Source organism: Pristis pectinata, chromosome 26 (genome assembly GCF_009764475.1).
Source record: "Pristis pectinata isolate sPriPec2 chromosome 26, sPriPec2.1.pri, whole genome shotgun sequence".
NCBI classification, from domain to species: domain Eukaryota; kingdom Metazoa; phylum Chordata; class Chondrichthyes; order Rhinopristiformes; family Pristidae; genus Pristis; species Pristis pectinata.
The window spans coordinates 8,730,902-8,793,492 of NC_067430.1; the positions used below are offsets into that span (position 1 = coordinate 8,730,902).

The following is a 62,591-nucleotide window of genomic DNA, read 5'->3' on the forward strand; positions in this document are numbered from 1 at the left end:
CTTTTCCAACAGCTTGCCCACCACAGACGTAAGGCTCATTGGTCTATAATTCCCTGGACTATCCCTACTTCCTTTTTTGAATAAGGGGACAACATTTGCCACCCTCCAATCCTCCAGTACCATTCCCGTGGACAACAAGGACTCAAAGATCCTAGCCAACAGTTCAGCAATCTCCTCCCTCGCCTCACGGAGCGGTCTGGGGAATATTCCGTCAGGCCCAAGGGACTTAAATGTCCTAATATTTTCTAACAGCTCCAACACATCCTCCCTCTTGATATCTACATGCTCCAGAACATTAACCTTACCAACACTGTCCTCAGCATCATCAAGGCCCCTCTCCTTGGTGAATACTGAAGAGAAGTATTCATTGAGGACCTCACCCACTTCCACAGCTTCCAGGCACATCTTCCCACCTTTGTCTCTAATCGGTCCTACCTTCACTCTCGTCATCCTTCTGCTCTTCACATAAGTGAAAAAAGCCTTGGGATTTTCCTTAACCCTACTCGCCAAGGCCTTTTCATGTCCCCTTCTTGCCCTCCTCAGCCCCTTCTTAAGTTCCTTCCTTGCTACCTTATATTCCTCAAGACCTATCTAATCCTTGCTTCCTAAACCTTATGTATGCTGCCTTCTTCTTCCTAACTAGTTGTTTCACCTCTCTTGTCACCCACGGTTCCTTCACCCTGCCATTCCTTCTCTGCCTCACCGGGACAAATTTATCCCTAACATCCTGCATGAGATCCCTGAACAATGACCACATCTCCATAGTACATTTCCCTTCAAAAATGTCATCCCAATTCACACTCGCAAGTTCTAGCCTTATAGCCTCATATTTTGCCTTTCCCCAATTAAATATCTTCCTGTCCTCTTTGCTCCTATTCTTGTCCATGACAATGCTAAAGGTTAGGGAGCAGTGGTCACTGTCCCCCAAATGCTCACCCACTGAGATATCTGTCACCTGACCCAGTTCATTACCTAATACTAGATGTGGCATTCCCTCTAGTCGTCCTGTCAACATACTGTGACAGGAATCCATCCTGAACATACTTAACAAACCCTGCCCCGTCTAAACCTTTGGTACTAAGCAGGTGCCAATCAATATTTGGGTAGTTGAAGCCTCCCATGATAACAACCCTGTTATTCTTGCACCTTTCCAAAATCTGCCTTCCAATTTGCTCCTCAGTATCTTTGCTGCTACCGGGGGGCCTATAGAATACTCCCAGTAGAGTAACTGCTCCTTTCTTGTTCCTAACTTCCATCCATACTGACTCTAGAGAGGATCCCTCTACATTATCCACTCTTTCTGCAGCTGTAATAGTATCCCTGACCAGTACCGCCACCCCTCCTCCTCTTCTTCCCCCCCCCCCCCCCCCAATCCCTTTTAAAACACTGAAATCCAAGAATATTCAATATCCATTCCTGCCTTGGTGACAGCCAAGTCTCTGCGAAAGCCACAATATCATAGTTCCACATATTTATCCAAGCTCTTAGTTCATCACCCATATTCCTGATACTTCTTGCATTTAAGTAAATGTACTTTAGCCTATCCACCTTTCTACTTTTATACCCTATACTCTGCTTCTCCTTCCTCAAAGCCTCTCTATATGTTAGATCTGACTTTACTCCATGCACTTCTTCCACTGACCTACCCCTCCGGTTCCTGTCCCCCTCGCAAACTAGCTATACCACAGGTTACTTTGGGAAGTGAGGGAAGAGATTACCAAGGCGTTAACAGTGATCTTTGTGTACTCCCTGGCCACAGAAGCAGAGGATTGGAGGATGGCAAACGTTGTTCCACGGTTCAAGACAGGTAAAAAGGATAATCCTAGGGATTGTGAGTGTTACGTCAGTGGTGGGCAAACTATTGGAGAGGATTCTTAGGGACAGGATTTATTAGTATTTGGAGAAGCTTAGTCTTATTAGAGATAGTCAACATGGCTTTGTGTAGGGCAGGTCGGGCCTCACAACCCTAATAGAGTTTTTTAAGGAAGTGACAAAACAAATTGATGAAGGCTGTGCGGTGGATGTGTTATATGTGGGTTTTAGCAAGGTGTTTGACAAGGTGCTCCATGGTAGGCTCATCCAGAAAGTCATGAGGTATGGGATCCATGGAGAATTGGCTGTGTGGATTTGGAATTGGCTTGCTCACAGATGGCAGGGAATGATTGTAGAGGGAGAGTACTCAACCTGGAGTTCGGTGTCTAGTGGTTTTCTGCAGGGATCTGTTCTAGGACCCCTGCTCTTTGTGATTTTTATAAATTTGGATGAAGAAGTGGAAGGGTGGTTTGGTAACTTTGCAGATGACACAAAGGTTGGTGGTGGAGTGGATAGTGCAGAAGGTTGTCATAGGTTGTAATGGGATATAGAAAGGATGCAAAGCTGGGCGGAGAAGTGGCAGATGGATTTCCATTTGGAGAACTGTGAAGTGATACACTTTGGAAGATTGAACTTGAAAGCAGAGTACAAGGTTAATGGCAGGATTCTTAGCAGTGTGGAGGAACAGGGATCTTGGGGCCCAAGTCCATAGATCTCTCAAAATTGCCACGCAAGTTTATAGGGTGGTTAAGAAGATGTATGGTGCGCTTGCCTTCATTAGCCAGGGGATTGAGTTCAAGAGCTGAGAGGTGATGTTGCAGCTCTATAAGACTCTGGTTAGACCAGACTTGAAATATTGTGTTCAGTTCTGGTCGCCACATTATAGGAAGGATGTGGAAGCTTTGGAGAGGGTGCAGAGGAGATTTACGAGGATGCCTCCTGGAATGGAGAACATGTCTTATGAGGAGAGGTTGAGCAACTTGGGGCTTTTCTCCTTGGAGCGACAGAGGATGAGGGGCAACTTAATATAGGTATATAAGATTATGAGAGGAATAGACAGAGTGGACAGCCAGCACCTTTTTCCCTGGCCAGTATTAAGGTGCGTGGAGGAAAGTTCAGGGGAGATGTGCAAGGTAGGTTTTTTTTTTACACAGAGAGTGGTGGGTGCCTGGAATGCACTGCCGGGGTGGTGGTAGGAGCCAATACAAGAGGGTTATCTAAGAGACTCTTAGGTAGGCATATGGATGAAAGAAAAATAGAGGGTTATGGGAAGTGAAGTAGAGAGGGGGATAGATTGAACATGGATAGGGTTTATATGGGTCGGCACAACATTGTGGGCCGAAGGGCCCATACTGTGCTGTATTGTTCTATGTTCTATGAGGGGATCAGCCTATGAGGAGAGGCAGAGTCGCCTGGGACTGTACTCACTGGAATTCAGAAGAATGAGAGGGGATCTTATAGAATCATATAAAATTATGAAATGGATAGATAAGATAGAGGCAGGAAAGTTGTTTCCACTGGTGGGTGAGACTAGAGCTAGGGGACATAGCCTCAAGATTGAGGGGAGTAGATTTAGGATGGAGATGAGGAAGAACTGCTTTTCCCCAGAGAGTAGTGAATCTGGAATTCTCTGTCCAAGGAAGCAGTAGAGGCTACCTCATTAAATATATTTAAGACACAGGTAGATTTTTGCATAGTAGGGGAATTAAGGGTTATGGGAAAATGGCAGGTAGATGGAGCTGAGTCCACACCCAGATCAGCCATGATCTTATTGAATGGCGGAGCGGGCTCAACGGGCCAGATGGCCTCCTCCTGCTCCTATTTCTTTATGTTCTAATAAATGAAAAACAGACATTCTCTTCTCCACTTCGGTTACTTCAAAAATTAAATCAAATTCCTTTGGCATAAGCTACACTTAAAAATCCAATGTTTTATCAATATTGTTACTTTGCATGCACTTTATTCTAACATTAATAACTCTGCCTAATCCAGGCAAGGTAAGGGAAACTGCAGGGGAATGAGGCTTGGAGTGAAGGGTTAGAGAAAGTGTGAATGTGGGTGGGCCACAGTCAGTGAGTAGAAGGGTGAAGATCAGTTGTTGGTGATCATAGGAAGGGATGTGGTTTGAATTCACAAATCAAGGGATGTAGTTGAGAAGGGTTGTGAGCTGGACAGCAAGGAGATTTTCACCTGCAATTCAGTTTGCTCCTTTTCTCTTATTCCTTAGGCTCCTTCCTTTAATCATTTATATCTTTTAGCTTCCCTTTTATCTATACTGTCTCAAAATATATTCTGGCCATTTCCCTTCTCCCTTTCCATTCACTTGTTTTGGATTCACTATTTATATTATTTTATCCTCATGAGCTCTTCTCCCCGTTTTAGTAAATCTAACTTATCATGATCATCATGTTTATCCCTGCCACCACAATCCTGGTCAGTTAAACATTTATTTAAAACATTTTGTTAAATCTGTTCGGTTGGTTTAATGTATGAAATCCTCTGCTACTTTGCCCACTTAGCCATTCTTTGTGCAAAAACCGAGTTAGGTATCACGGACAATGCCACGATTCTCATGCAAGATCCACTTTGGCAAATTTTCCAGCAGGGGCACTAGAAAGAGAAAGAAAGACTTGAACTGTGCATCCCACTGCCCCAAAGACAGAGATGAAGGAGCTTCATTCAGGTTTGCTGCTGTCTGTATAGCTCTATCCTACACCACATACTACATCATGCTCAGATAAAAGAGGGGAGGCTGGATAGATTTGTGAAGCTTGTAGGATCCACTGTGACAATGTACTTTAAGCCTGTTATATTCTCTTTCCAAAAAGACTCAAAAAAAACCCTCAAGTTTCTCTTTCAACTTTATTGTGGATATTTACAGAACAGCACAGATATTAAAAACAAACCAAATAATTTAGTTCGATTAACATACTTAATACATATATTAGTCCTTTCATGAATACATAGTTTAAAGGGTTTTTTTACAAATCTATGAGAATAATTATGCCCATTTCCTCCTAACCTCATTTTTCATTCAAAATAACTGCATTCAAATTTCATTTCACCAAAACTTATTACTCATCTCTCATCATTTAAGAAAAACAGTCCCAATGAAGGATTGTTAGTCAGTTAAAATTCTAATATTCTAAAATGAAGCCAGCTTTGCTATAGTCTTCAATAGCAGGCCATAATAGAATTTGACTGCATGTCCAGCTCTGTTCAACTTTCAGTAGAATTAATAATTTAAAAAAACATATGCTGCAACCTAATGTACACCCGTACTTCTCTTATTACAATTCCTAGCCGCAATTTCCTCCCACCAAATCTTACAGACTTTACTCATGTTCAGAGGACAGTTCCAAAGATATCAGCAACTACCAAAACTTGCCCATGTGCCAAGTACAGAGAGAAAGTTGATCCAGTTCCTATTAAGCATCTGCACACATGCACCTTGCAGTAAGAATCATAGTGCGTAAGCCCATTTAATCTCCCCCATTCCCTCACCTAGAGAGCTGCAGTTATAGCAGCCTAACATCTCTGACTCATTTGAGGTTAGCTAACCCAGCTTCCTTCTCTTAATGGCTCACTATAAATTTTGGGCAGTGATATTTTGAAAAGCTTCTGTATTATTTACGCAACTACAGGTTCAGTCAAATTCTGTACAATGAAGCACAATGTATGGGGGCAAGGGGTGGGATACAAGTTTGAGATGTCGGTATCACGTCAATGCAACCTGAAGCTCTTCAATATGACTGCCATCTCTGGCCCACTGTACAGATCCATGGTGCCAGCTTGCCTCAGCACCTCGCTTCAGCAGCTCTTGTGACTGTTTCACTGCAGAACATCATGCCAAGTCTAATGCATATGTCCACCCGACATCCACACAGCTGTAACTCGCCCAACCCAGGCCTACTAGAACTAATTTTATCAACCCAAATTCACCTCAGCTGAGATTTATTAGCTCAAACTGATGATCAAACTTAGAAGCCTGTAATCTGTAGAGTTCAATGTTACATTGTACAAAATGTTCATCTGCAAAATCATTAGATGAACCAAGAAACAATCATTGAAATCAAAGAGGAACCCAGAGAGTGACCAACTATTAATTTTGACTGCAAGGTGCTTGTCTCTGTTTACCTGCTACAGCAAGTACAAGGACACAGTGACAATAATTTCAGCAACAAGTGATATTTGCAAAGGCTTTATGGTGGCAGCAGTATTTGTTGTAACATCACTAAAGGCAACAAATACCTACCCAGACCTTCTGCTCCTATTCCCTGAAGAATCATCATATTCAGCAGACAGCACAGACAGTAAGTTTTATCGATGCAAGCCTCTCAACTGCTGTACACATCATGACTGTACTCTTATGGCTATACAATTCTTTTTAAATATAGGCCAGTTTCAATCACCACTTTTTGTTTCTGTTAGAACAACATAATTTGCAGCAGTACCTCAGTGTGAGAAATGTGTGAAAAGTAGAATTGTTTACAATGATGCAACAGGTTTAGAGAGGGTTCACAGTTTTACCAGACATAGGGCAGAACATCAGTAAGGTTAACTAAAAGACAGGCACATAAATTAAGAAGGTTGGGTAATGAAGTTGAAAGTAAACTAAGGGAGCCCCTGGTAAAAGGTGTTAGATGTAGTTCAATTTCAAAACCATGAGGATTGAAGCCAAAGAAGAGTTTGGTGAAGAAAGTATAGGGAAAGTATGGGTTATAGTATTCCTAATAAGGATAATGAAATAAATTCTGTAGAGGTTAAAGTAAATCACTTCTTGCTCACTATTTTTCCAGTCCTTGTAAGGTATCTGAGACTTCTTTGCACATTATAAAAATAAATCATTGTTCTATCAGATGAGAATCTATTTATGGTACTTAATGCAACAATGTTAGATGTCTTAAAAGCTCTTCCAGATATGGCAATAATAGTGAAATGCTGGACAACATTTAGAACAAAAGATAAATTTCAGAAAAATACCCATGTAACATAAAGGTGAACCTAAGCTTTTTGAAAGCTGCTTTATTACTGGATGCAGTATGAGAATTCAATTTGTTATTAGAGGTGATGATGAGGGTAATGATTTCTATATATAAAGACAAACTAAAGAGGAAGCCTTGAAATGTAAAAGGCAGTAGCTGTTGATCAGACTTGTGGACAACTGCCTTTCTAGAATTGAAAAAGACATAACCGTGCCTTTAGAAAAGTAGGGAGGAGATTAAGGTGCAATAATTCAGTTATTACTCATTGACAGGGAAATTAAAGTTTAAAACGTGTCTGATTTGGAAGAACAAGTAAAAGCAAATAAAGATTTCTTAGATATATAATGGATGGTGATAAATGGTTTGATGTAATTAAAGAGCAGAATGGGAGAGGAAGCAAATTATTTTAACAAGCTGTGGTAATGGTTTGGTGATGTTCAGAACTGATAAAATGTGCTTTTGATGACATGAGCCACATGGAAGATTGCCATTAGTATTTTAACTTTATATATGTTTAAATTACTGCAAGAACAGCAGTATACAACATGGTAGTGTGTTGCTTTGGAACACCAATATACAACAGACAACATCACAAATACAGGAAAGCATTTGTAGGGAGGTTCAAGTGAAGCTGAGACTCCATCTCACAAAAATAAGCCTTCAGGACAGCTGGTGTTGCAGCAGCATTGGGAGGGGCCTATGTTAGGCTCGTGCCAGGTTGCCGTTTGGAGTAGTAAAAGCATAAGGGAGAGAAGATGTAACAAATACCTTAAAAATGATACTTTATTGTAACTGTTGTGCATCAGGCAATGTCCATGAAAGGATTGCTTTTGCTTTTCTTGCGTTTGGATTTGGCAGAGGGTGCACGGAGTTCCAGTGATTCCAAACGGAAAGGCCTTGGTGTGGGCATATCAGATGGCTGGGTTGAAGACACTGTATTTAGATTGGAGACAGCATGGGAAGATGATCCATTGTTAAGAGATACATTATGCGCAGACGTCTGATTGTGCACTGTTACAAGGAAAGAACAGAACAATATGAAAAATTGCTTGTATAATTCAAGAGTTCTGTAAATATACTGATTTAAATAATCTCAACTGCACAAGCTGTTTACAAGGGAGACCATATACATTGGGTAAATTTGACCAGATTAACTATAAGTGCAGTATTCTTAGCTAAGTTCTAAAAGATTTACCCATCCCAATGTCAATCAATTAATATAAATCTGATCTCAAACTGAAAACAGTTTGTTTTAATATGATCATTTTCCTTTCAAAAAATTGCCAAAGTATTGCTATAAAATGAACTAAGATGATTTGGAGATTCAATCCAGTGGCCATGTTGCTCATTGTTATGTGTTAGCAGGCAATTCGAAATTGCCTAACTTGCAAACTTGTAAACCTGCCAGAAGGAATTGCAGAACAAAAGCCAAGAGTGGGTCAGTGACATTTTACTCTGGGGGTTTTCATTTCTTCCCAAGTCTTACAGCCTGCTGACAAATGAAGACATTACCCCAACTCAAAACAGATCAATTTTGCACCTGGAACTGATGTATTTTTCTTTTAACTACTGGGGGAATTTATGTCATTGATATAATTCTAGTATTTAAAATATGTAACTGTATGACTGTTTGGTGGTTGCTTTATCATCTGTAGAATAACAATCCCAATTTTGGTTCATCCCCAGAGATAAATGAGGACTTTTGATAGTCATCTGAGCTAAGCATGTTTTTATTGTGCTCAAACTGTTGCATTAGGGCAACTTTTAGTCTTCCAAGTCGTACATTGCCATAGTGGTTTGTACAATTGAATAGCCTGGTTAGCCATTTCAGAAAGCAGCTAAGGATGAAGCACTTTGCTCTGGGCCTGGATCAGACCAAAGGAACATTAGCATGCCGTTACATTTATGATAATCATGATCCAGAAGTACCATAGTTATCACAATAAGCATTTAATTCCTGATTTGGTTAATTAACTGAATTTTGGCTTGCATTTGCCACAGTGAGATTTGTATTTTACGTTTCTGGGCCAATGGCAATTTCAGCATTTACCGTGAGTTCACTCAAATTCAGGTCAATTGGTTCCTAAACTGTAAATTGAGCCCAATTCAGGTAGGTCTTAATTATTGAGCTTTAAATGCTTTAAATGATAAAAATTGAATAGCAATGTTTTTGGAAACAGCTTTTTCATTCACCCCAATCTGTTCCATATACAAAAAAAAAGACTGGCTGTTTATAACAGCAGACCAGACAGGACACAGAGGACTACTAGATTTTAAAGGGTATCAGGGGTGGGGGGGGGGGGGGGGGGAAGAGTGGGTGGGGAGAGAGGGTGGAGGTTGTTAAGGAGAAAGTGCTGATGACAGTGATCACATGCTATAGCATACCTTGTGTTTCCTGGCAATCATAAGAATTGGTCTTTATTTGCATAAATGCTCCTGGCATCTTGCCCTTAGTCAGTCAGGTCATCTGACCAGTAGACTGGCAGTTATGGGAGTAATTATCAGAACTTTACTATTTTTACATTGGGAAGGGGGCCAGGTTGATGGAATAGCTGGCCGATTGTTGAGCTGACCGATTGCTGAGCTGGCCACCTTCAGACCGCTCACTTCCAGGCAAGGCTGGTTCATTATTGTATCACTGAGGAGTGGAATCACCTTTGCATCAGTGGGTTGCTCTCACCATTCAGCAATCCAGTGCTGCTGAGATTTTTCAGGGTAACAGGATGTCTGAATGGCAAGGAGAATATTGTAGTGTCAGAGAGACAATGGGTCCTGCAACAATCAATAATAAAATCGATCTGTTTAATATCAAGAGGCAATAGAGGTGCGATTGCATTGCTGGGACTATATAGATCACCAGCTAATGGAAAGTATATAGAGGAGCAGGTTTAGAAGGAAATGCAGAAATATGCAAGAGTCATATTATTGTGATAATGGTGGTGTGTAGGGGGAGGCAGGCATCATTTGTTCAAATAGAGTCTGGGATGCAATAAGGGGCAAAGAGAGAGATGATCTTCTGAAGAGTGTTCTATCAGTATGCTCCTGGACCAACAAGGAAGATGGCATTGCTGAACTTGGTTCTGGGAAAAGACTTAGATCAAATGGAGTATATGTGGAGAAACATTCAAGAAATAAATATCATAAAAGTTTGGAATAGTGGTGGAAAAGGAGATAAATCACTCCAAAGTGAATTGAAGAAGGGCCAATCTCAATGGAATGAGATAAACTGAAATCAATGCTTGACAGACAAAAATGTAATTGAACAATGGGAGGCCTTTAAAGTCTTTTGGCCTGTAGTCCAGGTACATTTCCTTGAGAGAGAAGGGATGGGAAATGAAAGAAATCTACGGAAGTTAGAAAAGGTTAAGAGTAAAATGGAGCAGGAGAAAGAGTTTATCACAGTTTGTTAACACAAGTGAGAATCAGGCAGATCACAGAGAGTTTGGAGAGAAAGTCAATAAGGAAGTAAAAGAGACAAAAAGAGAATGAAAAAAAGACTGGCAGTACACATAAAAGGGAATCAAAAATTATTCTATAGGAATATGAACAAAAAAAGGGTTGTATCAGGACATTCAGGGTGATCAGAGACCAGAAAATGAAATTTAGTCATGGAATTTCCATGGCTCAGGTATTAAATGTGTAGCTTACTTAAGTCTTAACTAAGGAAGAAGATGATGCTAGAGTCTCAGCAAAGGACGATGTATCTGAAATTTTGGATACACTAAAAATGGACAATGATGAGGCACCAGAAAGACTTACGGCACTTAAAAGCAGATAAGTCTCCTGGTCCAGGTGAGATGCATCCTAGGTTGCTGAGTGGAGAAATTGCAGAAGCCCCAGCCATAATTTTCTATATAAAAGGGTAGTGTCTGAGGATGAAAAATTGGAAATGTTACACCTTGTTTTTGATAAACCTCAGTGGTGGGGAAATTCTAGAAATAGTAATCGGGCAGAATCAACAGTCACATTGACAAGTGTGGATTGATTAGAGAAAGGCAGCACTGCAAATCACGTCCAGTTAACAACAGTGCTTTTTGATGAAGTAACAAAGAAGACTGATGAGTGAAATGCAGTTGGTGTATATATTTGACTTATAAAAGGCATTTGATAAGGCTTATTAAGACCACTGCTTTTTAATGTATATTAATAAGTTGGATTTGGGGGTATAATTTCTAAACAACTTGGAGGCACAGAACTGTGAGGAGGACTGTAATAGACCATGGAGATTTAGATTGGCTGGTGAAATGGACAGGTAGGTGGCAGATGGAATTCAGTGTGGGAAATGTTACATTTTGGTAGGAAAAATAAGAAAGTGCAACACAAATGAATGGCCACAAGTGTAAAAGGGACACAGGAGAGATATATGTGTACAGTTTATTGAAGGTGGCAGGGCAGGTTGAGGAAGTGGTTACAAAACCATATGGGGTCCTGGGCTTTATAAGCAGAGGCACAGAGTACAAGAGCAAAGAATTTGTGACAACCGTTTATAAAACAAAAATTGATTTGACCACAACTTCAGTATTGTGTCCGATTCTGGGTGCCACAGTTTGGAAAAAATGTGAGATCTTTGGTGAAAATGTATAAGAGATTTACCAAAATGATTACATGGATGACTGACTTTAGTATTTGGATTGACTGGGATCTCCTTGGCACAGGGAAGGCCTTCAGGAGATTTGATAGAGACATTTAAAATCATGATGAGTATAAGCAAAATAGACACTCAGAAACTATTCCCATTGGTAGAGGGGATTAAGAAACAGGGAACAAAGAATGATAGCAGTTGGCATGAGGAAAAGTTTTTATGTACTGAATGATTAGGGTCTGTAGTGCACTGCCAGGGGTAATAAAGGAGGCAGATTCGATTGTTGTATTCAAAAGGGGGCAAGATAAATATCCAAAAGGAAATAATTTGCAAGGCTGTGGGGATAGGGTAGGGGAGATGGACAAGCTGGATTGAGTTTATATTGACTCTATGGGTGGAATGGCCTCTTTCCATGTTGGAACCACTATATGATTCTGTAATTCAGCTGTCTTTTATTTCACCTTTACCACCATTCAGAATAATTTACTTCTCAAAAAAGTGACCTGGCTTCAGTCCTGACCTCATGTGCTATCTGTGTGGAGTCTGCACGTTCTCCCTGTGACTGCGTGGGTTTTCTTCAGGTGCTCCAGTTTCCACCAACATCCCAAAGATGTGCTGGTAGGTTAATTGACATGTAAGAGTCGGTTAAAAAAAAAAGTGGGAGGAATAGGGCCAATGGGAATGCACTGAGAGCTGGCATACACTTAATGGACTTGATCAGTGTCATTAGAAAATATGAGGAAAACTAATCAAGATAGCTTGGTATTCCTCCATCAACCCTCGCACAAGGCTGCTGGACCTTGCTCTGTCCAAATAGCTCCATATATTTGCAACTCCTGATTACTGCTAGAGTGCCTCCCTCAATGTTCCAAAAAGATCTTGCTAGTTTTCTGAATCCCACAGTGTACTCACGAACCAAGACCAGAAACCCAGAGCTGTCTTGCTCCATGACTACCAACATGATTGCCAAAGATCACAAGCATCCTCGACAGTGAATTCACCAGTGATCCTAAGGCCTACTCACTCCACTGTTCTCCAACCCCTCTTCCCGATTCTGAGACTCACCCAGAATACTGTTTGACTGCAAGCTCAATCACTGGCAGACCATAGGTCTCTTTTCCATGCTGAGGGCTTACCAGAATGTTATTGGCAGAGCCAGTTTAATAATTCTATTCCAATTCAGTTAGTAAGGCAATGGAAATTGCTTGGGAGAAGCAGCTATAAATCAGGATTTATATGTAGTAACCATTAATACAAATGAGAACCAGCCTTCAAACTGTTTTCAAATATAAACTATGAGTTTTGATCAGTCTTGAAAATAGTTCAGCTGCATAAACAAACAACACAGTCTGTGAAGAGAGCAGACTAATCAGCTCACAGCAGAGGCCACTTAAGAGAAATGGTTTGGAAACCAGCATGACCATGAGATATTCTCATATGCATAGGCCAAACTTGCAGACATCAGAGCTACATTACTTAGACTACACCAAAACAGGATAGGACATCTTGAGATATCTTACCCCATTTGTGACAAAGGTCAAGGAAGGTTCCGGATTGGCTATTTTGCTACTTAATACTTGGTCATGCTGACAGCATTTAAGAAGTGTCTAGTTGGCACTGAAAGCTAAGGACCAAGTGCTAGGATGTGGATTAAATATGGAAGGGTGTCCACTAGTTGGTGTAGATGAGTTGGGCCGAATGGCCTGTTTCCATGCTGCACGAGTCTATGACTCCATGACCATATTCTCCCACCAGATCTCCCCTTGACTATCCGCTTGTGCTGAGCAAGGACTTGCTGCATCTACATTTCCAGTCTCCGTGTGGATCATTTAAAGTCACAACAGAAATAACACTTTTTTTAAGCAAACTAAGATTATTGTGTGGTGATCAATCTGTCTGTTATCGTTGCCAACTAGATCTAACAAATCTAATCACTTCCTCACAAGAAGAAAGTAAGCTGGTATACAGCTCAGAAAAATAAAGGGAATTTAGAAGAGTGTATACAGCAAAATAGATCACCAAAATGATTACAAAGTAATATCAACACTTATCCTCTCTTACTAACATCTCTTTAGTCAGACTCTAATTACTAGTAACGGAGTGACAGGGCATTGTGTGAAAGTGATGCTTTGCAAGTTACGATCAGTGAGGCAAGATACTTGACATTTTCAATAACATTTTAAGGCCAAAATTCTCTGATTTTAAAAGGTACCCTCATCAATGCAGTCATGGGGAATATTACAACAATCTTGCATTTGTGATCATTAAACCAGAAATAAAATCCTTCTGTTAAAGCAGTGAACTATCTCGTTTCCACAATTTTTTTAAAATCAGATCTGCACAGCTAATCCCCCACTTGAAACTTGATATTTCTGCTTGTGTCGAATGATGTTCCTACTGGTATAATTGGTTTAACTGTTTTAATTATGAACTGTCATGATACTTAACAGAGACTTCGTGCAGGATCCGTGTTCAAGATCTGACTGGCACGCTTTGACCTGAAATAGTTGTTGGCAATATTTTCACTGTCACTACGGTTGAGCATTTGTCTGTAACGATCTTCTTCCTATAAATCAATCAAAAATACTTTCTTACATTTGTTCCTTATCAGAACAGGAACAGTGAACTCTCTGTGGAAAATGCTATTACGGTAAGGAGGGAGATGATGAGGATATCGTACAGAAGAAGGCTGAAGAGGAGAAAGAGGAAGAGTGACTGCAGAAAAAAAAACCCTAGAAAATACAGGAAGAACTCAACCAGTCAAGCAGCATCAGTGGAAAGAGAAACTACTTATTGTTTTGATTCAGGGATCTTTCCTCAGAGCTGCAACCTAGACTTCACCTTTATTGTTGGACTGTATACAAGGAACTATAGCTGCTCCCTGGGTTACAGAAGACCTGACTTACAGAAATCCAACTTTACGCATATTCTCCCATAAATTTATGCAAACATTTTCAGGAGTTATGAAATAGGGGTAGCAACTAGTTAATTCAAAAGGCAACCAGTCTTCAAAAAAAAACTGTTTACGTGTGACCCCCCTCACAATAATCAAACATATGCATTGTCTTTCACAGAACGCAACTGCCAGTTCACAACGGGAGGCCACTTAAGAGATTTGCTTTGGAAACTGACAAGGCAAATCTATTCTATTGACACTTGTAAAATACTTTATCAAACAATGTAACTTCCATTGGTACTTTAAGGCCATGGAAACTAGCCAGTGAATATGGGACATTCTGATTCTGTACCACTGTAACTACACAGGGGGAAGACAATAAATAAATGTTCATGTTAATTTACCCTTATTAAAATTCTTACAGAAAAATTGATTTACAGACACTTCTCAGGAATAGAACCCTTATGTAACCCGGTGACTGCCTATACTTCAAATGCAGTATCACTAATCTTAATGCCAATTCCCCATTCATCAACCATCGCATACTCCTCATCTTTCTTTTGTTTCTTACCACCACACTGTTCTCTTGGTTATAATGAAAAAAATAAAAGTCAACACAATTTCTACCCCAAACCAAATTTATAAATGAAATCATGCCACACTGTGTAAAACCTAATCATCCCGATGTATTAATTTAGTGTCTCCCTGGTGCATTAACTTAGTGCTTTTGCTTGTACTAGTTACTCTGTGGAGTGTTATGCCAGTGGAATAATGAAGGTGGATGCCATTTGGATTAATGAAGCTACACTTCCGGCATTGTGGTATTCTGTTTCTGCTGCCTATTCACTGTGACTGGAGGGCCACCTGGCTCCTTGCAGATTTAAGGACTTCTATCCTTTCCAACAGTTCTATTGTGCAGTATTGGAAAGCAAAGGTGCTTGCCCTATCCTGCATCGTAGCTTCTTTATTTCTTCTTAGGCAGTCCCTCGAGATCAAGGATGACCTGTGGATTTGATTTTCAAGTGAGACTCTACACCGACATTCACATTTGACATCAGCAATGCAGGTCTTCAGGATTGATTCCTCATTGTTATATTTTTAAATCTTCACCAGGGTTATTCCCTGGTATGAACATGTATTATGAGCATTTATTTTACAATATTTCAAGGTTTTTAAGCAATCTATCTCAAGTCGTCTGCTGGGTGGCATAGTGGTAGAGCACTGCTGTCTCACAGTCCAGAGACTTGGGTTTGATCCTGACCTTGGGTCCTGTCTGTGTGGAGTTTGCATGTTCTTGCCCTGTGTGCTCTGGTTTGCTCCCACATTCCAAAGATTTGCTAGTAGGTTAATTAGCTATTGTAAATGATTTGAACAATTAGTTCATTTCTTTCTAGTGATGCTAGGGGTAAAATGTTAACCAAACAGCTGGAGTTCAGTCTTCTTCAATGAGTGTCATGTTATCTTTTGGACTCACTTTAACCAGAAGAACAGGCACAGGAGAGTCCCTTAACTCTGCAACCAAATCTCACCAGCTCTGACGGTGAATCGCCTCCTTAATAATTACACTGAAATCTCAGTATATGGTCTGTGCTCAAGTCACATCATGGACTAGAACCTACAACCTTCTGATACTGTGACCTAATAATGTAAACTAATGCTGAGAATTTGATTTCAGTATTGGTTTATTGGTTATTGGTTTTATTGTGCATTTCCTGAAGGATCTTCAGGCAGCACCTTCTCCATCTAAGATCTTTTATTAAATAATAAATAAACAATAAATACAATTGTGCATAGATTAACAGGGTGTGCACATGGATAGTAAAGTTGAGAAGATGACATACGACTCCTTTTAAAACTATTGTAGCCATGCCATAACAATACACACCTGGCTGTCCTTGTCCATGAATCACTGAAAATTAATATTCAGATTCTGCAAGCAATTGGGAAGGCAAAGTGTATGTTGACCTCTATTGCAAGAGGATTTTTGAATAGGGATGTCTAGCTATACTTGTGATAGATGGAGTTCAGTGAAGGTTCCCCAGATTGATCCCTGGAATGGCATTTTTATCATATGAAGAGAAATTAAACACAATGGGCTGACATACAAGTTTAGAAAGATGAGAGGTGATGTCACTGAAATGTACAAAATTCTTAAAGGCTTGACTTGGATAATATTTCCCCTAGCTAGGTGTCTAGCACCGAGGCAGGGGTGAGAAGAAACTTCTTCATCCAGACAGTAGTGAGTCTTTAGAATTCTCTACCCAAGAGGGCTGTGGAGGCTCAGTCACTGAGTACATTTGAGAGAAAGATTGGTAGATTTTTAGTTATGCAAAGCATAAGGATGTGGAGTTAATGCAGGAATGTGTTACTGAGATAAAAGATCAACTATGTTCTCATTGAACAATGGGGCAGGCAAGAAGGTCAGATGAATTCCCTCTGCTTCTAGTTCTTATGTTCAGCTCAGTAACACAGTTCCAGAATTTTAAAAAGTTACAGTGAAGGAATAGGAACCCATTTCCAATATTATGTTCGTCTTGGAGGGAGTAAAGTCATGAATGTAAAAGATACCCTTGATATTCCAGATAATAGAGGTCACAGGCCAGGGGTACTGTTGAAAAAACCTTGTTGAAATCCTTGTCTACCTTTCATATGAAGTAGAGTTCAGCCATATTGGGCTGATCGTGGTGGGAGTAGATAGTTAAGGTGATGGGTCAGGTACTGATTGTAGCAGCCAGAGAGATGTCAGGTATCCCATTGGGTTTTGGGAGGACACTGCTGCAAGAAAGAGTGATGCTGGGAACCAAGAACAAGCACAGGTGAGGGAAAGGAAGGTCATGTAATCGACCATCCCTTTTTGGTTCAGATTCCAGCATCTGCAGTCTCTTGTGTCCCCAAGCAAATGGGGATGTTTGGGGAACTGACATCTTGTGAAGGGACAGTCTAGCAAATTGTAAAGCACAGATAGACACTTTGGTAATTGCAGACCAGGCGATTAAAGTGATGGTAGAATGGTGTCAGCTGGAATTTGAAATTGTCAAAGCAAATGTCTACGACTTATATGAAGAAATGGATAAAGAGGTGGCTCATAGGAGAACCTGCAGCAGTGACTCTGGATACAAACCACTGCAGAAGAAGACCCCAAGTTGGGGACTCAGAGAAGAACTCACTGAGATCGAACCCCAGCCAGGTTCACAAAGAGTGGGTAATATCTGAATAAGGTAGTGGGTTTTGGAAGTTGGGAAACTAAAGAGTTGAGTAATTGTTTGAACTATGTTGTGAATCTTTGAGTTGTTTGAACTAATCATAATTAATAAAGAAGTATAGTTATTAGGCGAAGACAATGTCTGGTGTGTTTTATTGTGTGCTGCATTTAATTAGCAACATGATCAATCAGGATGTTTCATGCTGGATAGTGTTGGGTTTCTTAAGTGTTAGAGCTGCACTCATCCAGGCAAGTGGAGATTTTTCCACTACACTTCTTAGTTGTGCTTTGTAAACACTGCGAAAGCTTAGAAAATCAGGAGGTTAGTCACTGAGTACTTGCTCTCTAATGTAATTATGTGGCTGGTCTAATTACATCTCAGGTTAATAATTTGGATTGATCGAAATTAAAACTGTTGCTTTACTATTGTACATACTCAAACAAAATTAGTGCCAACTGAGCTGAAGGTCAGGTTACTTTAGGAGTCTGTAGAGTATGGATTAATTTGAAACTGATGCTTACCATTGAGCAATCTGCAATATCGTTAGCAGAGACTCTCACCCCTTGCTTATTTGATGCTGTACTGGAGCCAGCTGAAAAATATCAAATTGTTAAAAGATATAATTTGTAAATCTCAAAGGATTTAAACCTATTTCACTTCAACTTCTGATCCACTTAGCAGTAAGGCACTGGCTTTTTCGCACTTCATTACAAACAAGTTCTTTCCAAACTCTCCATTGCAAGGTAGTCTTATTCAAGCTGTGTAGAGTCTCAGTAAACTGTCAATTTTTATGTCAGATGTGAAGTGAATACCATAAAATTCTGATTATCCACTTACCAATGATTTGGAAATGCCAATGGTTCACCACTTGACTTACCAGGTGATGTTTGCTGCCTCCCTTGCACTCATTGCAGCCCTGGTTCCTGAACTTTCTTCAAACTTACTGGTGCCTTGGACCCCATGCACCCACTAAGCTTACCTGGCTCACTGGAAAGTTTATTATTACACTGTTTAACATCTAAAAAATAATAATTAAGTGTGTAAGGGTCCGGCACTACCAAAGTCGCGAGGGTGCCAGATTAACTTTTTTTCTGTAAAACTCAATCCAGTTTACTGTGACCTTGGCGATATAGATTGCATGAGCTGCCAATCTCTTTTCCATTCTTATAGGTAGAGATCACTTCATTGCTAAATTGTTTCATTGAAGATAATACTAGTAGTTAATCACCCTTTCAGAACACAAAAGGAGCAAACAGATCAAATCATCAGAAATACAATCTTTGATTTACATATTTTAAAGCATTTTGTTCAAACCATTAAAAAAATCAAAAATCAGTGCAATTTTCAGAACCTTTCAGTTGAATTTTAGATGAACGTATCATGGGTATTGTAGCTGTATAGAGTTCTCCCCACTGCTCCAATGTGCGAGGTAGCACCTGAGCATCCAAAACTGCTGTCCAAATTTAATAATTATTTTTTCCCCCAATGGACAGCAGTTCAGCAGTTCCATGAGGAACATTGTGAACAAGATTCTTTTCCACTGGCATGGAATAACTAATGTTACCAATGAGATTGAAGGAGTATAGACAAATGCTTCCTGTTCTCTCTTCTGATTTCATTTCCTTTTGCCATCTGACATGCGTAAAAAGGCAACTATGTGGTTAATCAAGTTTTCTGAGCTCTCCAGCTAAGTCTTATCAAAATTGTTTTTTTTTGAGAATACAATTGGTATCCAGTCTATTGAATTCTGCATTTTAATCTACAGGCTTTGGCTGCCTAGCTCTTTGTTCTGGAATGCCACCCTAAAGCTCTCTGACTTTCTTCTTTATGGTGCTCTTAAAGACTCTCCATAAAAGCTGCCTTCTTTATGTTCCAATATCCCTTTGTGTAACTCTTATCAAACTTTGATAATATTTCAGTAAAGTCATAGTTGTTATATAAATGAAAATTGTTGTTCTCTTTGAAAGTGCTAAAATGTATTTAATTTAACCTGAGTACATGTGTTCTGGTTTCAGCCGAGTTGCCAATGGCATCTAATTTAGTTAGAGAGCAACTCCAGATAATTTACAATAACCTGAGATTGTGGATGTTTTAAACAACATACACAGATATGAAAACATTGAAAGATGCTTTGTAGCTTTTCCTTTGGAAACACTGGAACATTTCTGAGAAAACACTCATTTACCAAAGATGTCCACTACCACTTACCAGATGGAAGAGTGATCTTCTGAAGAACCGTTTCTGGTAGTTTCCAGCAACCACTTTCTTCATCCCAAACACTTTCCCGCTTTATTCTGTCTATATTGCTGTAGTTGCATTCACGCCGAATTAATGGCTGGATTCTTTCTAGAACTTGCTGCAGTAGAATGTTTTCTCGTTCCTGCCTCCTTATGGTAGACAGGTAATCAATGCGCTCAAACTCAAACTCAGATTGAAGATCAGAGATTTCTATCTCAGCAATCTTTAGCTTAAATCAAATGAATGATAAACAGATTAATAAACAACCTGAGGTCTTATCAGCCATTGTTACTATTAAATCAATTTTAGAAATGAATACCTTCACTCAGTGATGAGAATGGAGGACTCACTAACTACAGAATAAAAGGAAATTAGATAAGTCCATTTGGGGAAAAATAACATATTGATTGAATAAGATAAAGTAAAATAGAGGGGAGCCATCTTATAAGTAAAAACAATGTTCTGTTTCTGTACTGTAACTTTTGTCTCATTTCATTTAAATGCAATTGAGTTATGGTATTTATTAAATTATCTGTCTTAAGATCCACAATCCTACTTTATCCATGTTATTCTTTGTGAATAGACAGAGCAGAGTACATTTATTAAATCCAACAGTGCACACTTTAACAGTGATTTCAGATTGGGCTAAATGTTAGATCTCTAAAAGTGTATGTGATGGGTACACTTTATAAGGTGCCTTTAAACCAGAAAAATTGACAGCAGTTCAGAAAGCTGGCTCCAACCAACTCTTTTTAAATAAATTGAAGATTTTCCAGGCTTCCTGAGACTCAGCAATACTTGTAAGTTGAATACATAGTGTTAACTGAGTGGAATGAAATATCTCATAGAAATATGGGGATACTTGCCGCAAACATGATTCATGATGCTGTTGAAAACTCCCCCACTGAAGCCAAACAGCACCACAGTGAATGCCATACCACCATCACATTGAACACACCAAAGGTATTCTGAAGATATACTTTCCAGAATTTGCTTCATTTTTCATACCAGCCAGCATCTGCAGAGTACTCATGTGCAATTTTATGCAAGAGCAAGATTTGGATTTGCAAGTGTAGCAAGCAAAGAGCTAAGATCGTTCTTGGATGATTCAGACAAGGAGGGTGATGATAGCGATGCACCCCTTGCTGCTCTCATTGGTGCACAGGATACCAGAGAAGAGTTGTTAATTCAAAATTACACCAATGTATATCATCTGAAATGCTCACTGACCATCCTCCCTCCATCTCCTCCCCACCTTACCTGTCACACCAGTGACACAAAACAGTCATAACCAAGCACCTCATGAATATCCCCCATTGTTCCCCATCAATTCTTCATGTTCATCTATCATCAAACAAGCTTGAAGACCAAATGAAACCCAGCACCCAAGAAAGGTCATACTCAAGGTCTAGCAATGTATTTTAAATGCCTAATCACGAAGCAAAATATATATTCCATTGTTCCTGATCAATTATAACTATAGTTTGCTAACTGCATTACTACCAGAAACTGTACAGTTTTGTTTTTTTTTTCATTCTCAGGTGCAAGGACAAGTAGAGGAAAAAGACAATGAAAGTTTTATAGAGTAAGGGTATATTACAGAGAAGAAGATAGAACAGGCCATTACCTTTCTCTGCAAGTTCTCTATATTTTTGCTTTTTGCTCTAACTTCATCTTGAATAGATTCGTAGACATTTATCAGGATAGTAGGATCATCCCTGTCTGTGTGTTTCAGCGCTTCTGCAAGTTGATTCTTACGCTCATCAGCATATTTCTTCCGTCGTTTTCGTTTCTCCTTCAGCTCAGTATTTTTGGCCTGTTCTCCCCCTACTACCTCATTCTCCAACATTTTCAGCCTACAGTGAACAATAGATCATTTTGTTAACTTGCCTTGCACAAAAGAGTTGATTTTGACTTTTAGGTGGCCAACTTTTGGCACACACTACTTTGTTGCCCATGTCTAGGATGAAGAGATGGCCGCTATTTTGAGACACCAACCTCATTTATTTTAGGCCAGGTAGTTATGAGGTGTGAAGCAGTTAATTAACAGATTGGGAATAGTATTTATGAAAACTGTAAGGATAAATATAAATTAATTTGTTAATGGCATCACATGAATATTCTCATGTTACCATTGCGATACCAATAGGAGAATTGGGATTGCTTTTGGTGTCCAGTGGGCTCATGAGCAAGCCCAAAGATCAATCCACACTAATGTGAATATTACACATTGTCTATAATGGTAAATAATTGTGCAATTTTGCAAATTTACAGAATTTCACATTAATGGTCCATTAACATATTTTTGAATGCCCAATCATTAAGGAAAATAGATATTCCCTGTTATTGGTCAATTATAACTACAATTTATCAAGTACGACATTGAGCATTGTGCTACCAAAAACTTTGGACATTGTATGTTGTATGATGAAATTTAATCTTATACGTTATTGCTGAACATGGTTGGGTCATCTTTGGAAGATTGTGCAAATTGCTAAAATTGTTATGTGTCCTACATGCATAAAATAAACATACATGCAGAGGCTCCTTGATATACACACCAATGTTAAATAGTATGCAATGCAAGTTTTGAAATCACTTCCATAAATTAATTTGCACATCCAAGGTTTCGAAATGGCAAAGGCCTTTCATAAAAGTGTAAGTCTTAGCAGGATGGTGAAACCTACTTCTGCATTGCTTAAAAGAGACCAGCTGTACCTGAAGCATCATTCTATCAATTATTCCATTTTTGGAGAAAGAGATAAATAATCTGTTTTTATTAGTTTTTCTTGAGTCATGAATGTTGGCTATGAAACGCAGCTCCCTGCTTTTCTTCAAATAGTGCTATGACATCATTTACATCCACCTGGAGAGGCAGACAATTAAACATCTCATCTGAAAGATGATACTTCCAACAGTGTGGCAATTACATGATATTCTGTCAGCCTAAATAATGTCCATGAGTGGAATTTCAACACAGTCTTCTGAGCAACAAATGCTACACACTAACACTTTATCCACAAAGTATTCCGAACAAAGAACGACAGGGAAACTAGTACAGAAAATACACACGACTTTTAAAGGGAAATAGTCGAAGGTCAATGAAGAAGAACCTTTCTTTTGATTAGTTCCTGCATTTACATCTGCAGTTTAAAAAGCTAAGAGGTGATCTCAGTAAGAAATTTGCTATGATTAAGGGATTAATAGGACAGTTACAGAGAAATTATTTCAGTGATGATATACATAATAAGAGAACATAACTTTAAAAGCCAAGCCATTTTAGGAGGAAGCACTTTTTCCACTCAAGGGATTAATTCATGTTTGAACAAAGTTCACCAAACTAGACCCAGAACAGAGAAGTAGTTTCTAAGAAAATGGTTTATAACTTTACACACAACTTTGGGAGTAATAAGAATTGTTTGCAGAATGATTGAGTTGCTGAAAACAGCTGGGACAATTGGCCTGTTCCAAGAAATTGGAAATGTTGCACAAGTACATGCAAAATTTTCCAAAACTATTGTATATTATCCAGAGAATAATGGCACACTTGTAAAACAGACCTTGCAAGTACCTCTTCCTGATCTAACGTGGCAGGTGACGAACCAGCTGGAGAATATCCTGCTGCAATTTCTCCCTTTAGTAGTTGCACCCCTAATACAGAACGTTGCTCTTCAGTGGATGCTGTATCTTTCATGCTTCTGCTGTCTTGTTCAGTTATTTCAGGCTCTGGTTCAACCAACTTGAAAAATTTGATAACAAAACCAAATTATTAAAGCAATGTTTAGTATTTGACAGGAAACCTGGTTCAGTAATTTCCATATTGTATAGTATTCTGAATTTTTAAAATTCTACCTTATGTACAAAACTGTATGTTTTCCTATCCTTACATGTTGGTAATTGGTAAATTACTTATGTTAAAGGCTAAGGAACTGCCAACTTTTCTTTGGTTTCTTTCATCATTAATTGGTAATAACTTTATAGGCTCTCGACTCTGCATGATTATCTGGAATTGGCAGAACTCACTTCATTAAATTAGCAGTGTACAGCAACGGCACCATTGGTGATTTCTGGGCACTCGCAGGCAGGAACCTGTATGTGATCACCTTGTATAAAATAGCATGGGTCACTTTTGGTCCATACAGAAGGACTTAAATTGGCACTGTGTCATAAGGCCTGCAGAAAATCAGTTGCATCTTCATTTACAAGATTCCTTTGTAGACTGTGCATATTTCCAACTGCATTTGTATCAGAAACACTTCTACAAACAACTGATAAAACAAGTATTATTTTAACCTAAGAAATGTTTGTTTTTGTCTGAAAGAATAAGTAATGCATATTCCACTCTCTATAGTACCATTTGTAAGTGGCCGTGTCCTTTTTTTGTCTGCACTTTGTTTCATATTTTCTAAACTATTTTCTCTAGTTGTATGAAAATAGTTGCTGGGAAACCCCTTTTCATGGCCTATCCAAAATACATAGATAGATTAAGTGACTAGATGAAGAAGGTGTTAGATAGAGTAGCATAAAGAAAAGTGTGAGGTTGTCCACTTAATAGAAAAGCAGATTTTTAAAAAAATGGTGAGAGACTAGTAATTCTTTGCATGCAGTGGATTCAAAACATGCAGCAAGTAAATAAGCCAAGTCTTGGAGCACACCCATCAGTTCCATTCTCACACAACTTATTTTCTTAATAATAATATTAATAATAATAGTATTAATAATAATATTTACCGTAGCGATAGCTAGCTTCTGTTCTATTTCACTCACATCCGCTAATTTAACACTAAACGGCTGAGTTATCTCTATGGCAAGGGTGCTTTCTTCAAATGGAGGCACATCTAAGGAGACAGAATCATTTGTTTTGTAATGTTATCAGTTATGTATGCTGTATATGCTGCTACTCTGATAATTAAGAACATTTATGTTCCCCATCAGAAAATGGGAGCACTCTCTTATACTTCAGCCAGCGACATTTTAGAACAATATCAAAAAAGCCTCAACTCTTAACAGCATGAAGTCCCAACATATGCCCAGACATGATATCGACCTCAATGTGTACTGTGTATATTTCCATCATCAAACCAAAATTATTTACCCAGCCAAAGTTTTGCATCCCCCAGGATAACCTGAAGTTATTTTGTGTGTGCTTCATTTCAATGTGCTTCAATTCAACTAAAATCATATCAATTGGAATATTTCATTACATTACCAAGGAATAATATTTTCTAGCAACATTGCCCAATGTTTCATTAAATTTAAAATGATTTATCTGTTTAAATAAATAATAAAATCTGCTGTTGGTTTTCCCAGTGAAGCATGTATCTTGGGAAAGCCATCTCCTGTAGGTGCCAGGTTCTGCTAGAAAACACAGAATGCTCCTCTTAATAAAAAATAGAAAATGCTACAAAACACTCAACGAGTCAGGCAGCATCTGTGGAGAGAAAAATAGAGTTAATATATCGTCAGAACTAGGAAACATTTAAAATAATAGTTTTAAGTTGTGGAGAAGATAGTGGGAATTTTGGACAGAACAATAGGAATATCTGTGATAGGGTTACAAACAGCATTGCCATGGGGATGAGTTGTAGAGGTCCTCTGGTCAATTGGGTTAATTGAACCACCACCCGCACTCCCCCCAGCCCCAATATCATCCAAGTTGATCGTGAGCATTTCCTCCTGCCTCCAATCACAAGCATGACCCTTATCCCCTAACCTAATTGGAAGTTTGACCCTCAGTCCTACCAGTTGGCACCACCGCACATGCCTGGCAGTCTTCGTGCCAACATAGATCATACAAGTACAGATCCAGAACAAATTTTGGAAAAGAGACTCCTGGTTTTAAATTAAAATAAAAAAAACTGCAGTTGCTAGAAATTTGAAACAAAACAGAAAATTCTGCTAACACCCAACAGATCAGGCAGTGTCTGCAGAAAGAGAACAGTCAACTTTTCCAATCTTAGACCCTTTGTCAGGAAAGTGTTAAATTAAGTTCTGTCACACAGCAGACAAAAATGTGCTGTGCAGAAGAATTTTTAGTGCCTTTCCCGAAAAATAATTTTTTCTGGCAAATACCCTTTTTTGCCCAAAGATAGCGATAGTATCTGTAGCCTTGGTGCAATTGTACCACCTAATGCTTAATGAAAATAAGAGTCTCACAGCTACCAGTCTACCACATTTGCACTGTAAAATAATACTAATGGCATACAGTTTAATTCAATCTGTCAAAATGTCCAATAATATATCACTCTAAACAATCCCCTATAGCTAAATAAAATTAGTCAAGCATTGACAAATCAGTGAGCAAAAATATACTAAGGATATCCTGAAAAACAACGAAGGTTCTTCTCCCTTTCGATCAAGACATAGGGAGATAAGACATGTGAAGATAACATATGCAATGATGCACATCCTGCATGGGAAGTCTCAAAACATTTGAAAATAAATGTCCACCTGATCGAACAGATGATAGGATAAAAGTAGTACAAAAGGCTTACTAAGACCATTTTGCAATCATGCTATTGTAATTATAGTGCAGATGTGTATGTCTGTCATGTATTGAGTTCAATGGCTTCAGGATTCAAAATCAGACTTCAATCTATTGAGTCCCTAAGACATCTCAGAGTCAGTGCATATGATTCCACATCCAGTATTGCTTAGTCTTGCTGGCACATTCAGCTGCAACTAGAAGTCATCACTGGGTAGTGCACACCAATAAAATTTGCATTGAACAAAAAAGAGTTCAAATCCTGGCCCATGCAACATACCAGTGGCCTTATCAAAAGCTTCAATGTGTGCCAGCTTCAGTTCAAAAGAATTTCTGAGTTTTTCAATATCTTCCTGTAGTTTAACATTGGACTTCTGTTCTGCTTCATAATCTGCTTTGATCTTTGATAATTTCTGCTCATATTCCTGAAGAAAAATCAAAATGAAATATTTGATAAAGTATTCTAAAAACTCATCATACTGATTTAATATCAACATTAACTGCAAGAAACGGAAATACTTGCTTAACAATGATATGCTCTCTGGTATAGGCACTCAGAGGAACACAAGGTTGGTAATCTAGATCCTATACTATCCATACAGTTCATCAGCTATAGGTTGGCTATTTTTTCCTTTTGTTCAAACCCTGTTAGTCAAGGGAAACATGTTGTTCTTATTATTCTAATTGGTAGCTTTTTGCCTGTCAGCCATTCACTGATATCATCAATGTAAAAACAGAGAGTACTGGAAACACTTAGCAGGTTAGGTGGCATCTGTGGAAAAAGAAACAGAGTTAACTTTTACAGGTCAATGATATTTTATTAGAAAGTTAGAATCAATATGGTTTACGTTACAGAGAAGGGGGAAGGTGATAAAGTCAAAGGGAATGTTTATGATAGGGTGGAGACCAAGAAAGAGTGAATGGCACTAGTGGTGATAGTGTCAGTCGAGAGAAAATGGAGAAGGCTTGCTAATCATAGTCAGAAGTTGAAGTAGTAGTTGATGAATGAGAGCAGAGAAAAGGAACATCAATTTTGGAACTGTCAAATGCAAAACATTGTGGTGGCCAGAAATCACAAATAAAAGGGAATCCTAGAAATGCTCAGCAGGTCAGAGAGAGAAAAATGGAATTAACGATACAGGTTGTTGACCATTCGTTAGAACCAGCCAGTTCTGATATAAACTGGAAAAACAGTTATCTGAAAGTGCTGATCTATTGTTGAGTCCTTAGGACAGTAATGTGCCTAGTCAGAAGATGACATGCTGATCCTCAAACTCACCTTGAGGTTTGTTGGAACAATATAAGAAGCCAAAGATAGAGAGATCGGAGTGACAGTGGGATCACATTGAATGGAGATGCTCTGCAAGACAGCAATTCAATCTGCGTTTGGTTTCTCCAGTGGAAAAGGCGCCCCACTGTATGCACTGAATACAATATCTTAAACTGCAAGTAATGCAATTGAATCACTGCTTCATCTGGAAGGTGTGTTGGGTTGCTGGATAACCCTGCAGTTGCTTCGGAAGGTGCCATGGGATGGGGAGTGGGATTTGGTCAAACTGTTATAACTAGTGGAAAACAAATTGCTATTCAAAACCATCTTCCCAAGTCAAGATGGTGAATCTGTAGGAGGTGATGTTCCCATTTTCCTGCTGCTCTTGCCATTATTGGAAGTAAAGGTTATGGGACTGGGAATTGCTGTTGATGTAGGGTAAGCAGGTGATTGCAGTGCATTTTGTGGATGTTTCACACTACAGCCACAGTACACAAATGGTAGAGGGAGTGAATGTTTAGGGTGCTGGATGGGGTGCCATTCTAGAAGGCTGAATTGTCCTGATAGTATTCACTTTCTTGATGTTCTTGGAATTGCACTCATCCAAGCAAATGAAGAGTATCTGTGTTCTATAGATGGTTAAAAAGGCTTTGGGGTATCAGAACAAGAGTCACTAACTTTAGGAGAGACAGCCTCCAATCTGTTCTGGTAGCCATAGTATTTATGTGAATCGCTTCATTGCTCACAATGTGGTCTTCTCTACACTGGAGACACAAAAGCCAGATTCAATTATTGCTTAGTAGAACACCTCTGTCTGCAAGGACCCTGAGTTTCCAATTGCCTGACAATTTAATTCTCTATCCCACTCCTAGTCTGAGCTCTCCGTCTTTAACCTCCTATGTTGGTCTAAAAAATGGCCAATACAAGCTTGAGGAACAGCGCCTCATCTTCTATTTGGGCAAACTGTAGCCATGGAACTTAATACTGAATTTAACAATTTCAGGTAATCACCCTTTCTGTTTCTCTGTTTCAATTTGTTTCTTTTTTCTCTTCTGTCTCTAACTGCTGATTTTTAGAGCAATTGTTCATACCACGTTGAGTGAATTGAATCGTCTTCAACAATAAGAACTTCAGAAACAAGCCAAGTTGCATCAATAATTTGTACTTCAGGCTGAACATGGTTGCAAATCTTCAACCTTGGAAAATCACATGTTGGGTCTCACTCTTACTTAGGATGGAAATGTTCTTGAAGCCTCCACCATTAATTTATGACCCAATGCAGCAGGACTGCAGAGCTTTGATCTGATCCATTGGTTGTTGAATCGCTTGTCATTTTTGATATTTAGCATGCTTGTTATCCTGTCTTGTGCTTCTCCTAGCATAGCCTTTTGCACTCTTCATTGAACTAGGGTTGGTCCCTGACCAGACAGTAACGATTGACTGAGGATATACCAGGTAGAAGATTACACACCGTGGTGGAATATAATGCAACAAGATTTCATGCAATGAGATTTCACATGATTGCAAGTGTGTCAAGGTGTTGGCTCACTCCTAATTTCAATGCAAGCCTCAATTCTCATGAGGAGTAATTTGCAACGTCAACATGGCTATGAGTGACATTGCATGACTGAATCTTGTACTTCGGTCAATGTAAGATGGCCTATCCAGTTTCATTTTTAAAGCATTTCAACATTGCAGTTTTGATACAACTGAATGGTATGTGAGGCTATTTCAGAGGGCAATTAAGAATCAACATTGCTCTGGGTCTGGAGTCACATATAGGTCAAAGCTGGTAAGGATGAAAGAGTTCCTTCTCTGAAGTATAGTAGTGAACTGGATGGCAGTTTCACCATCACATTTATTGAGATCCCACACACCTTTCCGGATCAGTTAATTTAAAGAATTTTAATTCCAAAGCTGTTCTCCATGGATATGAAGCCTTGCCACTAGTTTGTTTGTCCATATTTCTGGATTACTAGTCCATTAATTTAATCACTGTATCATTCCTAGTGACAAAGTAAAACCAACCAGTGCCCAGATGAGTATCACTTTTTCCAGTTTGTAGAATAAAAATCCCTTTGATCATACTTTCATTACAAGTTAATGGTTTTCACTCAATGACACCACTAAAGTAGTATAGACAAACTAAACATGACAAATTTCAAACCACTGAATCATTCCCGTAAATGAGACTGTTACATCAGTGGCAGTCTGCGCAAGTGTATTTATCCTCGTTGTCACTGAAATTCTACATCAGAGAAAATGCACTTTTAATATCATCTAATTTTTGTGCCCCATTTTTTCTCATGTGATATGTTTATTTTAGCACTTCAAGCTACTCCCATACAACCACCAAGAGAGCTGTAATTCAATCACATCAAAACTTTGTTATTTTCCTTGGATGAATCCAAATGTTCTTTTTGCCTGGAGACAATTCATTAACAAGCAATAGGATCACAGCCAACAGAACTTCTTAGCTCATGTCTCTAGACATATAAACTTTGAGAAGGTATTTCAGCTTTTGACTTGATGTGTACAAACCTGTCTCATATTTTCTTTTTCAATTTCTATCTCAGCACAGACTTCAGTATTCTTAGGCGATTGGTTGGTTGCTTGGCTATTACTCATTTGCACTTTATTTAGATAATCTGCAAAATCAAAATGAAGTTAATTTAACCAATAATCTGTGTACTTGAGTAGTAGAGTAAAATAGACAAATATATAGGCAGTCAATTATCACACCTTAATCATTTAGACCCTACTTTAAATCATAACAACTGATTCAGTTGAGTGTCATCTTGGTATTTAATTTATAAAGACTATTTAGAGCAATCAGGACAAATCATGATAGCACAAATCATATAGTCCCACTATGATTCCAGATTAGATCAATTAACCAGCACATATTAACCTTCCTGTAGTACATCTGCAGGAGTTTATTTAGCCATGGAGGGGAACAGGTCCAGGTTCACTTCTATTTGAATTGTTCTTCTCTTTTCCTTTCAATTCTCCAAAATACCACGTTTCTCAAAATTTTAACAGAATTTGAAAAAAAAATCCCACAATGCAGGTGTCTATGTTCCTAAGAAACGGGAGCAAGAGCAGGCCCTCCAGCCCTTTGAACCTGCTGTCCCATTCATCAGTACTATCCCCATATCCTTAATTTCCTTTCTATCTAGAAGTCTATCAATCTCTGTTTTGAATGAACACAACAACTGAACCTCTGGAGTAGAAAATTCCAAAGGTTCACCACAGTATGAGTGAAGAAATAACTCCTCATCTCAGTCCTAAATGGCTTACCCTTTATTCTGAGACTGTTCCCCTGGTCCAAGACTCCTCAGCCATAGGAAACATCCTCTCTGCAACTAGGCTCTCAAGCACTTCAATAATTTTGTATGTTTTGATGAGATCTCCTCTCATTCTTCTAAACTCAAAAGAATATAGTCCATCTCAACTTGATCTCTTGTCATATGGCAAACCCACCACCACTGGAACCAATCTAGTGGAATCTTCACTGTACTATATGGCTAGTACATCCTTTCTTATGCAAGGATATCTGCACACAGTACTCCAGGTACAATCTCACTAAGGCCCTATGTAATTGCAACAAGATTTCCTTACTCTTGTATCTAATTCCTCTTCCAATAAAGGTCAACGTACCATTTGCTCCTTTAATCACTTGCTGCACTGGCCTTCAGCGACTTGTGTATAAGCACACCCAGTTCTCTTTGAACATCAACGCCACCCAATCTTTCACCTTTGAACAAATACTCTGCTTTTCTGTTACCTGCACCAAAATGGATAACCTCTTATTTTTCCACATTATTTTCATCTGCTATCTTCTCGCCATTCGCTTAGCTTGCCCATATCTCCCTGAAGCTTCATTACATCCTCCTCTGCACTCACATTTCCACTAGATTAGCAGTGTTCGCGATGGAAAATGATGTTAGTCCCCTCATTAATCATGAATTGTTGGTAAAGATTGTGAAAAGCTGGGGCCAAATCACCAATCCCTGCGGTACCCTAGTAGGCACAGCCTCCAACCCAAAAACAATCTGTTCATTCCTTTCCTTTGCTTTCTGTACAATTACTATGCCTAGTTCCATGTGCTCTAACTTTGTCAACCAACCTCCTGTTCAGGAGCTAATGGAATGCTTTGTGGAAATCTAAGATCACAATATCCACTGGTTCCCCCATATCTATTCTACAAAGAAATTCAGCAGATTATATAACATGATTTTCCTTTCCTAAATCCATGTTGTTTCTGATCAATATTATTATTCTTTTCAAGGTGTTCTATTCTTCATTGTACATTCCAGCATTTTCCCTGCCACTGACATCATCGTAACAGGTCAGTAGTTCCCCATTTTGTCTCTTCCTCCATCTTAAATAATGGGGCCATATTTGTTACCCTTCAAACTGCAGGAGTAGTTCTAGCATCTGAAGAAGTTTGGATGATGATAATCAGAGCATCCACAATCTCTTTCAAAACCCTGGGATGCAAGTCATTTGGTCCTTGGGATTTATCATTTTTTAGACTCACCAACCTCTCTAGTACTATTTTTTGACTAATACTTAATTCCTCATTCTCACTTGATCCTTTAATATATCTGGTTGGTTTTGTATGTCTTCTTCCACAAAGATAGGTGCAGAAGTGATTGTTTAATTCCTTTTTATTTGCTTATTTCCCATTACAAATTCTCCTGTCAGAAAGGGCCCACACTCGCCTCATTAGTCTTCCTTTTATGTACCTATGTAAGCTCTTATAGGTCTGCTTTTACATTTCTCACCAGTCTACACTCATATTCTGTCCTGTTTTCCTATATGAATTTCTTGGTCCTCCTTTGCTGAGTTTTGAAATGCTCCTAATTCTCAGATCAGTTGCTATTTCTGGCAATTTCAAAAGGCTCTTCCCTTGGTTTGCCACTATCTTTAATAATCTTGTCAGCCATGGATGAATCACTTTTCTTGCTTTTTTTGTCTTAAGAGAATATACTATTTTTTATAATTTATACATTATTTTCTTAAATGCTAACCATTGCTTGTGCATGTTCATTCCTTTCAAAGTATTCTCCCCGTCAACCACAGCCAACTCTTACACCTTCATAGTTTTCGTTGTTTTAAGATTTAAGACTCAAGTTTCCGATTGGACTACATCACCTTCAAACTCAGTGTCAAATTCTACCCCAGAAGGCCTTTTGACAACATGAACATCAACTAACTTTCACATTGCACAAAACAAATGAGCAATGTTCCTACAATTGACAACAATCAAAAAATGGATATTGGACTACTATTAATTGGATGAGGTGACCAGGAATATTTGTGAATTAAAACATTAAGATTAATTAATGCTAAGAATATGTTTTGAAAGTTTTAGAATGTAGTAGAAGAGAGATGAGGAATTCTATGGGCTCTAATGTTAGGAAAGCATGAGTTGGAATGGGAGAAAATATGATGACTTGTTGCAAAGGCACTTAACGTGCACAAAGGATTTGGATGTTCAAAGGATGATATATTTATGCCTAGGAGAAACAAGAAAGAAAGGTTAAAAACACAGTGATTATGATAAAATATAGAGACAATGAAGAGTATTTAACTGAAACCACGACAAAACTGCAAAAATCACTGCAGAAGTCAATCAGTTTTAACACATACAGTTGATGGAGTTGGCAGAGCAAAGAAAGAACAGATTAATAGTCAAATCCTAATCAAGATTAACACACTAATTATTAACATTGAAAACAATTTTATCAATCAGGAGCTGGACTTTGGATTAAACGAGTTCCTATCTTCATTGAATAAAGGATTTTTAGTGAAAAAATACATTAAACAAATTACCATGACCAAGCTGTCCAGCTAGAAGTGCCTTCAGTTGTTTAATCTCTTCCTGATATTCTCTGAGCAAAGCATCTTTTGGATCTTCATTAATTCTTGGCTTGTTTTTGATGTTTTTTGCCCTATTTGCATACCGTAAAGTGCTAAGACTTTCATCATAATTATTGTCAGCTGGAGACAGGCATGCTACCATCAGAGTTTTGGTGTTACCCCCAAGGGAGTCCTGCAACATTCGTGTTAGTTTGGAATCACGGTACGGAATATGTTTTGATCTGCCATCCACCAATGCAGAAATTACATTCCCGAGTGCTGATAGTGACAGATTGATTTTAGTAGCCTCCTTCAGTCGATCTCCAGTTGCTCCAGTTTTTGCCTGTCTTTCGCTACCTGCCAAATCAACCAGATTTAACTTTCCGACACGGATGTGGTCTTTCCCATTGTCATCTGTAAGACAAATAAAGTCACGTATTTTCCCTGCAATTATTTTTTCCATGAAGAAGCCCATTTGCTTTTTGTGCCTTTTTTTTAATAATGAGGTAGATAACCTGTACCTTAGTTTCTGCAATTCTATTAATGATGCAAGAATCACTGGCAACCTTTTAATTAATTATCCAGCCCTAGTTGGCCTGAGATACAACCAAGGAGTTAGGAAGCCAACTTCACAGGGCTGTTAATAGTCAACCAAATTAGTAAGTGGAGCTGCATGTAAGCCAGAGCTGGTTAGGACAGGTTATCTTCCATAATAGGCACAATGAAACAGCAGTCCAATACTTCCATGCTCACAAAATGACACCAGCTCTTATGTTTTCAGATTCCCAGTATGTCCCCAATCTGTCATGGGTGAGTTGTCAATATTCTAGGACTGCCCTGAAGCCTCTAGGTATTGACACTGCTGCAGTTAACCCAAGAGAGAAAAAACAAGGCATTAACAAGGTATTTCTTTCACTTTTAACAATTCTGTTTTACTTATAGAAGAATTGAAAATGGGAAAAATTACATTTTTGCAAGATCAAATGCTAAAATCCCCATTTGGCCAACTAGATCTGAGTTCTCTGGATTGCTCATAGAGTAATATAATCAGTACATTGCTATACCTCCAGAAGTCATAGTTTGCAAAATGTAATACTTTCCACTCAGTCAGCATCAATTCTTCCTACAACAGGTAGAGTTTAGTTCAATACAGAGTAACAATTCCTTGCCTGTATCCCAAACTGCAAACAGAACCCACTCCCATAATTGTATGGTATCTTCCATCTGCTAAGCTAGTCACAAAATTGTTATTTCAGTTCCAAATTAAGTGCAGTTTTTTGTTGTGGGTCCATGCCTACTTAAGAGGAGGAAGAGGTTTTCATCTAAACAGTTTGAGCTGGATTCAAACCCAAATCCCAAGTGTACCCCATCACGTTACCTAATTCCATTCAATGCTGGTTTTGAATCAGCCATCAAGAATCATGCAGGTTGAGTCTCAGTAAGTCCTGTTTATGAGAAGTGTCTCACCTCCTTATCACAATGCTTTAAATGGAATAATGCAACCAAAAAGGAATGTGCATTGTAATCTTACCCAGGGACACAAGTGTTTGACAAGGATGCAAAAGGTAGTTTGGACTTGAAACTTAAATGACAATTCTATTATTATATCATCAAGAATACAGAGAGAAAAGGAAGTAACTATCTTTTGTAAAACACCAGCTCAACAACTGAGCAACACTACTGTGGAATGCTTGCTTTTAGGAACTATTTAATTGAAAAAGTCATTATAAGTGCATGGATGATCCAAAACTGTTAAAACAGCAGGCTCTGCTGGGCATTCAAAATAGATAAAGGCCTTTATGTGTATTTGGCGCCCTAGAACATGCAGCATGTGAGCAAGCACTAAAGATCATCAGTCACCGAAGTAGCTTCAAGAATAGAAAGCTCAGCTCAAAGAAAAGGAACAAAGATCCATGCTAGAGTAATTACTGCATACACGGCAATGTTAGAATGTCGATATATTAAGAAGGATCACTAGTGGATGCATCATTACACAATCCTTCAACACCTGCAGGTCATCTGGTTATCATCTTCCAAAATTCCACTTATTCAAGTATGGTCCCAGTAGACTGGGAGGAAGTAAATGTAAACCCATTATTTTCAGAAGGAGGAAGTGAGGAAACAGGAAAGTATAGATCAGCTTGCCTGAAGTCAATCATGGGTAAAGTGTTGGAATCTATTACTGAGCAAGTGATAGAGGGACATTTAGAAAATAATGGTAGGATTGAACCGCATCAACATGGACTTAAAAAAGAAAATCATATTTGACAAATCTGTTGGAATATTTTGAAGATAAAATTAGCAGAATAGATAACAGAGGACCTGTTAATATGGTGTATTTGGATTTTCAGAAGGCCATAGCTAAGGTGACATACAGAAGAATATTAAACAAAATTAGAGCAATGGTATTAGCATTAATAGGCTGGTATTGGTTGTGGATTTGTTAATGGTCAGAAAACAGAGAGCACAAACAAATGGATTGTTTTCATTTGGATGGCCACAGGAATCGATGCTGGGGCCCCAGCTGTTCATAATTAATATCAATAATTTCGATGAGAGGTTTAAGTGTAATATGCCTAGGTGAATAGATGATGCAAAGCTAGGTGGCAATGTGGGCTGCGAGGATGATGCAGAGAGGCTCTAGGGATATAGAATGGAATGTTGGCCTTTATAGCAAGGAGATTTGAGTACAAGAGTACATGTTGCTCCAGTAATATAGGGCCCCAATGAGACTGCATCTGTAAATGTGTGCAAGTCTGGTCTCCCTATGCAAGGAACAATACAATAAGGTACAGCGAGGATTCACTAGATTAATTAATAGGACAGCGGGTTATCATATGAGGAGATATCAGGCAGAATGGGCCTAGTTTTGTCTTCAGTTTAGAAGAATAAAGGTGACCTCACTGAAACATACAAAATTTTTAAGGGGCTTCACAGGGTAGATGAGGCATTAATGTTTCCACTGGATGTGGTATCACAGTCTCAAAATAAGGGATTGGCCACTTAAGAGATGATTCATGATCTCATACTCATCCCTTGGCATTTCAGCAACAATTTCAAAATATGCAAGACTTTAATTCAAGACCATGAAGGTAAGAGTTGATTTTGATGTGCATTTTTCAATGTGACTTCAGGAGACAGAGACAATGGAAAGACTGAAGGTCTGAGGAAAAGCCAGAGATATCATGTAAAAGATGTGTGATAAGAGATTAGAAAGTGAGAGTCAAAAACCAAAAAGGCAAAGGAAAGGGAAAACACAAAGAGGAGATCACATGTCAGAGAAAAAATATTTACTTGAGAGAAATATCATTTGTTTTAATTTAACTTAATTTTAGGAGAAGGAATTGTAACAAGTTTACAAAAATATTTCAGAGATAATCCATTGAAAAGAAAACATTAAGTATCCTGTCCACCTATGGTATTTAAATTACTAACCTATTGAGCACATCTCCAAGTGAATGGTGAATATAGAATGTGAACGTGATGAATCTTTGTTCATGAGGGTGTATCCCACAGCTCGATTGCCCCAGCCAATATCCATGATTTTTTCACACTCTGTGACACTGTGGACAGTGTGCATGGAGAGGTCCTTCACATAAATGCCCTTCTCTGGATGCTCCTTGAGCTACAATCAGAAGGATAAGACAAACTAATTAAAAACTGCAGATTACCTCCCTAGGACTCAATAAAACTCTATCAGTATAGAGATGATTTGCAATATTATTTTCTTTACTTTTAATCTGCAGCACCATTAAAGGCTTTATTTTTAACTTCTAATTTTCTCCCTGTCTCTTGAATGTGCTATACCTTGCTGCAGTATGATGAAAGAAGAAACTTGCATTTAAATAGCAACTTCTGAACATTACAAAGCACTCCTTAGAAAATTCAATAACTCAAAAATACATCTGAAAAACACCACCTCCATCAATGCAGTATTCCCTCAGTTCTGCACTGAATTGTTAGCATAAGCAATGTGGTCATCTTCATGATCACTTAACTAGGAAGCAGGTGTGGGCAGACTATTTGACTATGGACAACATCACTACTGGGCATAAACCTGCCTTTACCTAATAAACACATGTACTTACATTCCAGCAGGTTCACTGGTTAATGTCTGGCAAAATACACTGATTTAAGTGAAATATTAGTATGAATCCTAATGATTCTTTAGCACAAAAAGAAGTGAATATTCTTATTCATTGGCAGAGATAAAAGGATTGGGAATTGTGGAAATCTGGAAAGAAAAGCTGGACAGACCAGTCAACTACTTTAAATAGAAAACATTACTGGAACAACTAAATGACAAAGAATTTCATCTCTAATGACTGGGTATAGGAGCATAGCAATTAAGTAACTGGATGAATAGTCGGAGTTCTGGACCATTGACCCAGAGATACTAGTTTGATCCTTTCCATGGCAGTTGTGGATCTGTCACCAAATAAATCAGCAATTTTAAAATAAAAGCTATTTCTCGAAAGGGAAATACCAGACTGTTGTAAAAACACAGAAAATTATGGGAATACTCAGCAGATCAGGCAGCACCATGGAAAGAGAAGGATTTCTCAGATCAACGACCTTCCATAAGATCGAGAAAAAGTTAGAAATCAAGCATGTTTTAAGTTTCAGAGAAATAGGGAAGATTGGAGAGAACAAAGGAAATGCCTGTGATAAAGCACAGATGGCGAGAGATTGAATGGCACAGAAAGTGTTGGTGCCAGCTGAGAAAGGCTGGTTGTCTGATACTGTTGGTTTCAATGTTAAGTCCTAAGGACTGCAACATCTCGCCAGAAAATGAGATGCTATTCCTTAAGCTTAAATTAGGCTTTGTTAGATCAATGTAAGAAGCCAAAGACGGAGGAATCAGAATGAGAATGGAGGATTAAAGTGATAGGCAAATGGAAGTGGACTGAATGGAGATACTTGTTCTGCAAAGAGGTCACCTAATCAGCATTTAGGTTCTCCAATGTAGAGGAAACTACATTGTGAGCACAAAATTGTAAAAAGTACAAGCTAAATAAAACAGAAAATGCTAGAAAAATTCAGCAGGTTCAGGCAGCACCTACAGTTAACATTTAAGGTCTGAGACCCTTCATCAGAACCGAAAAAAGAGAGAAGCAAATTAACCTACATAGCACAGGAGGTGAGGGTAGGCTGGAAATTAGCTGCAAAAGAGATGAAAATTTCAATCTGCATGATTGCAGGAAGCAGCATCAATGCAGTTGTTGATGTACTGGAAAAAGAGTAGGACTGAAATAAAGACTGTTCCCACTAGTGCCCACAGCTATACCATTCATCTGGAGATAGTGAATGGATTTGAAAGAGAAGTTATTTAATGTGAGGATGTTCAGCCAAGTGAATGAGTGACGGTGGAGGGGAACTGGTTAGGTGTCTGTTTGTCGTGTGATGTGGGATGGAAGTGTAGAGGGATTGTACATCAATGGTCAAGATGAACCAGTTAGGTATAGGGAATTGGAAACTGTTTAAGTGACGGAGAGCATTCGAAATGTCATGGCTGTAAGAAGGAAGGGACTGGACCAGGGGATAAAGAATGGAGTCAAGGTAGGAAGATACAAAAGTTTGCTGGAGCAAGAGCAGAGTGAAAAAATGGGTCTGCCTGACAGTCCAGCCTGTGCTGGGAGGAGAAATTGTGGTGAGAGCAGCCTAAAAGGCATCATACATACAAGGCAAGAGCTAGTCAGCATGACCATTCCAGCAAGTGCTATCCCCAACCTACTCTGAGGCTGCATGTGTGACAGAAGCAGTTACAATCACAGAATCATAGAGCAAGGTAACAGTCCATACTGACCATTACATCCCTCCCGCATTCTCAGCAACTCCATCTAGATTCTACACTCACCGACACATTGGAGGCAACTGACAGTAACCAATTAAACTACCAACCCACACTTCTTTGGGATGTGGGAGGAAACTGGAGCATCCAGGGGAAACCTACACTCACAACACCAGAGGTCAGGGTTGAACCTGCTTGGAGCTGCTAGGCAACAGTCCTACTAGCTACACTGCTGTACTGCCCAATTAGCAGATTTTACTTGCAATCTTTTTACTGAAGTGAAGATGTTACAAGCATTGGTCCTCATTCAGGCTGAGGCAAAAGAACTGCTCCCTGAAGACTCCTTTTGAACTTGGTCTCCTGCTAACTGCCCTTTCCTGTCTCCTCCTCCCTCAACTGCCAACTTGTACCACCCTATTTAGCCTCCCTTCATTTTCCCAGACACAATCAATTCTCAGAGGAAGCCCGATTAGGCCAACCATGAATGGTAGCAGCTTCCTCCAACAAAAAATTTTACATTAACTATAAACTACTTCAGTCCACTCCCCATAATTAAATTTTAACAAACAAAGGAAGGCTTCAAAAACTTATACCAGCAGCCAGCAGAAATAATCCAACAAACCGAAAGTATTTCCCCTTAAGTAACAGTGGGGTGCCTCATTCATCCTGTTTAATATTACATCCAACTACTTTTGATTAAGGCAGTGCATCTGGTTTAATCTCTTAGTCAATTAAATGTTAAGAAGTGCATGTGAGAGTCTTGAAGCACATTTCTGTGCCTTATACATTTATATAGCACTTCAAACATTGGTCCTCCAAAGCTTATTTTAGCCACCATAAAGTTTCCACTGTTGCAACAGATGTGCTTCTTGTATTTAATTTGTCCTATAGGCTGTGAGGAACATAAATGTCAGCACAGACTAGTTAGATCAAATGGCCTTTTTTCCATTTTACAATTTCTATGTAATTCTATATGCAAAATGTTGGTCTGATGAACATCTGAAATTGAACTGGCATTTATGTTGTCCTTTCCTGGATACTGAAAAGAGCTCATTATAGCCATTCTCCCTGGGTGCTCATAGCAACAGTTGTTGAGCTCTATTTGTGCTTTTCTAAGCATTTACCACACTCCCACAGTTTGCCCTAGAAACTAATTATACCTGTGCTGATTTGGCAAACGTAGTAGAAATTGTACTCCATTTACAATGAGCACAGCACACCTCTGTAACACAGGTAGAATACAGAATCCTCAATGAAAATCACACCCAAGAAAAAAATGAGATCATAATTAATTAATTATCAATATGTTCAACTGATGCTGCTGCTTTGTTCTTTGTAACCAGGCTTTAGTTGGAATCTCTCCAGTTGTATCTTTTACATTAATATTCCAGAATAACAGCTCTTGCCCTTTAGACAACAATGACTTTAAATTTTTAAACAAGGACAATGTTTCTCATCTTGCTTACAAAAGGTTTTAGTGTCCAGAATACTGTACCGATCTGACAATGGTTTATTCAAGGATTGCATGTACAATAATTTGATGCTGTAACTAAATTACGGAAGATGCATTCAGAATAGCCAAAAAATGATAAGAAATGTAATTGGATTAGCTCATGGAAAGTGCAGCTGCAGGAACAGGTCAAAGATTGGGAATTCCGCAGTGAAAGGCTCACCCTCTGACTTCCTAAAATTTATCATCCACAAATCAAATGTCAGGAGTGTGATAGAATATTCTATACATGCTTGGATAAGTGCAGCTCCAACATGTTGGAAGCTCAACATAATGTGCGATAAAATTGACTGCTTCATCAGCACCCAGCCACCACCTGCAACATGTACAGCCTCTTTCAAGTTCAACACACATAGTTTATGTGTGAAGTCTTTTAACAATTAAAGAAACCAATACCATGCAAGATTTTTGTCACAAATACACTGTAATTAATTAAGAAACAAAAAATTGCAAATGCTGAAAATCTGAAATAAGAACAAAAAGTGCAGTGGGGATAGAAATAGTTTCATTATTTCAGGTTGATGACCTGTTACAAATTGAAGTTAGAAATTTAATAGAGTCATAGAGTCAAATAGTCGTACAGCATGGAAACCAGCCCTTCAGCCCACTATGCTGACTACCAACCACACACCTACACTAATCCTGCATGATTCACATTTCATTTTATTTTCCCAACTTTCTCATCAAGCCCCACCCCACTCCCTGCCCCAGGTTCTACTAATCAGCTCTATGCACAAGGGGCAATTTAAAATGGCTAATTAACCTACAACCCATATATTTTTGGAATTTGGGAGGAAACTAGAGCATCCAGAGGAAACCCACGGAGTCACACGGAGAACTTGCAAACTCCAAACAGACAGCACCCAAGGTCAGGATTGATCCCAGATCTCTGGTGCTGTGAAGCAGTGGCCCTACTAGCTACACCACTGTGCCACCACATATTTCAAGTTGCAGAGAAGGGGGGTGGAATTGAAGGAGATCCCTTTGATCGAGTGGAGTCTAAACAATATGAATGGTTTTGGCGCTGGCTGAGTAAGTGTGGTGAAGGCTTGGTTCATCTGGAAGAGAAGTAAATAGAAGGATATGATTGAGGGTAGAGGAGAGAGCCAAAAGAAAACAATGCAGGAACTATGTGGTGCAAAATACTGTAAGTGCTGGAAATGTGAAATAAAAGAAAGCTAGAAGCACCAAGTAGGTCAACCAGCATCAGTGGAAGGAGAAAAACTGAGTGAATATTATAGGTTGATGACCCTTTCTCAGCACTGGCCATTTCTGACGCAAATTAAAGAAGCCGGTAAACAGAAATTGTTGAATTCATTGAAGGCTCAGGGCTGAGGCCTAAGTCAGAAAATGAGATGCTGTTCCTCAAGCTCACACCAGGCTTTGTTTCAAATAGTGCAAAAGGCTGAAGACAGAGAGGTCAGAATGGGAGCGGGATGGAGAATTAAACTGAAGGCAACAGGAAGGATCACCGCTGCAGATTGAACAGCTGTTCCACAAACAGGTCACCAATGTTAATTTGCTTTCTCCAAGAGGGAGAAGACTACATTGTGAGCACCAAATATAATACACTAAATTGAAAGAAGTGTAACTAAATCACAGTTTCACTTGGAAGGAGTATTTGAATCCTTGTATGGTGGAAAAGGAAGAGATAAGAGGACAGGTGTTGCATTTCCTAAAATTACATGGGAAGATGCCATGAGAAGAAGAGTGGTAAAGATGGATATGTATGTATGTATGTGGCACGCTCCCAGAACACTCTACGCAAAAGATGCACTTCACTGTGTGTTTCGATGTACATGTGACTGATAACGATATCTTATCTTAGAGTCAAGAAGAGCCGGTCCCTTTGGAATGCTGAAAGGTGAAGGAAAGATGTAGTAGCATCACATTGAAGGTGGCGAGGATCACAAAGGTTGATCCATTGAATGTGGAGGCTGAAGGGGTAGAACACAAGGACATGTGGTGCCCTATCTTTTCTCTGTCTGGGAGAAGAGGTGAGAGCAGAAGTGTGAAAAATGGAACAGGTGGGGTTGACATCCCTGGCAACTATGGTGGTGAAAAGCCACTGTTAACAAAAAGGAAGGAATCTCAGAAACATTGAAGTAGAAAGTGTTGTCATCAGAACAAATACAATAGAGCCGAAGAAACTGGGAATTCATGGTGATGTTATCAAGATGGCGGCAGGAGTCTGTATGCTTGCAGTGGATATTGGTAGCTAACCTGAGGTGGAGGTGAAGCAGTCAAAAATGGGAAGGGAAGAATCAGAGTTGAATCATATGAAAGTGAGAGCAGGGTCAAACTCAGTAGCAAAGGTGATGAAACTTTTGAGTCTTATATGACAATAAAAAGCAGCAACAAAAGCAGTCAACAGTATACTGGGAAAAAGAAATGAGGGAGGGGACCTAATTAGAACTGAAGCAAGGACGGCTTATGAATCCCAGGACCAACAAAGGAATAAAAGTTGGCTCTCCAGAGAAATTAAAGACAATATTAGATTAAAAAAGGAGGCTTTTGGTATTAGCAAAAAGACTGGCAATGTGAGAATTGGAAGGGCTTAAAAAAATCAGCAGAGGGTAACTGAGATACTGTTATCCTCTGGGAGAAAACAGAATGAGAGAGTAAACTAGCAAGAAATATGAAAATAGATTGCAAAAGTTTATTCAAGAATGCAAAAAAAATGAAAGTAACTGAAAGTCCTTAGAAATAAATACATATTCTATTGGGAAAAAATGAAATGTGCTTAAGTTGAACAAATATTTTGTAACCATCTTCACACTAAAAATCATACCAGCAAGAGTCTAATGAGAATGGGGACTTACAAGCAATTCTATTAATAAATAAAAACTACTAGAAAATATAATGGTATTAGAAACAGACCATCTTAGGACTGATGGCCACATCTTAGAGTTTTAAAACGGCAGTAGAACTTGAAAGGGGCAGGCTGTTCAAGAATGGGATGAAGGAAATCTTCTTTACTCAAGATGGTAGTGAACCTTTGCAATTCTATACCCTGGAGGGTTGTGGAGGCTCAGTCATGTGTTCAGTCAAAGCAGAGATCAAAAGATTTTTGAATATTAAGGATCAAAGGATATTGGAAAATGCCACCAAGGTAGAAGATCAGCCAGGATTTGGACAAATGGCAGAACCTTATGGCCTTATTGTCTACTGTTGCTCCTATTCGTTAAATTCCTATTTCTTTCCAGAAATTTCTAGAATCTAGAATAAGCCCTTGTGGATTGGAAGGTGGCCATGGGATTACTATTCAAGAAAGGAAGAACAGTAAAAAAAAAGGTCTATGGCCAATTAGCCTGGCATCATTAAAGAATATACCATGATTTATTATTAAGAACATGATAACAGGGCAACTAGAGAATCATAATCTGAGGCAGTGACCATGGCTCTTTGAAAGGGAAACTAAATTTTAAAAAATTCTTATCTTGAAATTTTGTTTCTATTTTCAGAACATCATGACAGTAAGTGTGTTTTTTGGACTGGAATAAGATGCCAACATTTAAGATAAGGTAAGATAAGATTTCTTTATTAATCACGTGTACATTGAACATGCAGTGAAATGCATCTTTGCGTAGAATGCTCTAGGGGCAGCCTGCAAGTGTCGTCACGCTTCCAGCATCAACATAGCATGCCCACAGCTTCCTAATCTGTACGCCTTTGGAATGTGGGAGGAAACTGGAGCACCCAGAGGAAACCCACGCAGACATGGGAGAACGTACAAACTCCTTACAGAGAATGGCCGGAATTGAACCCGGGTCGCTGGTGATGTAATAGTGTTACGCTACACTACCGTGCCTGCCTGACTCATGACTCATGACCTCCCAGTCTACCTTGTCATGGCTTACACCTTAATGTAGGTCAAATCACGTTATTCTGAAAATCTTCAGACCATTCCCAATTGCAAGTGGATCTTGGATTGTTGCTAGCAGAATTAGTGCATGTTGTTCTGAGAATGCCCAGTTGCTGGTCACTCAGAAAGGAACGAGGTTTTACCAAAACTGATCTGGGCACTAAAGTCTAAACCTGCCCCCAGTTGGCTGAGGCCCTACATCGACTTCCCAATCTCCTCAATTGCTAATCTTTTTGACCTCCTCAATTGACCCCAAATTCTATAATTCCTTAAACTCTCAATCTTCTGAACTCCATAACAGAAGCCACATCACAATGCACCCATGTTCAGCCAGCCAACACCACATCTCTGTCATGGTTCGCGCACCCCCACCAATCCAGGCTGCAATCAGGTACCTGATTATCAGCCTCCTCTTACTCCTGAACCCAAGGTCTGGCCCCTGACACAGTATTTTCCTTCATGTGTACCAATAGTAATCAAAGGTAAAGGTGCAACTATGGTTCTGTAGTGCCACTGAAGTTTGCAGCAGAGGGAGCCAAAGTGAAATGATCTTTGGCATGCTGCACAACAACCCTATACCTCATAAATGACACGATAAGGAGGAAAACAGCAAATGTAGTATTTTTGGCTTTTTCAGAGGAGAATGAAAAAGCACCACTCTAAAGATTGTTGGACATGATCAGGGTTTATGGGATTGATAATATATTACAATGGTTTGAAATGGATTATTGAACAGAAAACAGGTCATGGATAAACAGGTCACTTGCAGGTTGAGGGGTTATGAGTACTGGTGAGCTGCAAGGGTAAATGCTTGGGTCCCAGACAATGACAATTGACATCAATAAATTAGATGAGGTAATCAAGTCTAGGGTACAATATCCAAGTTAGCGGATGATACAAAGCCAGGTGGAAAAGTAATCAGTGCAAGAAAGTGAAAGAGGCTGCACATGAACAAAGACCAGTTAAGAGATGACAGGTAGTATATAGTGGGGCAAAAATATGAGATTATCCACCTTGGTAGGAAGAAACTTGGAAGTGTTGTAAACAATGATTATGACTTCAAACGGTTCGTTAATTGATTCCTGGACTGACGGACTTGATCTATCCGAGTAGAATAGGCCTGTTTTCCTTAGTTGTTCTCAATGAACCTTTCAGAATTTTGAGAAAGCTTGAAAGGGTAAAGGCTCTTCACCACCTGGAACGTCCAGAACTTTCAGGATAATGGAATGGATATTAAGAACAGAAGACAAAAAATTCCTTCCCTCAAAAGGTTAAGAACCTTTATCGCAGAATGCCATGGATGCTTAGCCATTAAGCATAGTTAAGACCATCTACTTTTTCCTTCAACTGAGGACCAGTCAGTTCTCCTCCACTAATACACTCCTTTCCCTGGCTCAACTTGTCCTTGTGTTGAACAACTTCTCCATCAACCCCACTCATTTTTTCCAGATCAAACATGTAGCTGTGGGCACTCACATGGGCCAAGGTACACCTGTTTTTTTTGGTATACATGGAACTACCTTTGTTTCAGTCCTATTCAGGCAAACTCCCTCAGCTCTTTTCCTGGTAGATCAACAACTATTTTGGTGCTGCTTCCTGCACTCTCACAGAACTCAAAAATTTCATAGTTTTGCTGCCAATTTACATCCTGCTCTCATCTTCACATGGTCCCACCTGCGACTCCTCCCTTCTTTAGTGTATCTCTCCATCTCAGGGGATAGGCTAGCCACAAACATCCATTACAAACTAATAGAATTCCATGGCTAACTTAAATTTACTTCCTCCCACGCTGTCTCCTGTAAGGACTCTATTCCATTCTCTAAGTTCCTTCATCTCCATTGCATTCACTCTGACAAGGAGACATTCGACAAAGGTATCTCTAAAATGTCTTTCTTCTTCCTGAACCATGGCTTCTCCTCCACCAGAGTAGACAGAACGCTTGGCCATATCTCATATATTTCCCACATCTCTGCTCTTAGCCCCTCTCCTCTTGGACAGAAGAAAAGCAGAGTCCGCATGGTTCTTACCTTCCACCCCATCAGCCTCTGCATTCAAAGATTCATCCTTCACAGTTTGCACCAGTTTCAACAAAATTCCACCGATTCCCACATATTCCCCTCCTTTCCCCTTTCAGCATTTTGAAGGGAGGGTTTCCTTTGTGACTCCCTAGTCTACTCTTCCATCTTTTCTGACCAATGCCTGTCTTATAACACTTTCCCCTGAAACTGCAGGAGATGCAATACCTGTCCTTTCACCTCTTCCCTTCCCATCGTCCCATATTCCAAACAGTCTTTCTTGGTGAATCAGTAATTCCTTACATCTCTTCCAGTCTAGTGTACTGCATTCAGTGTTCACAATACGGCCTCCTCCACTTTGAAGAAACTAAGCATGGATTGGGTTACTGTTTTGCAGATCATCTGCATTTCATCTGTAGGAGTGACCCTGAGCTTCCAATTGCCCGCCAATTTAATTCACCATCCCACTCTGATCATTTTGTCTGTGGCCTCTTGCACTGTTACAATGAGACTCAATGCAAGCTCAAGGAACAACACCTCATCTTCCATTCGGACATGTTGCAGCCTTCAGGAATCTCCAACTTTGGACAATTCACTCTGTATCAGAACAAACCATATCTGTCTGTCATCATTTTGGCTCAGTTTTTCTTTTACTATTTGTATAGACTGGCCTGCTGGGCATGTCTCACTGCCTTACTATTACCAACACATTGCAGAGTCAAAGAAGCATAATCTAATCCTAACTGCTACATTTACTCATTTGGTCTCACCCTATCAGAGATATTCCTTGTTCTACCATCCTTTCCCCAGCTTCTACTGAAAACTAACCTGTTTTCTCTCTTTCCCATTTCTGATGAAGAGTCCCAAACCTGGAAATGTTCCACTTTCCAACGCTGCCTCACCTGCTTAGTATTTCCAATGTTTTCCGTTTTTAATTTCAGATTTTCAGTACCTGATGTTTTGGGATTTTCAAATATTCTGATGTTTGATTGTACCAACAAAAATCTTGCAAATTAAAATGCAATAAAATATCAAAGGCAGCAATCTAGAACAGAAAAAATACTCCATGAAAATCCATTTTCTGAAATCTTAGAGTTCAATTGCAAGTTAACTTTCTCAAAGTCCAAAAGGCATTGGCCTTCAATTCTACTGTTTCCCTAAACAAAATTGAGTAATTTTGCAGAAAGCACTCATTCAAATGTAATCAATTTAAAATGAAACTCTCACACAAAATCTGCTACCGCATATGGAATTGACCTAAAGGCCTGTCAAATCACCAAAATTTGGATCTGGGCAAAGGGGAGAAAAAAAAGTCATTTTTGCTTACTGGTGCTAAATGTGTGAGAGTGGGTGATGGTTGTACTCGTCTCTGCATATGTGGTTCCATTGAAGTAAAAGGCACCAAAAGTTTCCAGCCAATACTCTCACTTAACACTCATGACTAAACACCAAACCTATCCAAAGAATTTCTGGCTTGTTTCTCAGCCCTGCTTTGCATTGATGCAACGGATGGTACCAGCCAAAATGTGTTGCTAACATACGCTTGTAATCTCAAATATTTCCAAAAATATTTAACATTCATTGCATGAGAGAATATTATTATGACAACTTATCTTGATATGATGGTCATACAAACACTTTACCTCCAGCTTCTGTTTTGTGTCTTTTCCCAGAAGATCACGGATCTCTTCATTGTAAATCTCCAAATATGAAGCCCTCACCAGGAACTTAGTATTTTCGGTACACTGTGGGTGAACACACAGTGGCATTGAAACCTCTTAAACTGGTTACATTTTGCTGCAAAGTAATCAAAGTACTGAATGATATTAAATCTAAATGTAATATTCTTAAATAATAATTGAATTATCTTAATAGATAAGAGAGAAGACATTGGAAGCATGACAAAAATCAAAGAGAGGAGAAAATAACAACTAAAAATTAACTTAAAATATACTTATTGCAAGGTCTCAGTTTTTAATTCCTCAGTAAGAGTTTATTCAAGAGTTCCTAATCATGCCTAATTTCAACGTCTAGGATTAGACTGGAGTGATTCACTACTCAGTTTTATTTTTCTATCCTATTATGAGCTGCCTCACCTTTAACTGGACATTCCTTTCATGGTAATCAAGATTAGGAATTCAGCAATGTGATGGATTCCAAATTAAAACTCTTGTTCAGTTCCATTTATAACTCACTGAAGTACATCTGACTATGCTATTACTTGTGCATCAGGAGGGCACGCCCCCCAACAAATATTGCTGTACTAAAGTAGGGTGGAATTCAGTTTTCTTATTGCAGCACAATACAACACAAGATAAACTTTACAAAACTGGAAATGTTACAGGAAATTGAACTGCATTAGATCCTAGTTCTACTCTGATGTTCTTGAGATCCAAAGTGATCAATACTTAAATCACAGGAATCCAATTTTTGTAAACTTTGATCTACAGCTTATCTACCTGGATACTCTCAAATATATGTTCGAAAGCTCTGGGAATAACTCCTCGTTGTGACGTTGGAGAAGAAATGCCTTGCATGGTGAATGATTTCCCACTTCCTGTCTGTCCATAAGCAAATATTGTTCCATTGTAGCCTTCAGTGACACCCTAGACAAGATTTAAAGATACTCACTATTAAAGGATTAAAACAATGTTTTAGTCACACTGATGATTATCATATGTAGCATGGAAACAAATATTTTTTTAAATACTTTTTAGAATATATCCACAATACATTTACTTTGAATATAATCAAAAAATGTTTTCCTTTTTGCTTCCCTCCTCTTTGTTCTTGTAATCTCTCTACCTGGTATTTGTTTTTTCCTCACAACTCTCCATTATTTCTTGGAATTTTATTTCCCCATGTTACAAATTCTAAATAAATTCAAGTTTGAATGAGCAGTCAGGTGATGGCGTGGAATTAAAAGTTGTGTGCTGGGAAACAAAAATGATAGCTTCAAACTTGTCAATATTAAGATGTAGAATGAGAGTTTAGCAGTAATAACCAAAAATATCTCTTTTTCTAACATGTATTAATTACATGGATCTCTCGCATTGGGGCTTGTGATGAGTCATAGGACATTCAGCCTCTTGTACCTGCTCTACTGTTCAATAAGGTCATAGCTGATCTTTTACCCAAGTGTCACTTTCTTGCACTAACCCATATCCAAAATCTATCAATCTCCATCAAATATACTCGTCGACCTCCACTGCCCTTTTGGATAGAGAATTCCAAAGATTCACTACTTTCTTGGTGAAGAAATTCCTCAGTGTTGAATGGCTGATCCCTTACTTTGAGACTTGTGGCCTTTGGTACTAGACACTCAGGTCAGGGGAAATGCCATCTCTGCATCTACTTTGTCAAGCCCCATGTGAATTTCGTATGTTTCTGTGAGTTCACCTATCATTCTTCTAAACTTTGGATAACAAATGCCCAGTTTGCTTGATCTCTCTTCATTAACCTTGAATGTGACTGAATAAAAAGTAAGGTGGAAGATGCTTCAGCATTCCCCCAGCTCCAGTCACCCCACTGCATCTGACTTGGCTAAATGGCCTTGAAACCTTTTTGTTCCTTCTCACAAATCATAATCGCACCCAGTCTTGTGCATTGGTAAATTCATGAAATACTACATCTAGTTCCTTCATCAAAATCATTTATAAATATATTTTGAGTAGCTGGGGAAGGGGGTGGGGAGGTAAACACTGATGCCTGTGGTACCCCATTAGTCACTCAAAAGAGACCCTATTATTTCTACTCTCCATTTCGTGCCATTTAATTACCTTTCTTCTAATCCAACATGCCTTAATTTTACACTCTGGATGATTATGTTGGACCAAACTGGGTGGCACAGTGATGTAACAGTTAATTCTGGCACCTGGGTTCAACCATGACCTAGGGGCTGTTTGTATGGAATTTGCACATTCTCACTGTGACTGTGAAGATTTCCTCAAGATGCTCTGATTTCCTCCAAAATTCCAAAGATGTGCTGGTAGATTAACTGGCTGCTGTAAATAATCTCCTAGTGTAGGTTACTGGCAAAAGGAATCAAATGGAAGTTGATGGGTATGTGAGAGAGAATAAGTTGCAGGGGTACAGGGAAATGGGAGAGGGGAAAATGGGACCAATGAGATTGTCCTACTGGGAGCCAACCCAGACCTGATGGGCCAAATGGCCTCCTTCTATGTTGTGCCAAGTAAGTTACTTTATCAGAAACCTTCTGAAAATCAAAATACATGACCTCCATTGATTCTCCCATCAATTCTAACAGTTACATCTTCAAAAAGTTCTAGTAACTTTGTCAAACATGATCTCCCTTTCATAAATCCATGTTGACCTTGTCTAATCCCCTTGATACTTTCTCAGTGTCCTGTTATCACAACTTTTATCATAGTCTCTACAATTTCCCTGCCACTGGTGTTGGAAGAGCCAGTCGAAAGTCCCCTATGTTCACTCCTCCTTTTGTTTTTAAAAAATTGAGGTTACATTTGCCGCCCTTTGCTCTGCAATGCATCCACTATTTCTATGACTGTTTCTTTTCATACTGTGAGATTAATTGGCTTTCTTTCCCATTATCTTTTTACTGTTTTCCTTTAATTCCTCCTTTTCATTAGGGTCTTGGTTCCCTCGCATTTCTGGGAAGTCATTTGTGGCTACTTCTGTGAAGTCAGAACCAAGGTATTTGTTTAATTGCTGTGTTACTTCTTTTTACCCCATTATAAATTCTCCCATTTCTGACCGCAAGAGACCTACGTTTTTCTTCACTAATCATTTTGTAGAAGCTTTTGCAATTCTCTTTTATATTCCTTGCAAGCTTACTCTCATATTCCATTTTTGTTCTCCTAATCGATCTCTTGGTCTACTTTTACTTTCAATGAAGTTCCCTAAGCTGTCATGGCCAACTCACTCCTCACGCCTTTGTCATTTCCCTTGTTTAGATTTAGAATGTTTGTTTCTGATTGAACTATGTCACTTTGCATCTTAATGAGATAGTCCCCCAACCTAATAAAGGATATAGTAGCATTGGAGGCAGTCCAAAGGAGACTCATCAGGCTAATTCATTGCACTGTACCCAAATATAGGATATCCTGTTCTTTGATTGGTTTTTCAATGCACTGGTCTAAAACTAATCCTGTTCACATTCCAGGAATTCATCCTTCACAGTATTATTGCTCATTTGGTTTGACCAACCTATACATATATCAAAGTCACCATAACTGCTGTAATACTCTTGTGACATGCTTCTCTAATTTTTTGTTTGATGCCATCCCTTACATTACAGCTACTGTTTGGAGGCCTATTGACAATTCCCATCAATGTTTTCTGTCCCTTGGTGATACTTAGCTCCAGAAAGACTGATTTTAATTCTTGATTTTCTGTGCCAATATTCCTTTTCACAATTTCTCTGATTTCATTCTTTACTAACAACACCAACCCATCCCCTTTGCTTTTTGCCTGTCCTTCCTTAGATAGTCAGCTTCAAGCTGGGGTCACCCTGTGGCTATGTCTGTAATGACAATTATGCCATCTCCGTTTGCATATATTTGCACTGTTAATTCATCTCACTTATTACAAATGTTTTGTGCACTCAAATATAGCACTTATGTATTTGCATTTCTGACATTTTTAGAAATCTTAGCATGTTTCTGTATTATGACCCTATTCATTAGTGCACACTTTTGTTTGCTTCATTCCTTTCTAACCTCAAGTGATTGGGGTTGTTCTTACCCCAATCACTTTCTTGCATGCTTCCTTGTTTTTATTTTCTCTTTAGCATTCTAGATTTTTGTCCAGCAGGACCTTCCCCCACCCCTTGCTCCCCCTGTAATCAGCTTAGAGCCCAACATAGCTCCCTTAGAACTTTTCCCTTTTTTCCCAGTAGTAATCCATGTACCCCATAAATTGAACACCACACTTCTCCCACCTTTGATGCTTGCATTCATTTCTGTGATCCTATTACCCCTTTGGAAATTTGGTTGTGGTTTTACCTTATAATTTAGTCACTAGCTACTTGGACTCTCTCAGCAGAACTTTTCTCTTGCCCTACCTAGTTTTTATTAAAAACTCCAGATTATTTAATTAACTTTAAATTCCTCAGTTGTTGTCGTGGAATTCAAATTCTCATTCTCTGGATTGTTAGTCAAGAGCTCTACCAGCTACTGTGCCTGCCTGAATATCCAAGCCTTCATTGAGCAGACTATGCTGACCATAAATTGAATGCTTGTTACCAAGGTATTTGGAGTTCTATGACTCACCAGCTGACTAATGGCAAATACAATGGAAGTAAAACAATAATACAAAATTTACCTCCAGAAAATCACTGTGCATTGAACAATTTTAAACACAAACACCCAAACTTTGGTTTATTGCCAAATACTGTATGAATCTAGAATCCTGTATGCTAACTTGCAGATAAAATAACAGTACTACAACTAGCTCTTATTGTTGTGTTATAAATATAATTACATGTATGGACATTGTAATAGTCAATTATAAGTAATGTGAATTGCAGAGAAATAATTACAAATCAACAAGTGCAATTAAGTTTTAGAAAAGAAGGGCTGACTTTCTGAGATAGTTTTAAAAAAATTAATTAATCACTTCATAGCATATGAACATCATAATATGATACTACATTGTTAGCAAGCATTCCATGAACCTGAAGCTCAATTTCTGTAATTACATAAATGAATCCCCTCATCATACAATTACACTAAACAAAGAAATCATGAATAAATTAATTTTTCTCAAGCTGGTATCTAAATTAAGTAGGCAGATAAATAAATAAATATTTTGCTAGTACTGCCCAAAGCCTTGTGCCCCTTAATATTTAATATATGCTTAAATACATTGGATGGGTGAAAATCAAAATTTTATGAATCAAGTTTTAAAGTGGGCAGGTATGTTCTTGATGGGACATCAGTTCTTAAACAATCAACTTCCTGAACTAGTTTCTCCTATCTGACATTTTTGACAATAGTTGCCTTCCTCCTAATGTGCTTTCCCTAATACAAAAAGCTCAATACTTTAAAACTCTTACATCTCCCAACATTAAAGTTAAAATTAATACATTCGTCTTTAATCACAGCACAGTGGCACCAATCAGAAACATCAAGTCAGTGCAGCAAGTGCACTATAGGCATTGTAAATAAAATAAACAAGAAAATCCAAATGAATGATAGGCTTAAAAACAGAAACAGGAACACCATTTATATTATGAGATTGTCAGTGATATCCATTGTACATTTTATAACCTTCCATTCCCACAGGTCATAGATGGCTTTGGCTTCAAGCATACCGGTATCCTCCATGGCATTATTGAAGGGAGGTTGGCACCAATGAGTTCCACCCACAGTGGACCCATAATTTGCTGTTTTTTTTCGGCAGACACTTTTCTGAGGTAATAGCAAACAATGATACCACAAATGACTGTGACCCAGTGACACCCTCCCCAATCCCATTCAGGAAGTCAGCGTGTGCAGTGCTGAGGCAGTTCCACATTCACTTTCAAAAACTGTTCAATTAGTTAATGGTAAGGTTACCTGCACCCTTCAAAAAAGAGGAGCAAAAGACTAGCAAAATACGGAAAAAAATGAGTTTTGAACTTACTCCATCTGAAATTGGTGGGGAACAAATAAAAATAACAATGTTCTAATTTAATTGCTACTTTATTGTCAGCATCTCAATCAATTGATGCACATTCACTATATTAATAATGCTCTTAAAAGGGCAACAGCACTATTAAATATCGTCAGAAGACATCCGATCTTTCAAGAAAGTCTTGCTGTGATACAGCGCTCTTAGCATCTTCCAAAAGTCCTAGAGTTCTTTAAATGATTTTGACATTTATCACTGCTATCGGAAATACTGCAGCAAATCTGCACTAGGACAACAATGTGACGATGAATAATCTGTTTTAGATGGCGTTGATTCAGGGATAAATATATTTCAGGTAACCGGGAATAACTGAAACAGTGCTATTGGATCTTTTATGCATATCTGAGAGGGTAGAAAGGGCCTCTGTTTAACAGCTTATTCAAAAGATGTACAGCCAACGCTTCTGGGCACTGCACTGAAGTGCCAGCCTTGATTTGCTGCTCAGGAAGGGGACATGAACCTTCTGACAAATGCGAGTGTGCCACCTGAAGCACGGTTATCTTTAATAGTCCAGGGGGTGTAGTTCATGTTGGTGCAAGCCTCCTTCATGACTCAATGATCTTCACAGTACATTGCTCCCCCAGTGGCTCTATTCAATCAAGTGACGGCTAAATCCCAGTCATTTCACGCTAGCTCTTGCTTTACCTCCACCAGCGGATAGGCGATCTCGTTGTACAGCTGCTCGGTGGTGCTCTCGATGTAATAGACGCCGTCAAAGGTGAACTGTTTTGGCGGCTCCCCGGGAGCCCCGGGCTTCTGGATGAAGCACTGGCCGCGGGCACCGTCCATGGAGACCACCACCTTGCAGTTCAGGTCCCTCTCTCGGCTGTTGCTTGGCCTGCAGCGCACCACCACCCTCACTGTCTCCAGCGCCATCCCTCCTCCTCCTCCCCCCCGATGTCCAGCTTGTTTGTGTATTAACGTCCCTTTCTCACAGGTTCCCCATCCCGGCAACACTCGATCATTCCCGGGACCGGGATCCTGCAACCGAGCGTCGGTTGCCCGGCAACAACCAGGATCCTGGCTTCCGCTGAATCCGCGTCATTTCCGATTTCGCTTCTTGCCTTCGGTCGCCATGGAAACCGAGTTAGGCGAGCAGCGACAGGGTGTCACGATGCTTCCCTTCTCACAGGTAGCAGTTTATCTTTAATCCTACACCTACAGAGCAGAACAAGATGCGCGCCGTTTATCTAATGTCACGTCAATACTGGGCTAATGAGCAATGTAAGACTTTCGGTAGCTGAGCAGTTCCCCACGGAAAGTGACAGCAATGTAACGATGAATAATCTGCTTTAGGTGGCGTTGATTCAGGGATAAATATATTTCAGGTAACCGGGAATAACTGAAACAGTGCTATTGGATCTTTTATGCATATCTGAGAGGGTAGAAAGGGCCTCTGTTTAACAGCTTATTCAAAAGATGGATTCAGAAGATCCTTTCCTAAAATAATTTGCAATTATTTATCGCCATTCCCATCCGAAGACATCCCAAAGAATTTTTAACCAACATTGTACTTTATGCAGTGTGGTCACTTGTTAGGTGATGGAAGAAACGCACCATGGACACAATAAGTTCCCATGTACAGTTATGTCAACGTGGCCAATACTTTAATAATGATAGTTAACGGTTAACTATTAGCCAAAACACCGCAGAATCTCCTGCTCTTCCCGGAGAGGGCATATGTTTCAACAGTTTAAATGTCTTATCCAAAGCACACGTTTGACAGGGAGCACCACATCAGCAGAGTAAGGAATAGGAAAGCAAAAGGACTGCAGACGCTGGAAATCTGAAATAAAAATGCAGGAGCTGGAGATACTCAGCCAGTCAGGCAGTATCTATGGAGAGAGAAAGAGAGTTAATGTTTCATGTTGGAGATTGTCCTGATGAAGGGTCTTTGACCTGAAAGGTTATTTCCGTTTCACTTTCCACAGATGCTGCCTGATTTGCTGGGTATTTCCAGCATATTCTGTTTTAACACCTCTTCTTTTCAATGGTAGGCAGTTCCAAATATTCACCAACATCTTGCTTGAAGAAACTTCTCATCTATTTTTCCTTTTTTTCATGATTTTAACTCTTGACCCTCAACCCCTCATCTAGGGAAAACATCCTCTCTTCATTCAGGCCGTCAAGCCCTGAAAAATTTTGTAAGTTTCCATGAGATATCCTCTCATTTTTTAAACTGTAGGGAATACAGACGAGCCCATATTTTTCCACTTCATTGTCAAGAATGCTACCACTGGCCATGACTATCATTTACTTGGAAGTGATTGCGTTTTAAATACTATTACATGGTTTTTCCCCACTCTATATCTGTTAACTGTTCCAGTGCTGCATCCCAAACTGCAGTCTGCATTTTTAAAATTCTGGTCAAGGCTGACAATTTATTCTTAATATAGAACAAGTGGATGTAAACTCCTCACAAAAATGATGAGGTGTAGAATTTATTAAACAAAGTTTTTTTATAAAAACTAAATTAGCTTTTATGTTTTTAATAGCTATATGATTTTTTGAAATAACTAATGATTTGTAGTTTATAGTATTGTTCATAAAAAAGATCAAATATTTATCTTTAATTGTTGGCCAATTTGTTGCATCTTTGTTTTAACAAAGTTGGCCAGGGGTAAATCATACTTGTTGTGCTGCATTACTTGCATCAGTGGTTGCTACATCACATCCAAATACATATATCTAATAACTCGAACATTTTCACAATCCTTCCTGTTATCAGAATGTAAGAACATAAGGAGCAGATCATACAGCAATATGAGCCTTGTTTGATCTTTAGCCTCACTTCCACTTCCCTGCCTGATCCTCATTACCTTTGATTCTGAAAAAATCTATCTTAGACTTAATGTATGTAATGAGGCTGTAATCACAACCTTCTTAAGGTAGAGAATTCCAAAGATTCACAGTCCTTTGAGAGAAGGCACTCTTTCTCGTATTAAATGCTGACCCCTTATCTTGAGATGATGCATCTGAGATCTAGCCCTCCCACCAGGGAAAACATTCTCACAGCCCACTCTGTCAGAATCTGATGTATTTCAACAAGTTTACTTCTCCTAAACTCGAGGGAGCACAGGCCCAAACTATTTGATCTTTCTTATATGTCAATCCTCTTATCCCAGGAATCTATCTACTGTACCTTCATTCTACTGCCTCCAAGGCAAGTATATTCTTCCTTAAATAAGGGGACCACAACTGTGTGCAGTCATCCAGATGTGGTCTCACTACAACCCTACACAGTTCTAACAAGACATGCCCATTTTTGTACTGTTGGGCTTTACGGTAATGCCAACATTGCATTTGCTTTCTGAATTACATGTTGTACCTACAAGCTAACTTTCTGTGTTTCTTGCAGGAAACATATATATCTTTCTGAACATTTACATTCACTAGTGTCACACCATTTAAATAATATTCTGCACTTCTACCACAATGAATAACCTCACATTGTCTCACATTATACTCCATCTTCCATATATTTGCCAACTCATTTAATCTGTCTATACTGTACACCTTTACATACTTCTTGACCTAGAAATTCAAAAATATTAAGCCTTTTTTCAGTCTGATCCATCTGAAAAGATTTTTTTCTGAGTGAAGTATAATAATGACCATTTCCAATGTCATCTTATGTCATGCAAGATATTCAGTTGGGCATTTGTGGGTATGGGCACCATGGTGATGCAGCAGTTAGTGCCTCCAGCGATCTGGGTTTGATCCTGACCTTGGCTGCTGTCTGCACATTCTCCCTGTGACTGTGTGGATTTCCACCAGGTGCTCCAGTTTTGTCCCGCATCCCAAACATAGAGATATATATATATATATATATATATATATATAAAAAGATATATATAAAATAGGCTACAATATATTACCCCTTGGTGTGGGTAAATAGCAAAAGAATCAAAGAGAGTTAATGTGTATGTGGGAGAGTAAAGTAGCAGGGCTACAGGAAAATAGTAAGAGGAGAAAGGACTGATGGAACACTCTGTTAGGAGTTGGCATGGACCTGATTGATTGAAGGGCCTCCTCTATTTCATAAGTATCTGCATCGCATTCCTGATGCAATTTGTGTGACAAAGCCGTATGGGATGCAATCAATTGGTGTCCGCACTCATAGCAAAATCCAGTGTCTGAATGCCACTTTATCCTCACTGAAATCAAAATAGATGTAATAATTTCTTTGTAAAAATAGTGACTGAATGACCTCTCTGATGCAGTAGTGAGCAGAAAACTTAGTGATGCTATAGGGTGTGAGGGTGCAGCTAAAGGTCTTCCCACAGAATATTACGCATCTCAGTGACGGTAGACTTGGAAAACCTGAACCTGTGAATGCATTGTTATTCAGGGTGGGATGTAATGTTTTCAATGACTAGGCTCATGACTGATCAACACAAATTTGCTTCCTACCCTGAATGCTGAGTGAATAGCAATAATACCTGCAGTTAGGGAGTGCTGCCAACAGTGTCGATACTGACATTGATTGAGTATCTTGGCAGCTAAGTGCTAGAGAAAAGCATTTCCTGATATCTTTGGCACATACTATGTGTAGCCTGCAGTTATTTATGAAGATTCTCAGACAAATCTCCCAACCTCAGTGGGGTATCTCGTGAAGTAGTGAAAAAATACCAAACTAGCAATTTCACCAGGAAAAATTCTGTAGCTACTCCAGGTAAAAGTTAAATAGGAGCATGTAGTATATAAAAAAACACTTTATCTTCTTAAGCCAACCCACCAACATCAAAGGTTGGACCTTTTCTCTTGCACCACCCAGTCCTTTAATCATAGCAAAGATCTAATCTACCTCCATGATCACCCACCTCCATGCTGTCCCCACCTCCACCCCAGTCTGGACCATGCCAAACCATTCTTCCCTTGCCTCCAATTACAACACAGGTGAAAACTGATTTTATGGCCGACAGCCAACCCAACCTTCTGAAAAGGGCCTCAGGCCTGACTCCTGAGTGGCACATTTTTGTTAGTGAAAACATTTGACTGATAGCTGCAGTTAGACGGCAACTGAGAACGATTGCTTGTGTCTTGCCTCAGTACCCATCTAATGCAACTCTTTGGGACTACTGAAACTGATAAGTCTCAGGTCCATCTCAATTATTTGTTTTAAATCTCTGCCATTACTTTATTCACTGTTAACAATTCTCTGGTCTCAGCTTCTATGAGATTGGTATTTATTTTTGCTGCTCTTATATACTTCTACATACTTGTAGAAACTCTTAGAATCTGATTATATGTTACATGTTACTTTGTTACTATTCTATTCTCTCCCTCTTTATCCATCTTACTCTCATCCTTTGGTAATTTCCACAATTCTTCCTATCCTCGGGCCTCTTATTATTCTCAAACCTTCAGCCTTTTCTTTCAATCTAAAACCATCCTTAGTTAGTTAGCCCAGATAGTTCACTTTTCTCATGGAGTCTTTTTATTTGCAATGAAGTCCTTAACTATGAACTTACTATTTAATATTAGTCTCATTGCACATGAATAGAAATTAGCCTGTTCCCTGATTGGGCCCATTCACAGCATATTTTTCCAGGAAACTGCTTGCATGTAACTGCAACGTACTCTGAACTATGATCCTGCCATTTAGTTGGTAGGATTGTATTGCAGTGTTGATAAACAAATGTCAAAAAAGTTTGGGAAAATATGTTGAATAATTCGCTGTCACCTCTTCCTACTCTGTTGCTATTCGGATTTATACTTCTCCTGCTTTTACTTTTTGCCGCAAACCAAATAATAGTATTTGATTCTCTATTTTGAATGAACTCAATGACTGAACCTCTACACCCATCTGGGATAGAGAATTCTAGGGATGTACCATCCTCTGGATGAAGAAATTTCCCCTTGTCTCTGTTCTAAATGGTATACCCCTTATACACTTGTTGAGAAAAAGTACTCATTTAACACTAACATAATAAGTGAATAATCCTGCCTTCCACTCCATTGCCTCTCCCCTTTCCCTATTGCTTATTTTGATGAAAATTTGATTCTAGATTCCTCTGCCAGGGAAAATATCCTACCTGCATCCAACCTGTCAAACCTTATAAGAATATTGTAAGTTTCAATGATATCACCTCTCTTCTTCAGTGATAGAGAATACAGGCTTAATCTGCCAATCTTTTATCAAAAGGAAAACTCACCATCCCTGGAGCCAATCTCATGAATGTTTGCTGCACTTCCTCTAAGGCAAGTACGTCCTTTTTTTATTGGTAAGGACACCAAAACTATACACAATAGTCTATGTGTGGTCTCATCAAGGCCCTAGACAATTGCAGGAAGACCTCCTCACTCCTGTATTCTATTTCTCCCATAATGAAGGCTAACAAACCATTTGTCTTCCTAATCTCTTGTTGCACCTGCATGTTGACTTGTGTGTAAGGACACCCGGGTTCCTTTGAATATCAACACGACTTCCAATACCTTCAAATTTAAATTTTGTTTAAAATAACTAGGGCACACAACAGTTTTGTGTAGTAGGAACTGTAACTAATTTATATAAAGCTTTTCAGAATCTCAGAATGTTGTAAGATACTTTATCAACAATCAATCACTTTCATAAAATGCAATCACTACTGTAGTGCAGAGTGCACAGGAGCTAATTTGAATGCAGCAAACCCCTACAAACAGCATTATAACAATTATCTATTTTTTAATGTTTTGATAAGGAGAAAAATATTGAAGGATGAGGTGCATTGACAACAATGACAGGTTTAATATCTTCTGAGAGATTACAGCATTCCTTCAGTTCTGAACTATTACGTAAGCCTGGATGTTATGCTCTTTTACTTAATTTCAACATTGCCTTCGATCATAACTTAGAGTTTTCCCTGATGGCCTTTTTAATTCCCACATCAACTATCTTTTGGTCTTTCTGAGTGAGGCGCCAGTTCAACTTTAATGGTGTAGTCCCATTCCTATCAGAAACTGCTTTTATTTTTTAAGACACCAGGTGCTGGCATTGATTCTATACTGATTTAAATCTCCTTTAGACCAACCTTTAGTTTCTTTATTTATTCCATCACTTTTGCCCTGCAAGTCATTTAATAATTGAATCACTCCTGCCTTCCATTCTATTACTATCTTCCATTTTGCTCTTTCCTCCCTCTCCCTTTTTTGTTGCTCATTTTGATTAAAACCTGTTACATCTCAAATTTATTGTCCTGAAGAAAGTTATTTGACTTGAAACTGACACTATTGCTTTCTCTGCAGTTGCCCCTAAACTGCTCAGGATGTTCAGAGTTTTCTGTTTTCATCCAAATTCATTTCCCACAAAAGCTTTACAGCTAGCAGAATTATGTAGCTAAACAGGCTCTATTTTTAAGTTTGTGGTGCACTGGGAGTGGAATTGGTGTGAGATTTGTCCAATATTGAGAAAGTAAGCAGCTGTACTAAGTATTTCCTGAGATCAATTAAAACCTCTAAATTTCCCATGTAAACCACCCCACTTACTGTAACGAGTTTCCAGAAGTTAATGGACCCAACATTAAAATCAAAAGAATGTGTTTAACTGAATGATTACCAAATGTTAATTGTTTACCTATTCTCCCACAGAGGCTGTGTAGAAGCAACCTGGGAGGTTAGTTCAGAAGGTTCAGACACTAGGTATCCATGGAAAGGTTGTAAATTGGATTCAAAATTGACTGTGTGGGAGAAGACAGAGAGTGGTAGTGGATGATTGTTTCTCGGACTGGAGGCCTGTGACTAGTGGTGTGCCTCAGGGATCTGTGCTGGGGCCATTGTTGTTTGTTGTCTATATCAATGATCTAGATGATAATGTGGTAAATTGGATCAGCAAGTTTGCTGATGATACTAAGATTGGCGGCGTAGTGGACAGCGAGGAAGGCTTTCAAAGCTTGCAGAGGGATCTGAACCAATTGGAAGAATGGGCCAGAAAATGGCAGATGGAATTTAATGCAGACAAGTGTGAGGTGTTGCATTTTGGAAGGACAAATCAAGGTAGGACATACACAGTAAATGGTAGGGCACTGAGGAGTGCAGAGGAACAAAGGGATCTGGGAGTTCAGATACATAATTCCCTGAAAGTGGCATCGCAGGTAGACAGGGTTGTAAAGAAGGCTTTTGGCATCCTGGCATTCTTAAATCAAAGTATTGAGTATAGGAGTTGGGATGTTATGGTGAGGTTGTATAAGATTTGTTATATAAGTAAATTTGGAGTATTGTGTGCAGTTCTGGTCACCTAACTATAGGAAGGGTATTTGTAAGATTGAAAGAATGTAGAGGAGACTTACTAGAATGTTGCCGGGTCTTCAGGAGTTGAGTTACAGGGAAAGATTGAACAGGTTAGGACTTTATTCCTTGGAGCGCAGAAGAATGAGGGGAGATTTGATAGAGGTTTACAAAATTATGAGGGGTATAGACAGAGTTAATGCGAGTAGGCTCT

General features: G+C 39.0%; 1 protein-coding gene across 1 annotated transcript; it reads right to left on the reverse strand.

Moving 5' to 3' along the window:
• Positions 1–7,599: 7,599 nt before the first annotated feature.
• Positions 7,600–55,048, reverse strand: kif17 (kinesin family member 17). Its single transcript, XM_052038973.1, has 14 exons — positions 54,818–55,048; positions 48,979–49,125; positions 48,163–48,264; positions 36,774–36,963; positions 33,312–33,752; positions 30,012–30,118; positions 26,481–26,625; positions 24,448–24,554; positions 23,277–23,455; positions 21,344–21,572; positions 19,687–19,945; positions 18,000–18,070; positions 13,828–13,945; positions 7,600–7,808 (listed from the first exon to the last, which is right to left on the reverse strand). Exons 1-14 carry the CDS (start codon positions 55,046–55,048, stop codon positions 7,600–7,602), a joined length of 2,535 nt encoding a protein of 844 aa, XP_051894933.1.
• Between the last annotated feature and the right edge of the window lie 7,543 nt (positions 55,049–62,591).

Excerpts from the sequence above, each read along its gene's own strand:
- kif17 (XM_052038973.1), bottom strand. The coding sequence starts at position 55,048 with ATGGCGCTGGAGACAGTGAGGGTGGTGGTGCGCTGCAGGCCAAGCAAC. Across the intron at positions 48,265-48,978 it reads ATATATTTGAGAGTATCCAG|TGTACCGAAAATACTAAGTT; the intron begins GTAGATAAGCTG and ends GTTCACCCACAG. Across the intron at positions 26,626-30,011 it reads AAAAAGAAAATATGAGACAG|GAATATGAGCAGAAATTATC; the intron begins GTTTGTACACAT and ends ATTTTTCTTCAG.